A 72,089-nucleotide genomic window follows, 5' to 3' on the forward strand; every position below is an offset into this window, starting at 1 on the left:
GCTTGTGTCTGTATGTGTAGATGGATATGTGCGTGTGTGCGAGTGTATACCTGTCCTTTTTTCCCCCTAAGGTAAGTCTTTCCGCTCCCGGGATTGGAATGACTCCTCACCCTCTCCCTTAAAACCCACTTCCTTTCGTCTTCCCCTCTCCTTCCCTCTTTCCTGATGAGGCAACTGTTTGTTGCGAAAGCTTGAATTTTGTGTGTATGTTTGTGTTTGTTTGTGTGTCTATCGACCTGCCAGCGCTTTCGTTCGGTAAGTCACCTCGTCTTTGATTTTATATATAATTTTTCCCACGTGGAATGTTTCCTTCTATTATATTGATATCATTAATTTGAATATTGATTTATTATTATGTATTCTATACATCAACAAGTTAGCAGCCTGTGTATCTCCCTTAGAGCAAGAACTGAAAGAAAAACACTTAATTTGAACATTTATAAGTTTGTAAGGGGACTTTATGCAGATGAAAAGTTCTGGCTGCCTGCCCAAATAAACCTTTTTTCAGGCTGATGTAGGAAAATTACAGTCTCTGCTATGGTAGCTCTGAGTGCCGATTATGTCGGCATTTCTCCTCACACGTCTCCTTATCATTTAGATTGTTGTCGTAATTTTCAGCAGCTGTTTTTTAAGAATGCCAATGTGAACAAATTGCACACTAGTTGATTTAAAAATAATGTTTTAACACAACTGTTGTGCTATTCCTTCACATAAGAAATCTTGTTATTCCATTCACACTACCACCCCCCAGTGGAATCAGACTTCTTATTTTGTGCCACCTATACTTGCTTCACACAATCACAGAGAAAGACTAGACGTGATTAAAACTCAAAGAGTGATAAGACTCATTTACACAGTGAAAGTGAAATTATGTTCTACTACACTTTCAAAAGAACAGCTTCAAATATTTATTGAAAATTGCGAAAGAAAATCTAAAATGAAAATATTGGCACTCAATATTGCCAATTTGATATCTGCATATCTATGTAACTGGGAAGAAAATATTGCCATTATATATTTCTATACTGAAAATATTGATGTATTGGTATTTTATCAACAGCCTTACAAAGGATACACTGCACCAAATTCTTAGGCCTCCACATAGACAGCTGGAAATGTCATGTTCTCAAGACCATAAAAAGATTGTCCTCAGCTATCTTAGCATTAGGATACACAGACATATTGGAGACATCAGTGTCAGGAAGTTCACTTACTTTGGGTAGTTAAACTTTGTTATGTGCTGTGGAATTATAAACTTTGTTATGTTCTAAAGAATTATCTTTGGAGGAATTCACCCACAGAAAAGAAAATTTTAGTTCTGCAGAAAAAGGTTGTGTGAGTTAGGTGCAGAGTTTTCCCAAGAATCTCTTGTCATAATCTTTCAAGAGCTTGGGATAATTACCACCAGTCCCTAATATATTTATTCCATTATAAACTTACATGATTGACAGTCCTGTGCACTGTGAAACCAATAAAATGCACAATGACCACAACACGAAAAGAAAGCTCACCTCCCATATGATTTCAAAAATGTAATCCAGGTGTAGAAATGTGCCCACAGCTCCACTGTTAAAATATTGAATTCACTGCCAAATAACAGAAAAGGTCTATGTAGTACAGTTCATTATTTAAAAGTTGTATGTACTGTTTATGTATGTATTGTTATTGTTTGTTATTTATTGTTGGTTGACATGTTCTAATTCTTTTTGATGTCATTTGTTCATTTGTTACCATTTTTGCTCTAGTTTCATGTTTTTATTTTCCCTTCTGTTTTTTTTTTGGAAAATTAATTGTAATTTCAATATTAAGAAAATGGTAGATTGCTACTCTCCATATAGTGGAGATGTTGAGTCACAGACACAACGAAAAGACTACTAGAAAAGTAAATTTCCGACCAAAAAGCCTTTCTTCTGAATTAGACAACACACACACACACACACACACACACACACATGCAAAACCAACACACTCACACATGACCACTGTCTGTGGCTGGCTGTGGCCATGTGTAAGTGAGTTGCATTTGTATGAATATGTGAATATGTGTGTGTGTGTGTGTGTGTGTGTATTTTATAATTCATAAAAAGGCCTTTTCACGGAAAACTTATTTGTGTAGCAGTCTTTTTGTTGTGTCTGTCTGCAACTCAATATCTCCACTATATAGTGAGCAGCAATCTATCCTTTTCATAATATTGCCATTATTGCATCCTTGATTTCCCATTTTTTAATTGTACTTTCTCTTGTTACACACACACACACACACACACACACACACACACACACACACACACTCATTCCATATACTAGAGTCTGACATGCATAAAAGGATTTTTATGTAGTGTAAATGGACAGATAAATAAATCTACTCACCAAGCTGTGGCAGAGGAACACACACACACACAAAAGGATTTAAATTTTACAAGCTTTCAGACAGTGGCTCCTTCTTCTGGCAGAAGAGTTGAAGGGGAAGGAAGAGGGGTGGAGGAAAAGGACTGGAGAGGTTTAGGGAAAGGGATACAGTTCAGAGAGTCACCCAGGACCCGGGTCAGGGGACACTTACCAGATGGGGTTAGAAGGAAAGACAGATTGTTGGGGACTGCACCAGAGATTTGGAAATGTGACAGCTTAATGGAAGACAGGGTAATATGCAAGACAGGGATTATTCTAAAACATCATGCATGAGTTAATAAGAGTGAAAAGCTAAGTGCATTGTATGTAACAGAGGTGGGAGGGGGGACAGCACAAAACAGACAAGTCAGAAAATGGAAGATGTAGAAAACTAAACTGGAGTGAAGAAAGGATTAGTTACTGTGAATAATTGCTGAGATAGAAGGAACTAACATAATTAAGGTCAGGTAGGTGGCAAGAATCAATGACATGTTGTAGTGCTAGTTCCCACCTGCGGAGCTCCTGGCAAATGCCGGGATGGTTCCTCTGAAAGGGCACGGCCGACTTCCTTCCCTAATCCAATGAGACCGATGACCTCGCTGTTTGGTCTCTTCCCCCAAAAACCAACCAACCAACCCTCCTGCGGAGTTCTGAGAAACTGGTGTCTGGGGGAAGAATCCAGATGGCGTGTGAGGTGAAACAGGCACCGAGGTCCTGACTGTTATGTTGTACAGCATGCCCTGCAACAGGATATTGTGTGTTGCCTGTATACACCCTGCACCTAAGCCCATTCACTCTGACTGAAAACTGGATGGCAGTCATGTCCATGTAAAAGTCTGAACAGTGTTTACATAACAGCTGGTGTATGATGTGTCGTTTCACAAGTGGCTCTCTATTTGATAGTGTATGTTTTTCCAGTTACAGGGCTGGAATAGGTGGTGGTAGGAAGGTGCACAGGCAAGCCTTGCACTGGGATGGTCACAGAGGTAAGAGTCATGGGGTAGGGAGATGGTTGGAGAAGGACTGGGGGGTCTGACAAGTATATTGCAGGTATTGGGAGGGCAACGAAAAGCTGTTCTATGTGTGGTGGGCAAAATCTCAGACAGAATGGATCTCATTTCAGGGCATGATTTTAGAAAGTCATGGCCTTTTCAAAGTAGCTGATTGATACATTGGAGACCAGGATAACACTGCATGACAAGTGGTGTGCTCTGACGTTGGTTTTTGGAGGGATCAGTAGTACCAGGATTGGATGTGATGGCCTGGGAAATCTGCTTTTAAACTAGGCTGTTGGAATAATTACATACAGTGAAGACTGAAGTGAGAGTGGTGGTGTATCCCTCCAAAAACAACTTTGAAGCACACCATTTGCACCAGTATTAGTTTAATTTTTAAATTTTTTTGTTAACTTTGATCAGTACATCATTTTTATGTTGAATTTTTTTTTTTTTTTTTTTTTTTTTTTTTTTTTTTTTTTTCATAGCAGGAAACAAACTGGGAAGAACAAGAAACATAGAAGAGAAAACAGCATGGAAGATTCTTCAGAATTGTCACTGGAAGAAGATATTGATGATCCAGACATTATTTACTTCTCTGAAAAAAACAGGTACTGTAGTTATTAGCAGTGAGAAAATAACAGATACTCCTTAAGTTTATTTTTTATAGTCTCTTCAGTTCTTAGTAATTTGTACTCCATTTCAATGTAAGTGAGGCAGCTTACATTATTTTGAGTATCTGTCAGTCGTTGCCAAGGGCTCTGTAGTAGATTTATATCTTAGTTCATTCTGTCCTTGACAGTATTGTCCCTCTTGGGCCTCTTCCAGGTATTCCTATTATTTTCAAGCTGCATTCTGTTTCCTTAGACAACTATTAGGATGATCTGGAGTGAGTTGGATTACTGATTGGTATTTTCGTCTGTGGCATTACAGGGTTTTTCTTTATTTTTTATTGATGTTACATTTTTGAGATTGCCATAAAAAATCTCCTTACATATTCTGTCTTCTTCCATTCCAACCCCGTATCCTGCCCATCACAGTCTACTTATTTTAATGGTAGTGACAATGTCAGGTTCTTCAAAAAGTTGTTCGAATTCTGCATTTGTACGGATGTGCCAACCTTCTTGATTGTATACTGGGCCGTATATTTTACACAGAACCTTTCTCTCCCAAATGCCTAGGATTCTTTCCTCATTTGCAGTCATGGTTCATGCCTTGGCACCATACATAACAACTGGTTTTACAATTGTTTTGTAAATGAGGATTTTAGATTTTCGTGATAGAAGTGAGCTTCTAAGCATGGGTAGTGTGGCAAAGTAGCATCTGTTGCCTACTGCTATTCTAGCTTTCACCTCACTGCTGATGTCATTTGTCTTTGTGATAGTCGATCCGAGGTACTTGAAGTGTCTCACCCTTTCAAACTCCTTGTCGGCTATCCTGTGACTACCAGGCCAAGTTCCCTTGCACCTCTCTCCAGTTGTTGATAGTCATCAGCCAGCACAGCAGTGTTTTGTGCGAATAAAACCACATCACCTGTATAGGCCAGGTACTGCAGTGAAGGATTAAAAATGGTTCTTCCTCTTTTTACCTCTATCTGACATATGACTTTTCTAGGCAGAGGTTGTATAGCAGTGAGGAGATATTATCTCCATGCCTCAGTCCCCTCTTCACTTCCACCTTTCTGGAGATTTTTGCCCTGTATTTTTACTTTACAGTTGGTTTCACTGAGGGTCATCATAGTAAGTTTAACGAGCTTCTGAAGTATTCCTGCCTCTTCCATCACATTTCGCAATATCACTCTTGAGATGCTATCATAGGCTTGTTTAAAATCGATATAAAGCAGATGTATGGTTATTTGATGTTCATAACGTCTTTCAAGTAGTATGCATAATGTCAATATTTGGTCAGCTGTTGACTTATTTCTTCTAAAGCCACTCTGATAGTCTCCAATTCTCTCTTCCAGACAGGTAATAAGCATCCTAGTTAGGATCTTGGAGAACACTTTATATGTAATATTTAGCAGGGATATTCCTCGCCAATTCTGGCAGTTTCTCCTTTTTTTGTGTATGGGGAATATAATAGCCATTTTACACTCCATTGGCATGCTCTCCTCCTGCTAGATATTCAGTATTATTTTATGTATTGCTTTCCACAATGCTTCCCCACATTATTTGAGAAGTTCCACCTGGATCTGATCTTCTCCAGGTGCCCTATTATTTTTAAGGTCTTAATGGCTTGTATCACTTCCTCCAGTGTGGGTTCTGGTGTTAAGACCTCTGGTCCATATTAAGGTTTTTTCCACCCGTTCTTCTTTTTCTAATCCTTCTACTTCTGGGTTCAGTAACTCTTGGAAGTATTCTGCCCATCTGTCGAGTATTTATTACTCTCCCCTATCAAATCCCCTTCTTTATTTCTACATACATTTGTTCTGGCTTGAAACCCAGCCTTTCCTTCTTTAATCTTTTGGAACATTTCACGTACTTGATTCTCTTCTCCTAGCTGTTCAATTTATTTTCTAATGCTCTTTTCTCCTTTCTGCAGACCCTCTTAGCTGCACGGCACTTCTCATTAAATTCATTCAGATTTACTCTAGTTCTTCTCTGTAATAATTTCATTCATGCTATGTTACGCTCCTCAATTCTTCTCATTCATTCTTCATCCAACCAATCTGCCTTCCTTTGAGCCCGTTCATGTCCCAAAACCTCCTCAGCTGCCTCGAAGATTGCAGTCACACGTTGTTTCCACATTATTTCTATATGTTCATTTGATTTGTCGGTATTGTTCTTAATCCCCTCTTCTATTTTCACCTGATATGCTCTCTATATTTCTTCTGACTATAGTTTGTTAATGTCAAAACTTTTCTGTTTGTGGCCTTTTTGTTTACTCTATAGCACGATCCTTTGCCTGTACTTGATTCTCATTAGATGATAGTCTGAATTGCAGTCAGCTCTATGTTGGCTCGTAACGTCTATTATGTCTGATCCATGCCTCCTGTCTATCAATATATGGTCTATCTGATTTCTAATTTGTCCATCATGTTTCTTTGTATATTTTTCTGTGGAAACCATGTACTGCTGACAGTAGTGTTTTCACTTACAGCAAAATCTACAACCCTAATTCCATTGTCATTTGATATTTCGTGGAGGCTATGTCTTCCTGTAGTTGGCAGATAAGCCTCTCCTTTTCCTATTTTTTCCATTCAAGTCTCCTATTAAGATCTTAACATCATATTTAGGAGCCTGATCATACAACTGCTCTACTTTGCTATAAAACTCATTCTTCTGTTGTTCATCTGCCTCTCTGTGGGTGCATATACATTTATAGCTGTTATGTTGCCCTTAACCGGGCAGGTAGATTAGAAAATTTAAAAAGGGAAATTGATAGGTTAAAGTTAGTGGAAATTAGTGAAGTTCTGTGGCAGGAGGAACAAGACTTTTGGTCAGGTGAATACAGGGTTATAAATACAAAATCAAATAGAGGTAATGCAGGAGTAGGTTTAATAATGAATAAGAAAATAGGAGTGCGGGTAAGCTACTACAAACAGCATAGTCCCGCATTATTTTGGCCAAGATAGACACGAAGCCCTCGCCTACTACAGTAGTACAAGTTTATATGCCAACTAGCTCTGCAGGTGATGAAGAAATTGATGAAATGTATGATGAGATAAAGAAATTATTCAGGTAGTGAAGGGAGACGAAAATTTAATAGTCATGGGTGACTGGAATTCGAGAGTAGGAGAAGGGAGAGAAGGAAACATAGTAGGTGAATATGGATTGGGGCTAAGAAATGAAAGAGGAAGCTGCCTGGTAGAATTTTGTACAGAGCATAACTTAATCATAGCTAACACTTGGTTCAAGAATCATGAAAGAAGGTTGTATACATGGAAGAATCCTGGAGATACTAGAAGGTATCAGATAGATTATATAATGGTAAGACAGAGATTTAGGAACCAGGTTTTAAATTGTAAGACATTTCCAGGGGCAGACGTGGACTCTGACCACAATATATTGGTTATGAACTGTAGATTAAAACTGAAGAAACTGCAAAAAGGTGGGAATTTAAGGAGATGGGACCTGGATAAACTGACTAAACCAGAGGTTGTACAGAGTTTCAGGGAGAGCATAAGGGAACAATTGACGGGAATGGGTGAAAGAAGTACAGTAGAAGAAGAATGGGTAGCTCTGAGGGATGAAGTAGTGAAGGCAGCAGAGGATCAAGTAGGTAAAAAGATAAGGGCTAGTAGAACTCCTTGGATAACAGAAGAAATATTGAATTTAATTGATGAAAGGAGAAAATATAAAAATGCAGTAAATGAAGCAGGCAAAAAGGAATACAAACATCTCAAAAAATGAGATCGACAGGAAGTGCAAAATGGCTAAGCAGGGATGGCTAGAGGACAAATGTATGGATGTAGAGGCTTATCTCACTAGGGATAAGATAGATACTGCCTACAGGAAAATTAAAGAGGCCTTTGGAGAAAAGAGAACCACTTGTGTGAATATCAAGAGCTCAGATGGAAACCCAGTTCTAAGCAAAGAAGGGAAAGCAGAAAGGTGGAAGGAGTATATAGAGGGACTATATAAGGGCGATTTACTAGAGGAGGAGTTGCCACATTCATCAGGAACTGTCATAAATTTAAGAACATAGACATTCATAAATTTTGCCTAGAACAGCATATGGAAGCATGTGCAACAGAATTAGATTTTCACAAAAAATCTTTCATAATATTAAGTGTATATCGAGCACCTGCAGGTAACTTTAATCTGTTTGTAAACCACCTTGAAGCTGTATTGGCCCATTTAACAACCAAAAACAAAGAAATAGTGGTTGCTGGTGATTTCAATGTAGATTTCCTTAAAGACTCTCCCAATAAGAACCTATTTGAGTTAGTAACACTATCATTCAACTTAATTCCCACAGTAAAGTTCCCCATTAGGATAACCACTTGCTCACAAACAGCCATTGATAATATCTTTATAGAAAAGTCAAATGAACAAAATTATATTACAAAACCAATAGTCAATGGCCTCTCAGACCATGACATGCAGTTCCTTCTGTTAAATGTTAATACTGAACAGGATATAAAATCTGTTAAATCTGAGCTCAAGAGGGTAATCAGTAAGCCAAAAATTGATTATTTTAGGACACTCCTCAGAGACATTCACTGGACTGATGTTTACAGTGCTCATGGCATGAATGAAAAATATAACATTTTTGCTAATAAAGTGCTTACCTTATTTGAACACTGCTTTCCCCCAAAACTTACCAAGGTTAGAGCAAAGTCTACAAAGAAGCCATGGATTACTCGAGGAATAGGGGTATCTTGTAAAACAAAAAGAAAACTGTATCTGTCAATCCGAAACATTTCCAATGTTGATGCTATAGCACATTATAAGAAATACTGCAAAATATTAAAGACTGTAATACGGATGTCAAAGCAAATATATTACAAGGAAAAGATAGTCATATCAGATAACAAAATAAAGACAATATGGGATATAGTGAAGGAGGAGACCGGTAGAACCAGACATGAAGAGGAACAAATAGCATTAAGAGTAAATGATGCATTGGTGACAGATGTGTATAGTGTTGCAGAACTTTTTAACAAACATTTTATAACTGTTACTGAAAAGATGGGGTTGTCAGGTTCGGTAGATGCTGCTATGGATTACCTTAGACCAGACATTTCAAGTAACTTCCATAATATGAATTTGACCCTCACTACCCCAACAGAAATAATGTCCATCATAAAATCTTTAAAATCAAAAACATCTAGTGGGTATGATGAAATATCAACAAAGTTAATTAAAGAATGTGATTCTGAGCTAAGTAACATATTAAGCTATCTGTGTAACCAGTCGTTTATCAGTGGAATATTTCCCGAATGGCTGAAATATGCTGAAGTTAAGCCACTGTTTAAGAAGGGAGATAAAGAAATAGCATCAAATTTCCGTCCAATTTCACTGTTGCCAGCATTCTCAAAAATTTTCGAAAAAGTAATGTACAGTCGTCTTTATAACCATCTTATCTCAAATAACATACTGTCAAAAGTCACAGTTTGGATTTCTAAAAGGTTCTGATATTGAGAAGGCTATCTACACTTACAGTGAAAATGTACTTAATTCATTAGACAAAAAATTGCAGGCAACTGGTATATTTTGTGATCTGTCAAAGGCATTTGACTGTGTAAATCACAATATCCTTTTAAGTAAACTAGAATATTATAGTGTAACAGGAAATGCTGCAAAATGGTTCAAATCTTATATCTCTGGCAGGAAACAAAGGGTGTTATTAGGAAAGAGACATGTATCAAGCTATCAGGCATCATCCAACTGGGAACTAATTACATGTGGGGTCCCACAAGGTTCCATTTTGGGGCCCTTACTTTTTCTTGTGTATATCAATGACCTTTCATCAGTAACATTACCAGATGCCAAGTTTGTTTTGTTTGCTGATGATACAAACATTGCAATAAATAGCAAATCAAGTGTAGTCTTAGATAGATCAGCCAATAAAATATTTGTAGACATTAATCACTGGTTCCTAGCCAATTCTTTGTCACTAAACTTTGAAAAAACACACTACATGCAGTTCAGAACTTGTAAGGGGTGTCCCAAGAGTATATGTCTAACATATGATGACAAGAAGATAGAAGAAGTGGACGGTGTTAAATTCTTGGGATTACAGCTTGATAATAAATTCAACTGGGAGGAGCACACCACAGAACTGCTGAAGCGTCTTAACAAATCTCTGTTTGCAATGCGAATTTTGTCAGACATAGGGGATATAAAAATGAAAAAGCTGGCATACTATGCTTACTTTCATTCCATAATGTCATATGGGATTATTTTCTGGGGTAATTCATCAAGCCAAGCTAAAGTTTTCCGGGCACAAAAACGTGCAGTAAGAATTATATGTGGTGTGAACTCAAGAACATCCTGCAGAAGCCTGTTTAGGGAACTAGGGATACTAACTACAGCTTCCCAATATATTTATTCCTTAATGAAATTTGTCATTAAAAATATATCACTTTTTCAAACCAACAGCTCAATTCATGGAATCAATACTAGAAATAAGAATAATCTTCACAAGGATTTAAAGTCACTTAGTCTTGTACAAAAAGGTGTGCATTATTCAGGAACACACATTTTCAATAACTTGCCAGCAGCCATAAAAAGCTTAACAACCAATGAAATTCAGTTTAAGAGAAGCCTAAAGGATTTATTGGTGGCCAACTCCTTCTACTCCATTGATGAATTTCTGAGGAAAACCAACTGATTTGTATATAAGTACAACATAACTTCTGCACAATTTCAGTGCAGTAATGTGTTCACTGAAAATTTGTGTGTGTGTGTGTGTGTGTGTGTGTGTGTGTGTGTGTGTAAGTATAATCTAACTTCTGCACCATTTCAGTGCAGTAATGTGTTCATTGTAAATAAGTATTACAGTAGTTGTATTACATGTTTCTTACCTTATAAATAAATATAAAACTTTTTTATTTTAAATTCAGTGCAATAGTATTTGTAAAATGACTCTTAGTGTTCATTAAAAAATGATGATCATTCCACTTGGGACCTGTGGAATGGTACATTAGCTTATTTGTTTTAGTTTAAATATTTGTCATGTATTGTTGTTTTTCTGACATGTTCCACATCCTGGAGGACCTCCTCACTACGGATCAATTGGAATGAAAGTAAATCTAATCTAATCTAATCTAATGATATTGTGGAAATGGAAGAGGATGTAGATGAAGATGAAATGGGAGATATGATACTGCGTGAAGAGTTTGACAGAGCACTGAAAGACGTGAGTCGAAACAAGGCCCGGGGAGTAGACAACATTCCATTAGAACTATTGATGGCCTTGGGAGAGCCAGTCCTGACACAACTCTACCATCTGGTGAGCAAGATGTATGAGACAGGCGAAATACCCTCAGACTTCAAGAAGAATATAATAATTCCAATCCCAAAGAAAGCAGGTGTTGACAGATGTGAAAATTACTGAACTATCAGTTTAATAGGTCACGGCTGCAAAATACTAATGGGAATTCTTTACAGACGAATGAAAAAACTGGTGGTAGCCGACCTTGGGGAAGATCAGTTTGGATTCCGTAGAAATATTGGAACACGTGAGGCAGTACTGACCTTACTACTTATCTTAGAAGAAAGATCAAGGAAAGGCAAACCTACGTTTCTAGCATTTGTAGACTTAGAGAAAGCTTTTGACAATGTTGACTGGAATACTCTCTTTCAAATTCTAAAGGTGGCAGGGGTAAAATACAGGGAGTGTAAGGCTATTTACAATTTGTACAGAAACCAGATGGCAGTTATAGGAGTCGAGGGGCATGAAAGGGTAGCATATGTCATCAAACCTGTGTCTGCAACCTCTACTTGGACATCCATTATGTATATTCCGATAGAGGTAAGACATTTTGCTTGAAAGTTGCTTGCCTGGTCTCGATAGATAAATACGATATTGCAGTGCCTGCATGTCCAGAGTAACATCACATCATAATTTGGAATAATACAGGCAGTGCAATATCATAGTTATCCATCAACACCCGGTAAGCAACTTTCAAGTAAAATGTCTCACCTGTGTGGGAACAATGGGAACATACATAATGGAGGTATGAGTACAGGTTGTAGACACAGGGTTGATGACATGTGGAAGTGTGAGTCTGGCCCTTAGTCATGCTTGGATAGCCTAATGGTAACATGACTACTTGCGATATGTGGGAAATCTGTTCGAATCCCGGTCCAGCACAAATTTTTGTTGTCATTGTTCCATTCTACAGGTGATGGTTTTCCATATTTGCAACTTCCAAAACATTTAATGTATTTCATAATGTCTGTAGTTGCCACAATGCCTGTTCCTTTGGACATTGGAGGCACTGCAATATTGTTTGTTGGTGACTAAGTCACAATATAATTTTATTGCTCTGGTAAGTAGTCCATTGTACAAGAAGAGCTGATGTTTTATAGGGATCTGATGATTTTATAATTGCATTGGGGGTTCTGAATTTGAAGTGCAGTGTCACTGTTAGTGCACATCTGGTAAGTTTCAGTAGTTTTATGGCTTTTGAAGAAAGGCTTTGTGTTTTGTATTCCTGTGTTTTTGGCTGTAGAGAGGGAATTCAGAGGCTGCCCTTTTCAGATTATCGTTGTCTGTCTTATTTTGTATGAACTGTGCTGTCCTGATTCTTTTGGTATTTTTTGCCCCTGTTTCTTTCAGATTGTGTAATTTTTCGTATGGTTCATGTTTTATTGTCTGATCTGTTAATTTTCTGTGCATAATGCATGTTTTCTGCCTTCCAGATTACACAGTTTAAGATTTTAAAGTATCTCTTGTAGTGTTTTTTCACCTCTTTGTGTGTACTATTCCTGTGTTCTGTGTAAAGCTCCCTTTTTCTGCCACAAGATATTTTAATTCCAGAGCTGATTCAGTCTTTCTACGTACTTACATTTGCTTTAGTTTGCATTCCTCAGTACGGTGGCATCTACCAGCAGGACAATGGAAAATGTCACACAGCTCGCAGTGTATGTGCGTGGTTTGAAGAGGACCACTATGAGTTTACCATACCACCATGGCCACCAAACCCCCCTGATTTAAACTCACCAAAGAATCTGTGAGACCACCTCAACAGGGCTGTTTGTGCTATGGATCCTCAACCTAGACACCTAGCACAGCTGGCCACAGCACTAGAGTCAGCATGACTCCAGATCCCGTTCGGTACCTTCCAAAACCTCAGTAACACTTTTTCTGCATGTCGTGCAGCAGTCCGCATTGCCAAAGGTGGTTATCCAAGCTGTTGACAGATGTAACTGGATGGTGTATTTGAAAATAAATGATTAGGAATTAAGTATTTATATCAATTTTATTTTATGTAATCCTGCTTCTATTGAACTCAGGTAAGTACGAATACTGTCTTGTGGATAGGAAGTATATGGTAACTAAAATTAATGTATTTGTTTCCTATTATTATTATTATTATTTGTAATGTGCTATAAAAGAGCTAAATGAAAGGTGTCAACAGAAATAAGGTGTGCTATAGCAGATAGTTCTTCATATGTCATGTCCAGGGAACGCATAGTAAGATTGTACTGCCCACCAACTGTGTCAAGCTTTTTTTTTATATAGAATTGGAAATGGTGTTATTAATTTCAGCAGCCATATGCAGTACCACTGAAATAGCTGTCCATTTTCCTAATCAAAAATATTTGTTGAGACCTTTACTGAAACTGGTGACTCAAATAATTATGCTCTTAGTAATGCTATTAAGTCTCCTGTGTGATATTACTAAACATTGCCAGCAGTGGTCCTGGCCTCAGTTGTGACACGTTTACACCTGAGAAAGTGAGAGATATAGATAGCAGCATTGTAAGCTGTGGTATTCTTAAAAGGTGAAGTCCTTCCAGTTCCAATCATGTAGCTACAATCACCAAACATATTCATGTAAACAAATGCACTTGGAAATGAGAATCTGTTCTCGAAATGCATTGTGCTAAGCATAAAAAATAAGTATCTGCTGTAGTTTCATTATTTAAATCATGACTGACACAGTTACAGGCTTTCCTGAATCGTTTAATGTGATGAACAAAATTAAAAATACACTCTAGCAAAATAGTGGTGAATCTAGTAATAAAATTGCAGTGTTAGTTAACAATGTCTGTATACTATAAAATGTACTTTGTCAAACAGGAAAGGCATTAAAAGAGAGATTGCAACTGAAGTGAAGGCCACTGTGGGTGACAGTTCTTCAGTATCATCAGAAGACAATATGAATGCTGCAATTACCAACATTTTGTCACCCCCCGGGAAGAACGGGTATGGTATTAATACTATCAATGACATACTCTTAATAATTATTTGAATGTATGAAGAACTAAAGTTTCATGAGAAATTGGAGGTAGTTATTGTGTTAGTGAGAGTAAGCTCCTTTGATGAGGTAGGACTGAAATACACACACCCAGATGCACACAAATTTTACCTACATTGTGTGGTACACAAAGTCAGGATTGCAGTTGAGCAGGTGGCCTCAGGTGGGTCGGGAGATGTATCAGGAGGGGTGAGTGGAGGGAGAAAGAGGCAGGAATTGTGTTGGGGATGGGTAGCTAGCAGCTTGGAGGGAGGCAGCAGGCGTGCTGAATAGCAGTGCAAGAGGGAAAGGTGGTAGGTGAATGCGCTGACTTTCCATAGATGCGCACTGAAACCACTGAGGTGTGGCACATAATGAAGATGACATTGAGGTGTAAATTGAGTGTGAGTGACAACAGGACAGAGGAAGGGGAAACTGTTCGATAGATGGTATGGCAACACTGGGTTAGTGGCAGTTGACTCTTAAATGGGTTTCTATCAGCCTAACAGCAATGTCCTCAAAAACATAAAGTATTGTACTAATAAGATATCAAAACGACTTTGAATTACAAAGGAATCTGTAGTGACCAAAACCAACCGTGGGGACGCCTTGGGCTGCAGATTGGAGCTGCCAGGCGGGGAAGCCACTGGCGATGGAGCACACACCACTGGGTAAACACAAGGACGAGTCGGACGACAGACCAACGACAACCGACAACAACCAATAATGGCTTGTAGAAACCACAACACCAAACACCAACAGTAAATCCACTCAGAACCAGAGCCAGGCAAATGTCAACAACGAGCAACGACCAGAACAAAGTACCGCCGAGATAGTCCCTGTATACGAAACCGGAGGGAGCGGCTATTGCCTGTGGTCTGCACGTGGTGTAGCGGTAGCGCCCTTGCTGTGTGAGAGCCGCTGCGTGGAAGAGCCGCCGCAGACGCGGAGCCCTCTATGGGCTGGCCACTTCCATTTATTCTGGTGCGTGTTCGACTTCCACTGCGGGAGGTACTAGATCCCCCCCCCCTGAAATTGGTGCATAGGGACGGAAATGCCCTGGACGATGCCGAGGTGGGCGGAACGAGGGCACGGGTTGTGATACGTCCGGAGGGACCACTCCGGGAGGCGAGGGCAGACTGTCTGCGGCATCCATCAAGGTGTCACCAGAGGGCATGGGGTCAGAGGGCGTCTCTATACCCTGGCGAGGCGGAAGGGGTGTCAGCAGAGCCGGGGAGGATATGGAGGTTAAAGAGAAGGGCTCCACCTCGAGGGACGTGTCCGCACCAGGAAGCAGGGAAGGCAGTGGGGGAGGAATCAAGGCGGGGGCCCAAGGGCGGAGTTGGTTATGGTGGTGACACTCGAGCCCCCTGTGTGTCTGTACGGTCTTCACACGCCGCCCATGAGCTGCCGTCACCGTAGCGGGCGTACATGCAGGTGTGCTGCCATAGGTGCGGGCCTACACGGCCTTACCCAGGGCGTAGTGCTGGGAGGGGCGAGAGCGGGGCCCAGAAGGGGATGGTGTCAGCAGGTGGAGGAGGGTCCGAGGTTGTCGCCCGTGAAAGAGTTCGGCGGGACTATGACCGGCCACCAGCGTAGTGCGGTAGGTGCTTAGAAACAAGGTGAGGGCCGAGGTGGTGGCCGATGGCTCCACTGATTTCATCAGCTGCTGTTTGAAAGTGCGGACTAGGCGTTCCGCCGCGCCATTGGATGAAGGATGGAATGGGGGAGAGCGAATGTGTGTGATACCGTTAGCTGAGCAGAAGTTTTGGAACGAGGACGCCGTGCATTGGGGCCCATTATCTGTGACCAACGTGTGAGGAAGGCCTTCAATGGTCAACACCTGGGCCAAGGCGGTGAGGGTGTCGTCAGTGGTGGTGGACGCCATGCGGACCACATATGGGTATTTGGAATAGGTGTCAGCGATGAGGAGCCACATGGAGCCTAAGAAGGGGCCTGCAAAATCTAGATGGATCCTGTCCCAGGGGTGGCTGGGTGTTGGCCAGGGCGCGAAATATTGTGGAGGACAACCCTGATGGCACGCACACACTGTGCAATCACGGACCAGGTGCTCAATGTCTCCATCGATCCCTGGCCAATGGACATGTCGTCGAGCCAACGCCTTCAGGTGAGACATCCTCCAGTGTCCGCGGTGTAATAAGTGCAGGACTCGGTGGCATAAGTCCGGAGGAATGACCACCCGATGGGCGTCCGAGTCTGTGGACAACAGGAGGACGTCCTCCATTACCGAAAGTCTGTGTGAGACGTGACGCCACAGGCTGAAGTCAGTTTTCAAATGTTGGGTAAGGTAGGGAGGCCTACCGTGGATCACATAGCGAAGGACTTGCCGCAGAATGGGGTCCCTGCGTGTGGAAGTGGCGATTTGCGTAGCCGTCAGAGGAAATCCTCCCGGTGGGCAGACTTCCTGCTGGTTGAAGGCCGGGTCGGGTCCTGCTGGGAGACGTGACAAGGCATCTGCATTAGTGTGTTGACTGGTGGGCTTATAGCAGATGGTGTAAGTTTAATTACGCAAGATCAACGCCCAGCACTGAAGACGCTGAGCCGTCCGTTCTGGGAGGTGCGAATGGGGCCTAAAAAGCGACACTAAGGGCTTGTGATCTGTGAGGAGGGTGAACTGCGCCCCAAACAGGTATACTGCAAAAATAATGGCAAGAGCCTCCTTTTCGATCTGAGAGTAATTACTTTGCGCAGGGGTTAACGTCTTGGATGCATATGCCACAGGTTGTTCCAACCCATCTTCATTCCTGTGTGCCAGGACTGCCCCAATCTCGTACGCTGAGGCATTGGCCGCCACCACCAAGGGACGATCCGGAGAGAAATGTGTAAGGCAAGGGGCAGTTTTCAGCATCGTCTTCAGGCGGGTGAAAGCCTGATCGCAGGCAGAAGTCCACGTGTAAGGTACCCCTTTGCAACGCAGGCGATTTAGAGGATGCACGACATGGGCGGCTTGGGGTAAGAACTTTAAGTAATAATTGACTTTCCCCAAAAATACCTGGAGTTCGGATAAGTTTTGTGGACAGGGAAGGGCATCGATGGCTGCGACATAGCAGTCCGAAGGGCGAATGCCATCTTTACTGAGCCAGTGTCCTAAGTACTCCACTTCCGGTTGAAAAAAACTGCACTTCTCCAGCCGACAACGAAAATCCGCAGCCTGCAGGTCGTGAAATCAGTTACTGAGATTGCACAGATGTTCCTGTCGCGTGCGCCCCGTGACCAAGATATCATCGAGGTAATTGACACAAGCCGGTATTAGTTGTGTAAGTTGCTCGAGATACCGCTGGAAAATCTCAGGGGCAGAGGAAATGCCAAACGGAAGACATTTGTATTTATAGAGACCGAAAGGCGTGTTGATGACGATGATGGCCTGCGATTCCTCATCCAACGGCAATTGGTGATAGGCTTCTGCCAGATCAATCTTAGAAAAGTACTCGCCACCTGCCAGTTTAGCAAGAAGGTCTCCCTGTCTAGGAATGGGATAAGTTTCGACCAAAGACTGAGCATTGACCGTAGCCCCAAAATCCCCACAAAGCTGAAGTGATCCATTGGGTTTCTTGATGACCACTAAGGGTGATACCCAGGCACTCGATTGTACTGGTTCGATAACCCCCGCAGCCTGGAGCTGATCGAGTTACTGCTTGACGGCCACAAGGAAGGCTACTGGAATAGGCTGAGCCCGACAAAAGCGAGGCCATGCGTTCGGCAGTAAAGTGATGTGTGCGTGGAAATCGGAAGCGCAGCCCAGGTCTGCTGAAAACAGGGAGGAAAAGGATGCACACAGATCTTCTAGGTCCTGAAATGGAACCGTAGTTGAAACGAACTGCACTTTGTCTTGAATGGAAAAACCAAACCATGTAAATGCATCCAGTCCAAAAACGTCCAAAGCCGACGGGTGGTCCACCACAAAGAAGGTAAGGGGCCGGGGAACGTTTTGGTAGATGGCCATAGCAGAAAACTGTCTACGGAGAGGGATGGAAACGTCGCTGTAGACGACCAACCTCCGAGAGGGTGGGGACAATTCTGGAGTTGTGAGACGTGCATACGTCATCAGATTGACCTAAGAAACAGTGGTCCTCATATCGACCTGGAAATGGACGTCCTCATTACAGATGCATAGGGTGAGGAATAACTTTTGAGCCAATGTGTCGGTCCGAGGGGCGGCTGCGTGTAAAGCATGGACGGCCTCCTGTTGGCCTGCAGGGGCGGGACGGGGACGGGTCAAGCGGCCGCAACAGACTCATCGAATGTGGCCTTCTTTCTCACAGAGCGAACAGGTCTTCCAGCGATGGGGACAGTCAGCTCGAGTGTGGGCCGGTAAGCACTGGGGGCACGATGGGAGGGGGCCATGCGGCCGACGTTGAGGGGCGACCGGCGGTTCGGACGCCATAGAGATGTCAGACTGCAAGGAATCTCAATGGCAGTGCCCTCTGGAGACTGCGCCCCATCGACGGCGGAAAGGAGTGGATTGGGAAGTGGACTCGACCGCTGCCACCTGGGGTCATGCCGTGAGACGTTCGTTCGCCGCTTGAGCAATTTCGAAGGAATGGGCAATACGCAGAATGTCTTCCATCGAGGGGTTGTCCAACTTTAACGCGGCAGTGTGGACCTATGGATCGGGCGCCAGTTGAACGACCACATCCCAAATTAATAAATCTGCATATGACGCCTTGCGCTGCTGATTGGTGCACGTGAAGTTGCATTTGCGGCTGAGGCCTTGCAAATCTGTCACCCAGGAATGGTAGGACTGACCCAGCTGCTTGTGGTATTGATGGAATTCCAAGCGAGGTGCAACCACGTGATATCACTGGGAATAATAGTTAGTTAGCAACACACAGATCTCGTGAAAGGATAGAGCCACGGGGTCGGCCAAAGTGTCTGGTGAGGCACAAGACAAGAATAAAGACCGCTGCAGAGAGTCATCCGACACCTGAAAGGCCGTGAAATGTTGTTTCAGACGATGCAGCTACGTTTCCCAATCCTCTTTTGCGTCGTTGAATGGTGGGAACGACGGCGGATGTGGGAACGTGTCTGAAAGTGGGGCACCTGGGAGATGAGGTGGGAGGGAATCCCGCTTATTGGCGCTGTCCAAGAGCAACTGCGCCGACATCGGTAAGACCTCCAACTGCTGCTGCTGCTGTTGCATGAGCTGCTGCTGTTGCTCTAAGAGAGTGAGTACTTTCTCTTCCATACGCCAATGTAGTGACCAAAACCAACCACGGGAACGCCTTGGGTTGCGGATTGGAGCCGCCAGGCGGGTAAGCCTCCGGCTGTGGAGCATGCACCACCGGGTAAACACAAGGACGAGTCGGACGACAGACCAACGACAACCGACAACAAACAACAATGACCGACTATGACCGACACAACAAGGAAGAGATAAACAACGGAGGCTTGTAGAAACCACAACACCAAACACCAACAGTAAACCCACTCTGAACCAGAGCCAAGCAAATGTCAACAACGAGCAACGACCAGAACGAAGTACCGCCGAGATAGAGATGCAATCCAGAGCGAGTACCAGACTGACTGGACTAGGGCAGAGCGGCTATTGGCACTTGGTGTAGCGGTGGCGCCCTTGCTGCGCGAGAGTCGCTGCGCGGAAGAGTCGCTGCGGTTGCGAAGCCCTCTATGAGCTGGCCATGTCCATTTGTTCTGGCATGTGTTCAACTAGAGAATCAAAATAAAATGTGCGAGGAAATGGCAATTGTATGAAATAGGTAAGACAAACGGAGAAGTAGGGGTTATTTCATGCAACAAGAAATTATCTGTGGTATTAGGGAAAATGATAACAAAATTTATAAAAATCTTTGTGTAATTTCTGAAATAAAATATTCAGTTAAAAAATTGAACTAATGTGGATGACAGTTACAAGGAAAACCAGGAAATCAGTTAAGGAAACGGAGAACCTTGTTATTAAAAGAACACAGCCAAATAATAAGTAACAGCTATGAAGGAAACCAAGGAGAAATTTGGGAGTGGAATAAATATAAATAAATAAAAGGGAAAAAATAAAAACTTTGAGGTTTGCTGATGACATTGTTTATCTGTCAGAGACAGCAAAGGTCTTAGAAGAACAGTTAAACAGAATGGGTGGTGGCGTGAAAAGAGATTGTAAGATGGAAAAAAAAGAAGAAGTAGAAGAGGTAATGCCATGTAGCAGAGTTAAGGCAGGCAATGCTGTGAGAATCGTATTAGGAAATGAGACACTAAAAGTGGTATATACATATTACTATTTAGGCTTAGGAAGGCCTATCTACAGCTACTGTATTTGTCTGTAGTGTAACCTTGGATGGATGTGAAACATAGTCAATAAGCTGTTAACCTTGGATGAATGTGAAAAATAGTCAATAAGCTGTTCACACAGAAACACAATAGATGCTTTTGAAATGTAGTGCCGTTAGTGAGTGATGCAGACTAGATGCGTAGATGAAATAACAGATCGGGAGGTACTGAATCAAACTGTGGGAAAATAAATAGCGCAACTTGACCAAAGAAAGGGACCAACTGATAAGACACATTCAGAGACATTGAAAAGTGAACATATCAATGAAAATAATCAATTTCTGAAAATGTCGTGTAATTTGTTAGATAAAAAATCTTCTCACCTGGTAGTGGGAGGAAACACTTTTTCTTTTTTTTTTAGTTGAAATGTACAAGCTTTTAGAGTCAGTGGCTCCTTCTTTTGGCATAAGTCTTGAAGGGGAAGGAAGAGGGATGAAGGTTAGGGACTGGGGAGGTTTAGGAAATGGAGAATGTTGCAGAAAAATTGCCCATAATCCCAAGTCACAGCGACTTATCGAACAGTAAGTCTCTCTGACCCAGAGCTCTGGGCTACTTTTCCAGAACTTTTCATCCCACTTCCTACTCCTTCAACCCTTCTGCCAGTAGAAGGAGCCACTGGCTCCAAACCTTGCACATCACAATAACTTTTATATGTGTTTTCCCTTTCCCTCGTATGATAGTAGATTTTTTATTGATCCAATTATATTTTGCAGTAAGGAGTGAGGTATTCAGCCACAAAAATGTTTGGCCACCTACCCTTTGATGGAAGGAATTTAACTCATAATAAAATTCACTCCAACACAAATTGAAATCATAGCTGCATAACAACTCCTTTTGCTTCATAGAAGAACTATCACAACATTGTGTGTGTGTGTGTGTGTGTGAGAGAGAGAGAGAGAGAATGTAGTTAAGCATAGATTACTGTATGTATGTTTAAAAGAAATTAGTGTAAGACAGTGGTCACTGTAATAGTGTACTGGAAAGTAATTGCAAAATGATCTTTCTCTACATCAAAACGAGAGGCTGCATTTAAGTGATAACTACAATTGATGAATTTGTAACAATAGTCTAAAGTAACATTTAGTATTGATTTCAGAGTAAATACCCATTTCATTTTAGATTATTTGACCAAGTTGGATTTATCATTTGTAATAGCAAGAACTCAGAATTAATGCATGGTTTAAAAACACTTTCCCAACAGAACGATGAGCAAAGGGAAGAAGCAAACAATACCAAAGAACATTTTCACTGATAAGACTTCACTACCATTGGAAGGCAACATGGGCTTTAGTGTCACAAGCTATCCTTTGTCTCCAGTGAACAGAAGGTAAAGACTTACCTCCACCAGTGTTGAATATTATTTATATTTTATTATTATTTTTAATGTACTATGTAAGCAGTAAATGAAAGGTGTCAATAGAAATAATGTGTGATATAGCAGGTAGTTCTTCAGTACCATCAGAGGACAATGCAAACATTCCTGTTCAAGACATTCGTGATGTTATGTTATGTTATGTGGTTTATTCATCTCATTACATACAATTTTCAAATCATTTGATTTGATGTACAGGAGACATGTCAAGGTTTACAAAAGAAACTTTTTTCACTTTTTTAAGAGAACTACAAAAGTTTACATTATATTTTACATTTCTAAGTTACAGCTACACATGTACATAAAATAATAAATGTATTACAATCCCTGTGTTCAGATTGTGAAGCTGTCCTCAATGAATTCATCGACAGAATAATAACACTTTTCCACCAGGAGAGTAAAGAGCAATCTTTTCAGTGAACCAATCTCCATTTTAAATATATTACTGCCTTTTATTTTATTGAAAATTTTTAACCCCATATACTCTGGCGTTTGGGCATAAAGTTTTAAACGATGTGTTGGAAGTTTGAAGTTATCTCTGTGGCGAGTGCTGTAGTTGTGGTCAAAACGGAAATTGTCTAGTGTATGTTGATTTCTATATAGGAACACCACCATCTCATATATGTAAAGTGAGGGGATAGATAGTACTTTTAAATTTTTTAACAGTGGTCGACAGGATTCCCGTTTTTTTGCAACACACATGTTTCTAATTACTTTCTTTTGTAATACTAGGAGCCTAGTGACATTTGCTGAATTTCCCCAGAAGATTATGCCATAACGAATAACTGACTCAAAGTAGCAGTGATAAACTATCTTTCTGGTATCTATGTTTGTGGCACCTGACAAAATACACATTGCAAATGCTAAGTTGTTCAGTTGATTTGCTAAGTAATCTATGTGTACCTTCCAATTTAAATTTTTGTCAAGATTTAGGCCTAAGAACTTCACGTGGTTTGCTTCTGTGATATCCTGATCATTGCAAGTTATCTTTATTTCACTCCTTTCTACTGATTTAGCTTCAAATTGCATCATTTTGGTTTTAGTTACATTTAGTTTTAGTCCATTTTGATAGAACCAAGATTCAAGTTTTTCTAAAGTGTTTTTGGCTTTTTCTGGAATATTTTCAGATACCTCATTTTCAATTAGAACTGATGTATCATCAGGAAATAAGACTGAATGAACATCAATAGCAAGTGGTAGGTCATTTACGTAAAAAAGAAACAGATAGGGACCCAATATCGAACCTTGTGGGACTCCTCTTCTCCCCAATCCTATTCAATACTTCCTCATTAGTTCTCCCCAATCCTATTCAATACTTCCTCATTAGTTAAGTGATCTAACCATCTAATATTCAGCATTCTTCTGTAGCACCACATTTCAAAGGCTTCTATTCTCTTCTTGTCCGAACTATTTATCGTCCATGTTTCACTTCCATACATGGCTACACTCCGTACAAATACTTTCAGAAACGACTTCCTGACACTTAAATCTATACTCGATGTTAACAAATTTCTCTTCTTCAGAAACGCTTTCCTTGACATTGCCAGTCTACATTTTATATCCTCTCTACTTCGACCATCATCAGTTACTTTGCTCCCCAAATAGCAAAACTCATTTACTACTTTAAGTGTCTCATTTCCTAATCTAATTCCCTCAGCATTGCCCGAGTTAACTAGGCTACATTCCATTATTCTCGTTTTGCTTTTGTTGATGTTCATCTTATATCCTCCTTTCAAGACACTGTCCATTCCGTTCAACTGCTCTTCCAAGTCCTTTGCTGTCTCTGGCAGAATTACAATGTCATCGGCGAACCTTAAAGTTTTTATTTCTTCTCCATCGATTTTAATACCTACTCCGAATTTTTCTTTTGTTTCCTTCACTGCTTGCTCAATATACAGATTGAATAACATCAGGGAGAGGCTACAACCCTGTCTCACTCCCTTCCCAACCACTGCTTCCCTTTCATGTCCCTCGACTCTTATAACTGCCATCTGGTTTCTGTACAAATTGTAAATAGTCTTTCGCTCCCTGTATTTTACCCCTGCCACCTTCAGAATTTGAAAGAGATTATTCCAGTCAACATTGTCAAAAGCTTTCTCCAAGTCTACAAATGCTAGAAACGTAGGTTTGCCTTTTCTTAATCTAGCTTCTAAGATAAGTCGTAGGGTCAGTATTGCCTCATGTGTTCCCATATTTCTACGGAATCCAAACTGATCTTCCCCGAGGTCGGTTTATACCAGTTTTTCCATTCGTCTGTACAGAATTCGCGTTAGTATTTTGCAGCCGTGACTTATGAAACTGACAGTTTGGTAATTTTCACATCTGTCAACGCCTGCTTTCTTTGGGATTGCAATTATTATATTCTTCTTGAAGTCTGAGGGTATTTCACCTGTCTCATACATGTTGCTCACCAGATGGTAGAGTTGTGTCAGGACTGGCTCTCCCAAGGCTGTCAGTAGTTCTAATGGAATGTTGTCTACTCCCGGGGCCTTGTTTCGACTTAGTTCTTTCAGTGCTCTATCAAATTATTCACGCAGTATCATATCTCCCATTTCATCTTCATCTACATCCTCTTCCATTTCCATAATATTGTCCTCAAGAACATTGCCCTTGTATAGTACCTCTATATACTCCTTCCACCTTTCTGCTTTCCCTTCTTTGCTTAGAACTGGGTTTCCATCTGAGCCCTTGATATTCATACAAGTGGTTCTATATTCTCCAAAGGTCTCTTTAATTTTCCTGTAGGCAGTATCTATCTTACCCCTAGTGAGGTAAGCATCTACATCTTACATTTGACCTCTAGCCATACCTGCTTAGCCATTTTGCACTTCCTGTCAATCTCATTTTTGAGACGTTTGTATTCCTTTTTGCCTGCTTCATTTACTGCATTTTTATATTTCCTCCTTTCATCAATTAAATTCATTATTTCTTCTGTCACCCAAGGATTTCTACTAGCCCTCGTCTTTTTACCTAATTGATCCTCTGCTGCCTTCACCACTTCATCCCTCAGAGCTATCCATTCTTCTTCTACTGTGTTTCTTTCCCCCATTCTTGTCAGTTGTTCCTTTATGCTCTTCCTGAAACTCTCTACTACCTCTGGTTCCTTCAGTTTATCCAGGTCCCATCTCCTCAAATTCCCACCTTTTTGCAATTTCTTCAGTTTTAATCTACAGTTCATGACCAATAGATTGTGGTCAGAGTACACATCTGCCCCTGGAAATGTCTTACAATTTAAAATCTGGTTCCTAAATCTCTGTCTTACCATTATATAATCTATCTGATATCTTCTAGTATCTCCAGGGTTCTTCCATGTATACAACCTTCTTTCATGATTCTTGAACCAAGTGTTAGCTATGATTAAGTTATGCCCTGCGCAAAATTCTACCAGGCGGCTTCCTCTTTCATTTCTTAGCCCCAATCCATATTCACCTACTATGTTTCCTTGTCTCCCTTTTCCTACTCTCGAATTCCAATCACCCATGACTATTAAATTTTCGTCTACCTTCACTACCTGAATAATTTCTTTTATCTCATCATACATTTCATCAATTTCTTCGTCATCTGCAGAGCTAGTTGGCATACAAACTTGTACTACTGTTGTAGGCGTGGGCTTCGTGTCTATCTTGGCCACAATAATGCGTTCACTATGTTGTTTGTAGTAGCTTACCCGAACTCCTATTTTCTTATTCATTATTAAATCTGCTCCTGCATTACCCCTATTTGATTTTGTATTTATGATCCTGTATTTGCCTGACCAAAAATCTTGTTCCTCCTGCCACCGAACTTCACTAATTCCCACTATATCTAACTTTAACCTATCCATTTCCCTTTTTAAATTTTCTAACCTACCTGCCCAATTAAGGGATCTGACATTCCACGCTCCGATCCGTAGAACTCCAGTTTTCTTTCTCCTGATAACGACATCCTCCTCAGTAGTCCCCGACCGGAGATCCGAATGGGGGACTATTTTACCTCCGGAATATTTTGTATGATAGTAAAATTATATTATTATATTCAGCAGCTGTATCCAATGGCATTGAAGAAGCTGTCCATTTTCTTTATCATATGCATTTGTTGCAACCTTCACTGAAACTAGTGACGCTAATAATGATATTACATGTCCTGTGTGGTATTAACAGACAAGGTTAGTAGTGATCCTGGCTTGTGTTATAACTATTATGTTTAGGCCTGACACAGTGAGAGGTACATGTAGATAGCAACATTATAAGCTCTGGTATTCTTAAAAGAGGAACTCCGTTCTGTTCTAGTCACATAGCTGGGTCATTCCATGTGAAGTCACCCAGGCCTTGACACCAACCATGTCAGATTTTGATGAAACTTGGTACAATTACTTCTTTCATCATCCTGAAAGCACTTGTGAAAGTTTTTTGCTCTATCTCTTATAGTTTTTTTATAAATTTTTAAAGTTTTTAGATTTGGCGTTGTTTCAGCAGTCGGAAATCGTAACTTAAACGTGTCCTCACAACTAAAAAAATTTTTATATTAAAGAATACTCAAGATATCAGTATGAAATTTTGGAATAAGTTTGTGTATTATATCTAAATGTTAAAAAAATTACCATAAAGATATATTAAAATCTCCCAAATGAAAAAAAATTTACAATTTTGTTTTTTAGCTAACTGATGTTTGGTTTTACAAAAACTGCAATATCTAGAGTCTCAGACCTGATAGAAAGCTCAAATTTGTTTTAAAATACTCTTAATTGTATAGGCTATTAGATAAAAGAAGTATTATGTTAGCTTTTTAACCTGTTTAATAGTTATCTAATTTTTAAAATAATATTAATTATATTTTAAAAATAAAAAAAGTACCAAGTGACTTAGACACCGAAAATAAGTTTTTGTCTTCTTGGAGTAACAATGTACACTTGGATTTTGTTTTGTTACTCCTGTGTTTTGAAGTAAAAAATTATTACAGTGTTAAACAGTGCTTGGATAGTATTTTATTAAGTTTATTCGAACTTTCAGTAAGTACTGTTACTTAGTTTACAGAGATTCTTTTCCAATATCCTATAAAAGTAATGAGAACAGTCATCAGACCAAAAGTAAAATCAGTATGTCAGATATTCAAACCTGTAGCGTAGGGTTATTCAAAAAATCTGACTGTTTCCAAACAACCTACACACCTTCAAAAAAGTTACAACCAGTATCTGAATTCTGAATTGAGTGGGGAAGAAAAAGATTTGATCCACTTACAATCTGGAATTAATCTGTGTGAATTTAAGAATATATGTTCACGCCATAGCTACTACTTTTTAAATGTTGTTGAAAAGTATCAAACAACATGTGTAGACCCACTACAAAAAAACCACAAAAAGCCCATCAAAAAATCGTTGAGAAGTGTAGGCTTGCATGTTTCTAAACAATTACTGACAAAAAATATCAGCATAAAACCTGGACAAAAGCTTTGCTCAACATGCCGTAACTTTTGTGAGGAAAAATTAAGAGTTGAAGTCAATGAAAGTGAAACAGATGATGAAGTCATGGTTGAATTAGAATCATTGGAATCCAGAAATGAATCCCTCGTACAAACAAACATTGCTCTTGATAATTTAGGTTTAACACCAATAAAGCTTCATGGCTTGTCAGAACAAAGTAAAGGGTCTTATTTTAAAAGGAAGGTTAGCAGTATTGAAAATACTGCAAAAAAGGCAGTTTCAAAAGTATTAAAATATGATGCACCATGTTCTGATGATGACGAAGAAGATACAAGTGTGGTTGAGAAAGCAAAGGATTTTGATGTAATGCTCTCTCTTATGAAAGAGAAGATTTCATCTGTTGGAAGGTCTAGAAAAATCCAGATTCTGACCTTGGCTCCAGATTCTTGGAGTCGAAATAAAGTGATGAAAGAATTTAATGTAAGTGAGTACATGGTGTGACAAGCTAGAAAGCTAAAATCTGAAAAGGGTATTTTGGAAACTCCTGGTCCAAGAAAAGGTAAAACTCTTTCTGAAAATATGGTAAGACTTGTAACAGATTTTTATGAAAAGGATGAAAGTTCCAGAGTGCTACCTGGAACAAAAGACAAAGTAAGTGTTCAAAAAAATGTGTACATGCAAAAAAGAATCATTTTGTGTAACTTGAGAGAACTCTATTATTCTTTGAAATGGGAGAATCCCGAGGTAGAAGTAGCATTTTCAAAATTTTGTTTCTTGAGACCTAAATGATGTATCCTTGCTGGTGCTGCAGGCGCACACACTGTATGTGTATGCAGTATCCACCAGAATGTTAAACTATTACTGGATGCTGTGAAAATTGAAGAATCTTATAAAGACCTGATTAAGATGCCAGTGTGCAACACGGAATACCAAAACTGCATGCTAAATCATTGCGACAGCTGTACTGCAAATACTGCACTAACTGAGTACTTAACGGAAAAACTAAGTGAAGATTATGATTTAGAAGAAGAAATTGTAATCAGTCAGTGGGTTAACACAGACAGGGCAGAAATGATCAAACAGTCTATCAGTGTTGAAGACTACATTTCTTTATTGGTTAGGTCATTGGAAAAGCTCACACTGCACTCGTTTATAGCAAAATCCTAATCAGCAGCCTTTAAAAGATTGAAAGAAGACCCACCACCCAAAACAGCAATTATTGTGATGGGTTTCAGTGAAAATTATTCCTTTGTTATACAACATGAGATCCAAAGTTACCACTGGAATAGAGGTGGTTGTACTCTACACCCAGTTGGAGTTTTTCTAAGAAATGAGGAAAACAATATTTTTGTTTCCAACCACTGTTTTATTAGTGATGACCAAGAACATGACACTGGTTTTGCTAACTTTGTACAAAAAGAAATTACAAAGTGGCTGTCATTACATCATACTGACATTGACTCAGTTCACTACTTTACAGATGGTTGTTCTGGGCAGTACAAAAATAGAAACAGTTTTAAAAATTTGACTGAACACTTGAGAGACTTTAATTTGAAGGCCCAACACTCTTTTTTTGCAACAAGTCATGGGAAGTCAATTTGTGATGGCCTAGGAGGAACTATTAAAAGAATTTTTAAGGAAAGCCGGTCTACAGCTTTCAGATGAAGAACAAATAATGACAGCAATCGATGTGTACAAGTTTTGTGAAAAAAATATTGAAAACATTCATTTTCACTTTATTGACAAAAAAGAAGCTGATTTGCTACGGTTAAAACTAGAAAAACATTTTTCAGCAACCCGAACCATTCCTGGAACAAGAAGTTTTCATAGCTTCAAACCACTTCCAACAAACAACCTTGAAATTATAAGGACTACAGATAGTGTAAAACCCTCCTTAGTCTTTTCTTTTGATTCTTATTCTGATTGGGTTCGTGTTGAACCATCCATAAATAGCTATGTGGCTGCAAATTATGATGGTAAGTGGTACTTTGGACTGGTAAAAACAATATTCAATGATGAAGAAGATCCAGAAAGTCTATTTCTACATCCTTCAGGACCAGCTGCATCATTTTATTGGCCTGAAAGAGAAGATTCTTGCATAGTGCCTTTGGAGCAACATAGTCTGTGTAGTAGACGCACCTCAATCAAGCGGCACTGGAAGAATGTATTACTTCAAAAAAGACTGTATCAAAAGAACTGAAAGCTCTTGGATGAAGTGGAAAAACTGTTTGAATCAGCATTAATCTTTATTAAAAAGACAAAATTACTCAAAAAATTCAATGTTTCAAGCAATCAGTTGGGTTATACATAAGTGTCGTAAGTACACTATCTTTGTACATAATTCTAATGTAATCTACTATAATTAATAAACATGTTAAAAAGCCATCATTATTTTTGTTTTATCAAGTAGCCTATATGTTTAAGAATAAATTAAAACAAATTTGAGCATTCTATCAGGTCTGAGACTCTAGATATTGCAATTCTTATAAAACAAAACATCCGTTAAAAAAGAAAAAAAATACATATTTTTTTTTCATAGAAAATATTAATATGTTTTAATAGTATCATTTTTGTCTTCAAATATGTATAATAAATAAACTTGCTGCAAAAATTCATGATGTTATCTAAAAGAGTTTTTCAGATAAGCAATTTTAAAGTTTTGAATACAAATTAATTTTACGAATTCCGAAGGTTCGGAAAACACAAAACATAAAAACTTTAAAAATTTATATAAAAAAAACTATAAGAGATACAGCAAAAAAAAAAAAATTGCAGGTGTTGTCAGGATGGTATTCAAACCATTTGAGCCAAATTTCATGAAAATCTAAGGAGGTGGGTGTAAAATTTATTTTTTATTGGGTGATTTGATATGGAATGACCCAGCTATAATTGAAATGCAGTTGACATGTTGTGAAATCTAGTTAGGAAATTGAAGAATTAGTTAACAATGTTCTTATACTGTAAGATTCATTTTGACTAACAGGAAAAGCATTAGAAGAGGAGGAGGAGATTAGTGTTTAACGTCCCGTCGACAACGAGGTCATTAGAGACGGAGCGCAAGCTCGGGTGAGGGGAAGGATGGGGAAGGAAATCGGCCGTGCCCTTTCAAAGGAACCATCCCGGCATTTGCCTGAAGCGATTTAGGAAAATCACGGAAAACCTAAATCAGGATGGCCGGAGACGGGATTGAATCGTCATCCTCCCGAATGCGAGTCCAGTGTGCTAACCACTGCGCCACCTCGCTCGGTAAGGCATTAGAAGAAAGATGCTAACTAAACCAGTGACTATTATGACAAACAATTCATCATTATCATCAGAAGATAGTATTAGTGTTGCTATTAGCAGCATTTTGACACCCTTGGTGAAGAAAAGGCACATTCTTTATGCTATGACACAATCTTAATTATTACGTAAATGAATGAAGAAGGAAATGCTCAATTGAATTAGAGATAGCTTTTATGTTGGAAAGGGCGAGACCCTTTGGCGAGGTAAAATTCAAATATACATGCATAAGCACACACACACAGAACAGTGCCCCTACATTGTGCCTGCTAGGTACACAATGCTGGTTTTACAGTTTGGCAGTTGGCCAAGGATGGGGTGAGGTCTGTGTTGGTGAGGTGAGCAGAGGGAAGAAGAGGCAGGAAACAGAAAGGCAGGGTGTGGATTGGTAGCCAGTGGCTCAGAGGGAAGCAGCAGCTGTGCTAGCTAGGAATGTGGGAGGGAGGTGGCAGATGCATGGGTTGGCATGTGATTCATGACTACCCGACCTAGTGAGGTATTGCACACGATGACGACATGGAGGTGTGGATTGGAAGTGAGTGACACAGCATAGGAATGGGTAACTGTTGGGTAGAGAATGTAGTGACGGTGGGTTAGCAGAGATTTTGGTTTAATATAACAACAGAAATAATCAGTTTTTGACAATATAATGTAATTGGATAGATAAAAGACATACTCACCAAGCAGTAGTAGGAGACCACACACATAAAAAGGTTTTGAGGAGCAGACGTACAAACAGATGAGTGGTATGGCCATGGGAGCTAGGATGTCTCCTTCCCATGCCAGTCTTTTCATGGGTTGCTTGGAGGGGACTCAATGGTAAAGCCAATCTATTAAAATTCCTTGAATCTCTAAATACCTTCTCCCAATAAAATTTCACAAGCTCCTACTGAGAATCCTGTACCACTTTCCTTGATGTTGACATCACCGTCATTAGGACTTACATTTTGACAGTTGCCATCTTTTGCATGTCAAATGTTCCCTCCCTCCCCCAAAACAGCCTTGGCATTTGAGGCAAATGTATTTGTTCGGATGCAGACTCTTTACAGCAATACACCACTATTTCACACCAGCCTTCACTGGACGTAATTACCCCATCAGCCTAGTTAAAAAGTAGATTTCTGGGGCCATCACACCCAATCCTGGTAATGCTGAGACCTCCAAAAAACAGCTTCAGAGCGCACGACTTGTCACTCAGTATTATCCTGGTCTTGAAGGTATTAATCAGCTACTTCAACAAGACCATGACTTCCTAAAATCAGGTGATGAAATGAAATCCATTCATCTAAGATTTTGCCCACCACACACAGAATAGCTTGTCATCACCCTCCCAGTCTTTGCAATATTTGTGTCAGACCCTACGCTCCTTTCGCACTCATCCCCTTACCCTATTTCTCCTATCCTTGTGACCATCCCTGCTGCAAGACTTGCCCTATGCACCATCCTACCACCACTTATACCAGCCCTGCAACTGGCAATAACTGGCGAAACATATTCTACCATACGGAGAGCCACCTGTGAAATGACTTGTCATGTACCAGCTGTTATGTAAACACTGTTAATCCTTTTACATCGGTACGACTACCACCAAGTTATCAGTTAGGATGAATGGCCATAGGTAGCGGATGTATACTGGCAACACACAATATCCTGTTGCAGCATGCTCTACATGACAGCTGTGATCTCGGTGCCTGTTTCACCACACGCACCATCTGGGTTTTATTTATTTATTTATTTGCACGTCAGGTTCCGTAGGACCAAATTGAGGAGCCAATCTCCAAGGTCATGGAACGTGTCAGTACATGAACTTACGACATAAAAGTAATAGCAGGTAAAAATAAATTTTCATGAACCTGAAAAAAGTCAGTCCATAAGTTTAAGTAAATGCTATCAGCAATACAATAAGAATCAGCTTAATTTTTCAAGGAACTCCTCGACAGAATGGAAGGAGTGACGCATAAGGAAACTCTTCAGTTTTGATTTGAAAGCGCATGGATTACTGCTAAGATTTTTGAATTCAAGTGGCAGCTTATTGAAAATGGATGCAGCAGTATACTGCACACCTTTTTGCACAAGAGTTGAGAGAGTCCGATCCAAATGGAGGTTTGATTTCTGCTGAGTATTAACCGAGTGAAAGCTGCTTATTCTTGGAAATAAACTAATGTCGGTAACAAGAAATGACAATAAGGAATATACATATTGAGAGGCCAATTTCAAAATACCCAGACTCATGAACAGAGGTCGACAAGAGGTTCGTGAACTCACACCACTTATTTCCCGAACCGCCTGTTTCTGAGCCAAAAACATCCATCTAGAATGGGAAGAGTTAACCCAAAACATAAAACCATACGACATAAGTGAATGAAAATAAGCAAAGTAGACTAATTTATGTGTCGAAGTATCACTCACTTTTGATACCGTTCGAATAGTGAAAATGGCAGTATTAAGTCTTTGAACAAGATCCTGAACGTGGGCTTCCCACGACAGCTTACTATCTATTTGAACACCTAGAAATTTGAACTGTTCAGTTTCACTAATCATATGCCTGTTCTGTGAGCTTAAAATGTCAGGTTTTGTTGAATTATGTGTTAGAAACTGTAAAAACTGAGTCTTACTGTGATTTAACGTTAGTTTATTTTCTGCAAGCCATGAACTGAGGTCATGTACTACACTACTTGAAACCGAGTCAATGTTGCACGCAACATCCTTTACTACCAAGCTAGTGTCATCAGCAAACAGAAATATTTTAAGAGTTACCCATAATACTAGAGGGCATATCATTTATATAAATAAGGAACAGGAGCGGCACCAACACTGATCCCTGGGGCTGCCCCCACTTGACAGTACCCCACTCAGATCCCACATCACAGCCGTTATCAACATTGTGAATAATGACCTTTTGCTGCCTGTTGCTAAAGTAAGAGGTGAACCAATTGTGAGCTACTCCCCATATTCCGTAATCGTCCAACTTCTGGAGCAATATTGTGAGATCAACATAGTCAAATGCCTTTGTTAAATCAAAAAATACGCCAAGCGCTCAAAACTTTTTGTTTAGCTCATCCAGTACCTCACAGAGAAAAGAGAATATAGCATTTTCAGTTGTCAAACGACTTCTAAAGCCTAACTGTACATTTGATAGCAAATCGTGTGATATAAAATGATCAATTAACCTTACATTCACAGCCTTTATGATAACTTTTGCAAACACTGATGGCATAGAAATAGGCCTAAAATTATCTACATTATCCCTTTCTCCTTTTTTATAAAGCGGCTTTACTACCACGGCCGTGGTATTTGATTGTCGGGAATATGTGGCTGAGGGACTGCGTCAGCTTTCAGACAACACTACATACCAAGTTTGTCAAGGTAATCCCATTCCTGATGTCCAGGTGGAGCTTCAAGGAATCCTCAGAACCTTAGGCCCCCTACAAAACCTTTCACCTGACTCCATCAACCTCCTGACCCCACCGACACCCCGCACCCCTACCTTCTACCTACTTCCTAAAATTCACAAGCCCAATCATCCCGGCCGCCCCATTGTAGCTGGTTACCAAGCCCCACAGAACGTATCTCTGCCTACATAGATCAACACCTTCAACCCATTACACACAGTCTCCCATCCTTCATCAAAAACACCAAGCACTTTCTCGAACGCCTGGAATCCTTACCCAATCTGTTACCCCCGGAAACGATCCTGTAACCATTAATACCACTTCGTTATACACAAATATTCCGCACGTCCAGGGCCTCGCTGCGATGGAGCACTTCCTTCCATGCCGATCACCTGCCACACTACCTAAAACCTCTTTCCTCATTACCTTAGCCAGCTTCATCCTGACTCACAAATTCTTCACTTTCGAAGGCCAGACATACCAACAATTAAAGGGAACAGCCATGGGTACCAGGATGGCCCCCTTGTACGCCAACCTATTTTTGGGTTGCTTAGAGGAAGCCTTCTTGGTTACCCAGGCCTGCCAACCCAAAGTTTGGTACAGATTTATTGATGACATCTTCATGATCTGGACTCACAGAGAAGAAGAACTCCAGAATTTCCTCTCCAACCTCAACTCCTTTGGTTCCATCAGATTCACCTGGTCCTATTCCAAATCCCATGCCACTTTCCTTGACGTTGACCTCCACCTGTCCAATGGCCAACTTCACACGTCCGTCCACATCAAACCCACCAACAAGCAACAGTAACTCCATTATGACAGCTGCCACCCATTCCACATCAAACGGTCCCTTCCCTACAGCCTAGGTCTTCGTGGCAAATGAATCCGCTCCAGTCCGGAATCCCTGAACCATTACACCAACAACCTGAAAACAGATTTCGCATCCCGCAACTACCTTCCCGACCTGGTACAGAAGCAAATAACCAAAGTCACTTCCTCATCCCCTCAAACCCGGAACCTCCCACAGAAGAACCACAAAAGTGCCCCACTTGTGACAGGATACTTTCTGGGACTGGATCAGACTCTGAATGTGGCTCTCCAGCAGGGATACGACTTCCTCAAATCCTGCCCTGAAATGATGTCCATCCTTCATGAAATCCTCCCCACTCTACCAAGAGTGTCTTTCCACCGTCCACCTTGCCTTCGTAACCTCTTGGTTCATCCCTATGAAATCCCCAAACCACCTTCTCTACCTCTGGCTCTTACCCTTGTAACTGCCCCTGGTGTAAAACCTGTCCTATGCATCCTCACCACCACCTACTCCAGTCCTGTAGCCCGGGAGGTGTACACGATCAAAGGCAGAGCTATGTGTGAAAGCACCCACGTGATTTACCAACTGACCTGCCTGCACTGTGATGCATTCTATGTGGGAATGACCAGCAACAAACTGTCCATTCGCATGAATGGACACAGGCAGACGGTGTTTGTTGGTAATGAGGATCACCCTGTGGCTGAACATGCCTTGGTGCACGGACAGCACATCTTGGCACAGTGTTACACCATCCGGGTTATCTGGATACTTCCCACTAACACCAACCTATCAGAACTCTGGAGATGGGAACTTGCCCTTCAGTATATCCTCTCTTCCTGTTACCCACCAGGCCTTAACCTCCGCTAATTTCAAATTGCTGCCGCTCATACCTCACCTGTCATTCAACAACATCTTTGCCTCTGTACTTCTGCCTCGACTGACATCTCTGCCCAAACTCTTTGCCTCAACAAATGTCTGCTTGTGTCTGTGTATGTGCGGATGGATATATGTGTGTGTGCGCGCGAGTGTATACTTGTCCTTTTTTTCCCCCTAAGGTAAGTCTTCCCGCTCTCGGGATTGCAATGACGCCTTACCCTCTCCCTTAAAACCCACATCCTTTCGTCTTTCCCTCTCCTTCCCTCTTTCCTGATGAAGCAACCATTTGTTGCGAAAGCTTGAATTTTGTGTGTCCATCGACCTACCAGCGCTTTTGTTTGGTAAGTCTCATCATCATTGTTTTTTAATATATATATATATATATATATATATATATATATATATATATATATATATATATATATATAGAGAGAGAGAGAGAGAGAGAGAGAGAGAGAGAGAGAGAGAGAGGGAAACATTCCACGCGGGAAAAATATATTTAAAGACAAAGATGATGTGACTTACCATACGAAAGCGCTGGCATGTCGATAGAAACATAAACAGATACGTACATACACACAAAATTCAAGCTTTCGCAACAAACTGTTGCCTCATCAGAAAAGAGGGAAGGAGAGGGAAAGACGAAAGGAAGTGGGTTTTAAGGGAGAGGGTAAGGAGTCATTCCAATCCCGGGAGCGGAAAGACTTACCTTTCATTTGGTAAGTCACATCATCTTTGTTTTTAGATATATATTTCCTACGTGGAATGTTTCCCTCTATTATAACCATATATATATAAAGAAGAAAAACCCCAATTTCAAGGTGTGCTGTGCGCCGATAGGCTGTGTGGCTGTCAAGATGAATATGTCGTTAGCAGGCAACCTCTGAGAAAACTGCCACACTTCAGTTATATAAGGCTTCCTCTGGCAAGTGGGTCTCAGTCTGAGTAGATCTTTGTTTCCCTAGCTGCTCTTGGAAGCAGGGTTCAACCCTCAAAATCTTCTTCTCTTCCTCCCAGCATAATGTGTGTACTACTTGGAAGTACTGACACCCATTCATCCAAATGAATGAGGCCAGCTAGTCCTTCATTGAGACCTTCAATTAATGTTTCCTCCAATTTCTGGTTTGGCCTTATGTACCTAATCCTATGTGATGTTACAAATGCCAGCATTTTGCCCACACTGCACTGAGTTGTGAGGTGAAGTGACCTGTGGGAAGTGTGGTAAGGCAGCCTATGAAGTTGGGACTGACTGCCCTTCTCCAGCAGTTTGCATTAGCTGCTCTGGGAGCCACCCTGTCTTGAGCTGAGACTGCCCTGTTTTTGCTGAGGAACTCAATATTCTGGAAATGAAAGTGACCAAGGAGATCCCCTACAGAGAAGCCAAAAACCAGAAAGGAATACAAGATGATGTAACCCCCAAAACGGAATACAAGATGATGAAACCCTCTGTCTTTGCCACTTCTTATGCTTCCGTGGTGCAGTATTCTGTTGCTAAGGTCAACGCTTGGATGCAAACGACATCCAACATCCCACTTCCCACCATCAGCACCTGCACTTAACACCTGTAAATGCCAAAATATAGTTAGTAACACATAATAATCTAGGCAGCTACACCAGAAGAGGCCAGAAACACATACAGGGTGGGGCAAATAATAGTGGCCCAGATGTGTGGTTATAATTGGGTGTGAATGTATGCACATAACTATACTCCGTGATATGCACACCACCTGTATGCCCGCTGTCTGATCCACATTTCTGAGAGGAGCAGTACAAATGTACAAATGGGACAGTGATACCCACAGTGGAGCAACGGGTGTTGGTTGTGATAAGTTATGTGATAACAAAGTTGTGGAAATAATGTGTTCAGACTGCCAGCAAAGAGTGCCATGTGAGACTTAGTCTGAGGATGGTTCAGAGAGTATCTGTTTTGAGCAAGTCAAAAAATACCCCAAAACTTGCCCACATGCCAGAAAATGTGATAAATGTTTCAGAGTCCTACGAAATCAACCTGGTGATGGTTGCAAGGGCCTGGCATATAATGTGAATCATGTGGACAAGTACTCCACCTGGAGCTGCACATGCATCCTTACCGAGTGTCTGTTATTTGTGCATTAAAGCCAACAGATGCTCCCCAGTGCCTCCAGTTTTTGAGTGGCTGTTCACTTGAGATAACAATGAATGGCTTGGACATGGATTTGTTCTATATGTATAATGAAACCTTGTTTCACCTGAATGGTCATGCCAGCTCACAGAATAAAAGGTTCTGTGCAGCAGATAATCTACCAAACTGCCACAAAACTCCATTACATGATCAGATGATTTGGGTTTGGTGTGTAATGTATGCACATTTTTTTGTGTCCGCCCCGATAGCTGAGTGGTCAGCATGACGGATTGCTGTCCTATGGGCCTGGGTTCGATTCCCGGCTGGGGATTTTCTCTGCTCAGGGACTGGGTGTTATGTTGTCTTCATCATCATTTCATCCCCATCCGGCGTGCAAATAACCCAATGTGGCATCAAATGGAATAAGACCTGCACCAAGGCGGCCGGACCTGCCCTGCAAGGGGCCTCCTGGCCAATGACACCAAATGCTCATTTCATTTCATTTCACATTTCTTTATTGGTTCCACCTTCTTTCATCAGACACTGATTTTGCCGCATTACATTGCCAATATTTTGTAACAATTTCTGGAAACATTAACATAGGAAGAAAAGGCCTACAGTTACTTCCAACAGGATGGAGCAACTGCCCATACAGCTGGCCAAACCTTGGAGCACATTTACACAATCTTCACGCCTGACAGAGTTGTTAGCAGAGGTCAGTCTGATCATGTCTTTAGCTGGCCACCCACGTCACCTGATTTGTTGGAGTGCGATTACTTTGTGTGAGGAGCTCTCACATGCAGTGTGTATAACAACAGCTCTCATAGTCTTCAAGAACTGGAGCAGAACATTTTGGATGTAATTGCAGAAATTCTATCAGTCCAACTTTGACCTGCCATCAACAACTTGCTGACAAGGGCCCAAAGTGCCAAGAGATGAATGGTGGTCACTTTCAACATCTGTGATAAGTCTTGTTAGCACTGTATCTCGTTTCCTCTGCTGTGTTTCTTTTCACCCTTTTTTATTTGCCTCACCCTGTATTTTCTCAGTGAGCATTGGAAAAGCACCGCAAAACCAGAGTGCCTCTCAACACATCCTTTCCTCATCATCCTTGAACGCAAAGGGAGCAGGGAAAGGGTCTCAACATTCAGGTGAAATGCTGTCTCAAGCACCATCAGATGTAATTCTGGGACATCTGACTGATGATGAGGACATTATGAATTTTGATACATCATCACAAGGCACGTGCAGCCTTTTGACACCCCTTTTTCAATAAGTGCCTTCCATCCTGGCACAACAAGGATAGGAGTAGATCAAAACTATACACGGCTGAAATGCCTCCCATAGTCCAGTGGAATATGGATGGATATGCAACTCACTTTGTGGAATTGAGAGGCTTCTGGTACACGACAGGCCCTTTTGCATCTATCTTCAAGAGACTCTTATTAAACTGGCTGACAGGCCTGTCCTTGCAGTCTATCATCTCTACAGACAAGGTTGCCTTACTGGTGACAGGGCAAAAGGTGGGGTAGCAGTGTTCGGCAAGGACGCTTTCCCTTTCTCCCCTGTGCTCTTAACTACAATGCTAGAAGCGGTTGCTGTTCAGATGGAAGCCCATATTACTGTCACGATGTGCTCTTTTTACCTCATATAATGGCCCATATTTCTATCACTGTTGACAGTGAGGTCCTCACACATCTTCTTGATGAACTATCCCATCCCTTTCTCCTTTTATGGGCTTTTAATGCACACAGTCCAATATGGGCTTCTCACACCACTTCTACAAGGGTCGAATACTTGAGGATCTGACACACGCTACAGAGCTCATATTGATGAACATGACTGAAGCTACAAATTTTAATGCCGCTATGGGTTTGTTTACAGCCATAGACCCATAGACCTCTCCTTCTGCTCGCCTGCTCTTGCAGACACTGATCCGTGGGCAGCAGACAAAGACCTTCATGGTAGCGAGCAATACCCTATCTGGACCCATGTGCCCAGTGAAACAGATAAGGCTAACTGAATGCTTTACAGGCAGTTACCTTTTGTGGAGCAGTGTGACAGTATCCAGGACTGTGTGGATCACATTAAAATTGTGATTCACCATGCCACTGATGCGTCCATCTCAAATTCAATGGGAACACAAAGGAGGTGACTTGTACCTTGGTGGAATGATGAGTGTCATTCTGCAGTGAGGGACAGGAGGGCAACTGTGCACACATTCAGTTGGTGCCCTACAGATGCGAATCCTGCAAATTTTTGAATGACATTGGCAGAGGTGTGGAGAATAATTTGGGCAAGTCTTGGCAAGAATTCCTGAACTCCATCAATATGTCTGCATCCCCAAGCAAAGTATAGGGAGCCATCAGGAGGATCTGAAATTGCAACTCACAGCCACCAGTAGCAGCTGTATGAGAGAGTGGTCTCTCCTAACATCGCTAAGAGACTTTGTTCAGATGATGACGGAATCGTACAAGTCTCTTATAGGTGATTCTAGCCACGATCCAGGTTTCATCTCTATTGGTAGACACAGGAGAAAGTTGATTTTGATTTCTGTTTCGCCAGCATACATTCAAAAATGATCTGATAATGTACAGCCTGTTGCAACAGTTGGGCCCACAGTCAAAGGAGATCCTCCTTCAGCTCTTTAATGAAATTTAGGTGACCGAAGACTTTCCCAACTCATGGAAAGAATCTATTTTAATCCCAATTTTAGAACCATGGAAGTGTTGGATAAACCCCAGTAGTTGTTGTAGCATTAGCCTGACAAGCTGCAGAGGAAAGGCACTGGAGCGTATGATCAACTGGTGCCTTGTGTGGTTTTCCAAGACCTGGACCCTACTAAGCATCTCCCAGTGTGGGTTTTGGAGGTATCACTTCACACACGATAACCTGATGCTGTTGGAAGCAACAATTCGACTAGCTTTCCACTGTAAGCAATACCTTATTGGTGTTTTCTTTGTTTTTGAAAAGGCTGCATGGAGGTATAATATTTTGTTGCAGCACTATCAGTAGGGGTTCCATGGATATCAACCAATCTCCATGCTGACCTTCCTCTTGGACAGGTATTTTAAATACAGAGTTGGGAATTTCATGTCTAACTATTTTAAGCAGGAGAATAGTGTCCCTCAAGGGAGTGTTTTAAGTGTCATGACTTTCACCATTGCAATAAACAGTATTACATCCACAGTATGGTGCCCTGTACCTTGTTCCTTATCTGTAGATGACTTCTCCACAATCCGTGCATCTTCTAGACTTGCAACAGCTACATGGCAATTTCAGATGACAAATCATGTGGTTGGAGGAATGGTCTTATACCACATGTTTTAAATTCTCTTTGGAGAAAACTGTTCGTGTTGATTTTCATTGCTCCCGCACTATTTTTAGTTTGTTGTTGTTGTTGTGGTCTTCAGTCCAGAGACTGGTTTGATGCAGCTCTCCATGCTACTCTATCCTGTGCAAGCTTCTTCATTTCCAAGTAACTACTACACCCTACATCCTTCTTAATCTGCTTAGTATATTCACCTCTTGGTCTTCCTCTATGATTTTTGCTCACCACGCTGCCCTCCAATACTAAATTGGTGAGCCCTTGATACCTCAGAACATGTCGTACCAACTGATCCCTTCTTCTAGACAAGTTGTGCCACAAATTCCTCTTGTCCCTAATTCTATCCAGTACCTCCTCATTAGTTGCGTGTTCTACCCATTTAAAAGCTTTATTCTCTTCTTGTCTAAACTATTTATTGCCCACATTTCACATCCATACCTTGCTACACTCCATACAAATACTTTGAGAAAACACTTCCTGATGCTTAAATCTATACTCAACGTCAACAAATTTCTCTCCATCAGAAACGCACTTTTTGTCATTGCCAGTCCACATTTTATATCCTCCCTACTTCGACCATCGTCAGTTATTTTACTCCCCAAATAGCAAAATTCATCTACTACTTTAAATGTCACATTTCCTAAATGTCTAATTCCCTCAGCATCACCTTATTTAATTAGACTACCTTTCATTATCCTCATTTTGCTTTTGTTGATGTTCATCTTATAGCCACCTTTCAAGACATTGTCCATTCGGTTCAACTCCTCTTCCAGGTCCTTTGCTGTCTCTGACAGAATTACAATGTCATTGGCAAACCTCAAAGTTTTTGTTTCTTCTCCATGGATCCATACTCCAAATTTTTCTTTTGTTTCCTTTGCTGCTTGCTCTATATGCAAATTGAATAACATTGGGGATAGGCTACAACCCTGCCTCACTCCCTTCTCAACCACTGCTTCCCTTTCATTCCCCTTGACTCTTATATCTGCCGTCTGGTTTCTGTACAAATTTTAGATAGCCTTTTGCTCCCTGTATTTTACCCCTGCCACCTTCAGAATTTGAAAGAGATTATTCCAATCAACATTGTCAAAAGCTATCTCTAAGTCTACAAATGCTAGAAATGTAGGTTTGCCTTTCCTTAATCTATCTTCTAAGATAAGTCGTAGGGTCAGTATTGCCTCGCGTGTTCCAACATTTCTGCAGAATCCAAACTGATCTTCCCCAAGGTTGGCTTCTACCAGTTTTTCCATTCACCTGTAAAGAATTCATGTCAGTATTTTGCAGCTGTGACTTATTAAACTGATAGTTCAGTAATTTTAACATCTGACAACACTGGTTTTCTGTGGGATTGGAATTATTATATTCTTCTTTAAGTCTGAGGTTATTTCGCCTGTCTCACACATCTTGCTCACCAGATAGTAGAGTTTTGTCAGGGCTGGCTTTCCGAAGGCTATCAGTAGTTGTAGTGGAGAGTTGTCTACTCCTGGGGCCTTGTTTCGACTTAAGTCTTCCAGTGCTGTGTGTCAAATTCTCCACGCAATATTGTATCTCCCATTTAGTCTTCATCCGTGTCCTCTTTCATTTCCATAATATTTCCCTCAAGTACATTGCCCATGTATAGGCCCTTTATATACTCCTTCCAGCTTTCTGATTTCCCTTCTTGGCTTAGCACTGGTTTTCCATCTTTAATTTTCCTGTAAGCAGTATCTATCTTACCCCAAGTGATAAATGCCTCCACATCCTTACATTTGTCCTTCAGCCATCCCTGCTTAGCGATTTTGCACTTCCTGTCGATGTCATTTTTGAGACGTTTGTATTCCTTTTTACCTGCTTCATTTACTGCATTTTTATATTTTTTCTTTTCATCAGTTAATGTCAGTATCTCTTCTGTTATCCAAGGATTTCTTCTAGCCCTTGTCTTTTTACCTGCTTGATCCTCTGCTGCCTTCACTATTTCGTCTCTCAAAGCTTCCCATTCTTCTTCTACTGTATTTCTTTGCCCTGTTCTTGACAATCGTTCTCTAATGCTCTCTCTGAGACTGTCTACTACCTCTGGTTCTTTCAGTTTATCCAGGTCTCATCTCCTTAAATTCCCGCCATTTTTCAGTTTCTTCAGTTTTAATCTACAGTTCATAACCAATAAATTGTAGTCAGAATCCACATCTGCCCCTTGAAATGTCTTACAATTTAAATCCTGGTTTCTAAATCTTGTCTTACCATTATATAATCTATCTGAAATCCTCCAGTGCCTCCAGGCCTCTTCCATGTACACAACTTTCTTTCATGATTCTTAAACCAAGTGTTAGCTATGATTAAGTTATGCTCTGTGAGCAATTCTACCAGGCAGCTTCCTCTTTCTTTCCTTAGCCCCATTCCATATTCACCTACTACTTTTCCTTCTCTTCCTTTTCCTACCATCAAATTCCAGTCTCCCATGACTATTAAATTTTCATCTCCGTTCACTATGTGAATAATTTCTTTTATCTCATCATACATTTCTTCAATCTTTTCATCGTCTGAGGAGCTAGTTGGCGTATAAACTTGTACTGCTGTGGTAGCCATGGGATTTGTGCCTATCTTGGCTACAATAATGTGTTCATTATGCTGTCCGTAGTAGCTTACCCGCACTCCTATTTTTTTATTCATTATTAAACGTACTCCTGCATTACCGCTATTTGATTTTGTTCTTATAACCCTGTATTCACCGGACCAGAAGTCTTGTTCCTCCTGCCACTGAACTTCACCACTATATCTAACTTTAACATATCCATTTCGCTTTTAAATTTTATAACCTGCCTGTCCGATTAACCCTTTAACTGCTCTGGACGTGTTAAGGCGTGCCTTTGTACCTGCTCCTGTGTGCTCTGAACATGTTCAGAGCACACAGGGACAGGTAGAAAGGCATGTGTGTTAACACGTCCAGAGCAGTTAAAGGGTTAAGGGACCTGTTTTTCCATGCTCCGACCCATAGAAGGCCTGTTTTGTTTCTCCTAACAACGACATCCTCCTGAGTAGTCCCCGCCTGGAGGTCCAAATGGGGGATTATTTTACCTCCGGAATATTTTACCCAAGAGGATGTCATCATCATTTAACCATACAGTAAAGCTGCATTTTTATTTTACTTGTTGTTAGATTTGGGGGGGGGGGGGGGGGGGGGATATCTAGACCTCACTTTTGATGAGAAGCTAATGTGGCTGCCACACCTTAAAGAACAGATACTAAGTTGTCACAGGGCCTTAAACATTCTTAAATGTGTCAGTCAAAGGTTTTGGGGAGCTGAGAGGGCATATTTGCTCCAAATTTATAAGACCTTTGTGCAATCCCTGGTTGAATACCGTTACCAGGTTTATGGATCAGCAAGGCCTTTGTGCCTAAAAAGCTGGATGTGGTTCATCACAAGTGTCTCAGATTTTCAACAGCAGCCTATCACATGAGTCCAGTTGAAATCCTGTGTGCAGAAGCTGAAGAGCCTCTGCTGTATATTCTACTTCTCATGGTACACCAGGCATACATCGCTTTGTCCATTCCTACAGAATCATTATCTACCTGTGTTGCACAGGAACCACTGGAACAGCTGTTCAGTCAGCATCAATCCTTTATGCCACATGGTGTGCTGGCACCAGCTTATGCTAATACATCCCTCCTCCCTGAAATGCCACACTGTTGTCATGTAGTGAGGTTGCATATGACAATGAGGAGTGAGGCAAGGTGCTGATTGTTGAGATGGGCCAGGAGCTGTGACTTGGGGATGGCGTACTCCCGACTGTACCCTGCCATCTGGCTTGCAAGGCAATAGGAATGTCCTTCTGAAAACTGCTGCCAGGGCAAATGTCCAGGGCTGAGGGCGTGTGCTGGGGTGATGACAGCGAGGACGATGCTGGGTCCAGGTCCAATGGGTCTGCGAGCATGGTCAGTGGGGCCAAGGGTGCATTGTCCATCCGCTCCTCCTGGTGTGCCCTGGTGGCACCAGTGGGCGGCTGTGAAAAAGAGTGCACAAATTGGCAGTGTCTTCCTCTGGTGTATGATCTGAGATGACAATATCATCAAGGTAGTTCGAACAAAATGGCACCTTTGCGGTCAACTGTTCCAAGTAATGTTGAAAAATGGCAGGTGCGCAAGCACTGTTGAAGGGCAAATGCAAATATTTGAACAGTCCTAAGTGCATATTTACAACAAACACTTTCTGTGATTCATCATCCAATGGAATTTGCAAACAGGCATCATGAAAATCTATCTTAGAAAAGTGACATCCTGTACCAAGCCTTTCCATGAGTTCTTCAGGGCGAGGTAACGGATAAGTTCTGTGGGTTGACTGTAGACTTGAAGTCAACACAAATGCGAATCTGATCCAAAGGCTTAGGCAACAAAACTAGTGGACTTGCCCATTGACTAGCTTGAATGGGAGCATTTACACCATTACCTTGCCATTCTTTCGGTTCACTGGCTACTTTGCTTATTAAAACAATTGGAATGGGACGGGCCCGGAAAAACTTTGGCTGTGCATTTTCTTTCAGTATAACATGCGGTACAAAGTTATTAGCTTTTCCCATTCCATCTGAAAATAGTTCAGGAAATTCTTTAAGCAAGTTATCTACTTTGGCTTTTAGATCAAAAGCTGATATGGAAAGTCCATTGTCTTGGATGCTAGGGCCAAACAAATCAAAGGCATCTAAACCGAAAATGTTCTCACTGTCTCTTGATTTCAACACAGCAAAATTCACTGTCCAAGTGTGAGATTTGTAAGTGGCAGGCAATCTACTTTTTCAAGCACTGGAATTTTTTGCCCATTGTAAGCAGTGAAGTGCTTGCTAGATGTAGAAAGGCATGGTGAGCCTAACTGTTCACATAACTGCCAGCAATTCGTAATGAGACAAATAGTTTGTTAGAATGTCGTTGCACAGCACTAGGTTGAGAAGGAGGAACACCCTTACTCTTACATTTGTCGGAACCTGTTGTAGGTTTGGGAAACACAATGTTCACTGCATGTGCACGAGCCTGTTTTTTTCTGGGAGCACCGGCCAGTGTGGCCATGCAGTTCTAGGTGCTTCAGTCTGGAACTGCGCGACCGCTATGGTCGCAGGTTCGAATCCTGCCTCGGGCATGGATGTGTGTGATGTCCTTAGGTTAGTTAGGTTTAAGTAGTTCTAAGTTCTAGGGGACTGATGACCTCAGATGTTAAGTCCCATAGTGCTCAGAGCCATTTGAACCATTTTCTGGGAGCGGGAAAAATTGGCATTTTTGTGCTACTGCAAATGAACTGCTTGGTCATGGCCTTTTTTCCACGCGTGTAACACATTGCGTTATGTGACAGGAAATCCTAAAACGTCTAGGGCAAGACTTCGTTAAGTTCACCGGTCTGTTTACATGTTTATGTGGCTGTCCACATGGCTGTGTACGTGTTCGCTGTTGTAGCTGCTTGGGGTGGTTGTGAGCAAGCGGTGACTTAACCCAACAAAACGGGGCCTGGTCAAATGTATCAGCCACTATGGCACCCGAATCTAAGATTTTCAACACTTGAGGAAGAGAAGGTCAGAGTACTTTGGGATCTATTCCCATATTCTGTTGGGAACAGTGAATGATAAGACATCCCTAATCATTAAGTCACTGTAAAAGTTGTCACAACCACATTTAAATTTACATTTCCTAGTCATGGCTGTTAATTCTGTATACCACTGACGGTACTTCTGTTCCAGCTTTTTCTGCAAATGAAAAAACTGATATCTGGCTGCGGCTATTTGAACTTGATGGTCACATTACTTGGTTAATGCAGCGATTACTTCGTTATTACTGAGTTCTTCAGGAGACACTGCTGGGAATAATTTTTGTATTAACCTAAACACAGGGGACACCACCTTTGAAAGAAAGTATTGTAGCTTCAAAGTACATTAAATGCAATGAACTGCACATTGAGCTTGTAACTGTGTTAGGTATTTGTGCCATCCCTCTTGTGCCGGAACTGTGGAATGCTGGTTGGTGGCACTTGTTGGGTTTGTCAGTCAGCCTGTTGGGCGGCTGCCATAGCTTTTGCAGCCGGAAGTTGTTGTACTGTCATCAGCAAGGCAGCAATTTGTTTGTTCTGAAACTGAAAAGCTTGTTTTAGATCCATTACATTGGCCATCCGCAGTAGGAGCAGGGGGTGAAGGGGTGGGATAGCCATGGTTTATAGAAATACGTTATAGCAAGCAAAGCCTCTGAAAAGATATATTTGATTAGTTCTATTGCTCCCCTCCTGGAATACACGCAAGAACACAACAAATTTGGAATTAGGAACCCCTGCAATCTGAAACACAAGAGAAGCAAGCACATTCTTCTTCACTGAAGGATTTTTGTCGCCACTGTTGAATCCTTGTTAGACATTTTCATGTCATCTTATTGTCTCTGTAGAGCTATACCATTTGAAGCAAGGAGAGGACGTTGGTTGTTGTCCTATCCTTGTTCCGTAACACAAACTGCACACAATTATTAACTGGGTTCTTTAATCATAAACAAAGAGCTACTTAACTTAAGCTTCCATGTGCTGTGGTACAAGCTTTCCTCCATAGGCCACTTTTGCCTCACTGCTGTTGAAGTACAAAGTCTGGTATGAACACTATTATGTTCACTATAAGCTGTCCGATTCTAAGCTAGAGGTTGTGACTGGGGCTCCATCTCAGTGACATGCTGGAACTCACATGGCTTACAGATTCAAACTAACTTACTAACTAACTGGCACTCTGGTTCGCAGCGGTGATCCTAAATACTGGCGGCTGAGAGGGCATTGGCGGCATAATTCTAGCAAGTCTCTCATTGGCCTCAATTTATCTTTTTGTGACCTCTGTGCCCATTGGTGTGCTGGTGCTAGCTTACGCCAGTACAAAAATAGTGTGAACAGTGATAGTAATGGGATGGTCGTGTTTGACAGTCGACACCGTAGGTAATGCACATGTTGCACTGCGTGTTCAGTACAGATTAGGCACCAGTGCAGGTTGTTTAGTAGTGCACACTTCGTGTTTGCATTCAGAGGCTGAGGTTGACGTCCAATGAAAGGAGTAGCAGAGTTCCATAGAGGCAGATTGTGGGGGCCTGATTAGCTGGAACATCAGGGACTAAGACAGCCAATTATTATTAATGTTTCAAGACCAACTGTTTCAACAGTCACGACAGCCTACACAAGACATGGAAGGACATCATTGTATAAACGTAATAGTGGGCGCAAATAAAAACTAAATGATAGAGATCGTCATGTGCTATATTTTTCATTATTTCAAACATCGGGCCAGGTTTACGCATGGAGAACCCAAAAGCAGGGTGTCTATGACCCGGGAGATCCGGGAAAAACCCGGGATTTTTTTCATCCGGGAGAAAACCGGTAAAAACCCGGGATATTTTTAGAATTCCGGGAATTTTTCATTGTTTTAGTTTTCAGTTAAACTTTTGTAATTTGGACTAGTGAGAACCGACACACTAACAAAGGATATTACTGTGTCCCGCTACTGCAGAATAATACTTCAACGATAAAACAAAAACGAGAGAAAGAAACGAAAATAACTTAAATTGCAATACAACGACGACACAAGTGCTCATGCAAGCGTCTGCCAATTGAAAAGGTGTCAAAGGCTTTAGGAAGCCTATGCAGTGCTTCATAACAACAAATTGCCTCCAATGAGCGTGAAGTCGCAACTGTTTACATTTGATTTGTTTTAGCAGTTAACGCGCGGGCTCATGCGCATGCACAGTAAAGGCCGGTATTACACTATCAAATTTCTTTGTCAAAGATTTGATCAAAGATGTGATCAAATATTCCGTCAAATATATTTGACAAAGTCACGTTTGAATAGTAGATTGTCCCGATTCTGGCAACAGGAATGTGGCTGTTGGCTGTGCAAGCAGTCACAGCAAGCAGCTAGATACTACCGGGAAAAGAGGGCGCCAAATTCATAGTCTTGAGGGAAAAAAAACTTGTTTCACAAAGCACCTAGCATCCAGCGCACGTTTGCCTATCAATTATTCATATGATTTTGAAACGCTTCACTGTTGGTTTTTGAACACATTTTAAGATGATTTTTGAGAATCATAAGCTGACTTTTGAATGCATGCATAGTGTACGTGATGTCTCTGTCAGGAGAATCCTCGTCGCATCTAGCAATAAACTTTCCACAGACAAAAGGGGACGGGGCTATACGAGCTGAGGGAGTAAAGCCGAACCGAACGGATGAATGCTAATCGCTATGTGGTTGATTGGGTTTGCGAATGATCAGCGTTGTTATAATACTAGCGAAATCCATAGATTCAGACTACCAGAATGGAAGTAAACGACTGACAGGAATAACAGGTGAGAAAGATCACGTATTATCTTCTTGGTGTATTCAAGAAAACGAAATTTTGCCAGAAAATTTTTGACCAGATCACTACACTAGTGGTACAGTCCCCGGCTAGCAGCCGCGTATGTTCTATTCTGGAAGTAACGCGGAAAACGCGTCGTTCGAACACGTAATAGCGCCTAACCGAAAAATAATCGCGGGATAACTAAACCTGTGTTTCTGGCAGGGTTAGTGAAGTTAATCAGCGAACAAATTTTGACAGTAGCAGCAATAGCAACAGAATTGGTGATGACAGGATTATTTGTTAGAACAAGGACGGAGAAGAAACAGGGACATTACACAAATTATGGAAGAAGAAGACTATTCCAAATTTATATAAAAATTTCGTTAATACTAGTTTTCGATCTCATGCTAGAGAAGCTGGTGCATATGAATGAAATCTGAAACTGTTTCCTAACATAAAGTTTTTTTCTTGTAGTAGGCATAATAGGCATTTGATATTGATACTTACTAGATTATATTCTGTCGTGTTATAAAACTGACCGTTGTGCCAAAACAGTCTCGTTTATTTGGTGTTTTACAAAATTGCTGCCATATTAGAAAGGCCTATTTTGTTTTATCTAGCAGACAGTGACAAAATAGACGTAATCAGATAGAGAAACCACACCAGTCTTGGGTATTATTTGTATTAACAGCTTTTTCAGTATTAGATAACGACATTTTGATTTTTCATGTAGCAAAACGTTTGACAAACTTTGATGAGGTAAAAGATTCTTTCAGAGAAAGAAAAGCACACCATGTAAAGCTGTAGCAAGATTAGAGAGAAAAAAATGCTAGGAGCTAAGGTTTGAAGAAATGTGTAATTTCTTGCTTATCTCATGTCAGTACTGGTTTTATATACCCTATATTTAATTTTATGTCACACAAAACAGCAAGTTATTAACTAATAGGCAATGAAGAGTTCAGATTTTCTGACGAGCTCTTGTTCTCTCGATTACAAATAATTCCATCCGCTATTAATTGCGATATTTTTTTTTTTTTTTTTTTTTTTTTTTTTTTTTTTTTTTTTTTTTTTTTTTTTTTAAAAAAAAAAGAGAGGCAGGCTGTCAAACCGGCCGACTGGGAGGAGGAGAGGCAGCACAGGACATTTCAATTTCCACCATCCTGAATATAGTTTGGATGTGCGGTAGAAAAATGCTTTATGAAGAGGCGTGGCACTGCACTTTGGCATACTTAAGACCAAATAATATGTCTTAAATTTCCTCGAATACATACGTTTTATGTTTCAGACTTTTCAGAAAGATGTGCGCTACAAGATGAACATATTTTGAAAATTCAATTTTTTTTTTTTTAAGTATTGACCCGGTGCGCAAATGTCGAGATCCGGGGCTGATGCGCAGAGCAATCTGAGCTATAGTGGGTAGTCTCCACGTGACCCGTGTTTACATTCAGTGATTTTGCTGTTTCCCCTTCGTTTACTATCACGTCAAATGAAATCAAAACGGATACCCGTGACCGGGCACTATCAAGTGAATTGAAACACATTCACATAATTACTAAAGGCTGAAATATGTCACTAGTTTCAGATTTTATTTTATTTCCACCTTTCTGACATTCAAGCCTTGCGGAACAATGAAGTTATTTTTGTCTGTTTGCTAAAGAAATTTTACTTTTGCTAATCTTTTCCACAGAGGCAGTAAATGTATTTGAAACAAAATGTTTAATTCCACAGTACTGGCTAGTTTCAACTGTTTGCTGCATTTCAAATGCACGTTTTCATTTTCTAGCGCGTATGACATTATGCCATAATAAAGAACCAAACATGATATAATACAGTACTGGTGCTCCAAGAAAATTTACATCCTGAAAACCACACTTAAAAGCTTAATATCAGGTCGGGGTCTACTGTACTTCATTGGGAATCTGGACGTACGAATGTGCCTTTAAGTATGCACTTTAAACGTGCACATTTTAATATGGCTCACGAAATTCCAATGCTCTTGCAGTATCCCCTTTTATTGATGATCTTTTACACGTACGTACATACGGGCTTCCTACGTCATGATATCTATCAAAGCGCGGTGACGCCTGTTATCTGCGCTCTCTGGCAACTGCTGAAACGAACCTATTTCTAACAGGTCACGGGAAAATATTCCGAATGGTGGTTTGAAAAGCCTTACTTTCAAAGTAAATATCCTTTTACGTAAGTTGAGCTACGTACAAGAGTGGACCGTGAATTTATTAAATCACAAAGCGTTTGAATCTCATTTAAAAATCAGCTGTCTGATGACGAGCCATTTAGAAGCATTTCGAACCCTGAAGATCAGACATTTATGTCATTATTAAAAATTTTACAGGCACATTTGTATGATATCTCTTAATGTGTAACACGCGCAAAAAAAAAAAAAAATCAACATTATACGCGAAAGCTTAGTTTCTCTTGCAGCTTGAGACCAATATTATAGTCCGCAGCTCGTGGTTGTGCGGTAGCGTTCTCGCTTCCCGCGCCCGGGTTCGATTCCCGGTGTGGTCAGGGATTTTGTCTGCCTCGTGATGACTGGGTGTTGTGTGATGTCCTTAGGTTAGTTAGGTTTACGTAGTTCTAAGTTCTAGGGGACTGGTGAATAGCTGTTAAGTCCCATAGTGTTCATAGCCATTTTTTGAACCAATACTATATGTGAAAGCTTTTCTTTTCTTGTAGCAACACTATGTATATTAATTTAAACTATTAACTTTCCCGGTTTGTGCGTTCGTGCTACTTAACACTGATGTTGCTGTTGGCTGAGTACATCACGTGTCCTATACTCTGAATATCTACTGTCATCGGCTGGTGAGATCACGTGACAAGAGTTACGAACGGCTTACAAAAGCACATCGAAATCTCAATTTCAATGATTTGGAAAGTAACATGCGGTGTTTGGTGGAATTCCAATGTATACTTTCGTAATACGAAAATACGCAGCGTACATGTTGCTGCACATCAAAGATATTTCCAAAATGTGTCTTTTTTTCTGAGTTTCGTTGTCTAAAGTGCCGGGAAAGTGTACCCCCTTGTACAAAACCATAACCATTCAAAGGAGTGATAGGGGAAAATATACTGTCACCCAGGAGAAAGTTTGTTTTTAACCCTGAAATCCGGGAAAAATCCGGGAATTTTTTTCCTTGTCCACGTAGACACCCTGAAAAGGAGCCTACAGTCCTGATTGCTTGATTCAAAAGGCTAAGCATGAAGGTGGAAGTGTGGTGGCGAGGGAAGCCATATCATGGTATTCTGCTGGTCCTATTGTCACTCTCAAAGGACATGTTATGGCCAACAATTATTTGAACAGTTTACGTGGTTAGGTGTACCCATATTTCAAAAGTTGTTCCCCAACAATGATGCCATATTTCAGGACAATAATGCTCCCATTCACACAGCCAGGACAGTACAGTCGTGGTATGAGGTGCATGAAACTGAACTGCAGCATCTCCCCTGTCCAGCAGAGTCCCTGGACTTGAACATTATTGAACCCTTGTGGGCGATATTGGAGCGCAGACTCCAGAGCAGATTTCCGCCTTCCTTGTCACTACAGGAATTAGAAGAGGTTCTGATTGACGAGTATCATAACATTCCACTGGAGACTATACAATCATTATATGCCAGTCTTCCAAGAAGAATCGCAGCTGTATTATGGACAATTGGTGGTTCTACCCCTTATTAGTAAACCATTCCCAAGTAAGTACAGGTGTTCTCATTATTTTGCCTATCCCCTGTACATAGTAACAATGGGAGACTAAGAGCTTTTAGCATATTAAAATACACCATCTTTTCTGGATTTGTAAGCTTGATATAAGTTACCATTGTGTTATTAGAATTGAAGAATCAGTTCATTTAAGTTTAGGATGTGTCTAAATAGTGCACTTTTTTATAAAACAATACTGGGGAAAAAGCAATGTATCAAAATATTGTGAAATCTAGTAATAAAATTGCAGTATTAATTAACAATGTCTGTATGATACATCGCAACTAGAGCAACGACTATTATGACAGTATCATTAAGAGTCAATATGACTGTTGCTATAATTAGCATTCTGTTACCCTCTGGGAAGAAAACGTATTGTCTTAATTCTATCAATGGCAAACTCATAACTATTGTCTAAATGAGTGAAGAAGGAAAGTTTCAAGAGCAATTGAATAAGGATAGTTGTTGGGTGGAGAGAGAAAGAGGCAGGAAGCAGGATTGGGCCTGGTAGCTGGTGGCTTGGAGGGAGGCAGCAGGTTTGCTGGATAGGAATATGGGAGGGAGGGAGGAGCAGCAGCTGTGTGGGTTGCCGTGTGGTAGATGGGTACCAGAGCCAGTAAGGTGTGGTGCGTGATGATGGTGTGGAGGTGTAAATGGAGAGTGAGTGACAACAGGACAGAGGAAGGGGAAGCTGTTGGATCAATAGTATCATGACAGTGAGATAGTGGAGATCGACATCTGCATGATTACAGGAGCAAAGGATGTGTCACAAGGGTAACTCCCATATGTGTGGTTCAGAAAATCTGTTTCTGGAGGGAAGGATCCAAGTGGCTTATACCAACTTGGCTGTGATCACTGCACAGCATTTTGTGTCAGCTCGACAATCTACCAACTGTTCACCAGAATGAATGCCACCTCCAAACTGTGGCGCAACATGCTGCTGAGCGCAACAAGCTCTAGTTCTGTGGCTACCTCTCAACTCATGGCGTCTTTTAGCAAGCTGACTGGAACAATAAGTATAATGTTACAGGTATACCATAAGGCATGATACTGTGCATGCTCTTGTTTGTGTTACAGATTTACATTCCAAAATTAATTTTTTTATGTATGGATTATGACACTAAGATATCAAAACACTCTTGAATTTCAAAGGAATAAGATTAGATTAGATTAGTTTTTCATTCCGTAGATCTGTGCTGAGGAGATCCTCGTGGATGTGGAACACGTCAATTTTTTTAACCTGAAATAACAATACTAATAGTACAAATATATACAACACATCATTTGTTTCTATTAAAAACTTCGTCAATGGAGTAGAAGGAGTTGGCCACTAGTAAGTCTTTCAGGCTCCTTTTAAACTGATCTTTATTTGTAACAAAATTTTTTATGTTTGCTGGCAAATTATTGAAGATGAGTGTTCCTGAGTAGTGGATCCCTTTTTTGAACTAAAGTAAGTGCTTTTAAGTCCTTGTGCAGATCTTTTTGTTCCAGGTATTGTATGTATGAACTGAGCTGTTTGTTGGAAAAAGAGATATATTATTTAGGACAAATTTCATTAAGGAGTAAATATACTGAGAGGGAGTAGTTACTATACCCAGTTCTTTGAAGAGGTTTCTACAGGACGTCCGTGAATTTACTCCACAAATAATACATATTACACACTTTTGGACTCTGAAAACTTTTGTTTGACTTGAAGAGTTACCCCAAAATATCATACCATATGACATTATGGAATGAAAGTAGGCAAAGTATGCAAGCTTTTTCATTTTTATGTCACCTATGTCGGCTAACACTCGAATTGAAAATACAGACTTGTTAAGGCATTTCTGCAGTTCTGTGGTGTGCTCCTCCCAACTGACTTTATTATCAAGTTGTAATCCCAGGAATTTAAGACTATCAACCTCTTTTATCTGTTCTTCTTCATACTTTATGCATATGCTGGGTGGAAACCCCTTACAGATTCTGAATTGCATATAGTGAGTCTTTTCGAAGTTTGATGTCAGTGAGTTGGCTTTAAACCATGAAAATATCATTAGCAGATTTTTCTAGAACTACACTCAATATACTATTTATTGCAATACTTGTGTCATCTGCAAACAAAACGAACTCTGCTTCTGACCCTAAGATGGATCCTTGTGGGACACCACATGCAATTTCTTCCCATTCTGATGATGACTAATGACTTAATTCACTAGTCCCTTGCACTGACACCCTTTGTTTCCTGTTAGCGAGGTCTGACTTATGTTATGGTTCACACAGTCAAATGCCTTTGACAAATCACAGAAAATACCTGCTGCTTCTAATTTGTTATTTAATGAATTAAGTACATTTTCACTGTAGGTGTAAATAGCCTTCTCGATATCAGAACCCTTCAGAAATCCAAACTGTGTTAATAATATTTTATTTGTGGTCAGATGGTTGAGTAGCTGCCCATACATTACTTTTTCTGAAATTTTTGAGAATGCTGACAAAAGTGAAATCGGTCTGTAGTTTGATGGTATCTTGTTATCCCCTTTCTTGAATAGAGGCTTAATATTTGCATATTTTAGCCAGTCAGGAAATGTCCTAGTTATAATTGACTGGTTACACAAGTAACTTAGAATTGTACTAAACTCACAAGAACATGCCTTTATTTTATTATGGAAGCTATTTTTTTTTTTTTTTTTTTTTTTTTTTTTTTTTTTTTTTTTTTTTTTTTTGAAGTGAGTGACATATTCATGTACCTGAAGCTATTTGTAAAGGCTAGTTTCAGATATTCAAGGGCATTATTTACTGATCCTGACAACCCCATTCTATCAGTAATGGATATAAAGTATTTGTTAAATAGATTTGCCACACTATGCCCATCAGTTACTAATGGCAAGTGCCATCTACCCTTAATGCTACTTGCTCCTGTTCCTTTCTGGTTCTACCAGTCTCCTCTTTCACTATATCCCATACTGTTTTTATTTTGTTCCCTGACATTGCTATCTTCTTCTCATAGTGCATTTGTTTAGATGTCTGAATTACTTTTTTTTAAATATTTTACACTATTCCTTGTATTTAGCTAAATCATCAGCATTGGAGCTATTCTTGGTCGACAGATACATTTTCCTTTTTGTCTTACAGGAAATCTTTATTCCTTGTGTAATCCATGGTTTTATTATAGACTTCTGTTTAATTTGAGTAAGGAAATGGCAATTGTACAAAATAGTTAAGACAAACAGAGAAGTAGGAGTTATTTCATGCACCAAGAAATGATGTGCTGTATTAAGAAAAATGATTAAAAAATAAAAAAGTTATGTAGTGTCTGAAATAAAATATTCAGCTAAAAAACTTGAACCAGTATGGACAACAGTGACGAGAAAAACAAGGAAATTAGTTAACGAAATTGAGAACTTAGTTATGAAAGAACACAGCCAAATATTAAGTAACAGTTGTGTAGGAAACCAATGAGAAATTTATGAAGAGAATAAATATAAATAAATAAAAGAGAAAAAATAAAAACTTTGAGGTTTGCTGATGACAGAATGAAAGGTGTCTTGAAAAGAGATTGTAAGATGAACATCAACAAAAATGGGGCAGTAAACATGATGAGTGTGCCATCATGGAATTGTAGAGAGAGGTCTTTGGCACAGAAGTTTGACATGTCAACTGTGAACATGATGTTTTTGGTGTATGTGAGGGTAAGGAGAAGGTGTTGAGTATTCACGCAGACTTGTCTCATCCGACAGTGCCAGGTGAATGTTCGCATGTTGCATGTCATGGCTCATTGTGAATGAGGGAGGAGGGTCACTATCACATGGGAAAGAGACATTGTGTGTAGGAGTACTGCATGCTCTAATTCAAAACAACAAAAATCAACAGAGTGACTATTACTGCAGTTTTGGTTGAACGTCATCAGGTCGCTCGTTGTGCATTCCTATGCAGTACTGTTACTAGTGACAAGTTATGATACCTTTATCGTTAACTTCCTAAGAAGAAATGAAGGGCAGAGCCCTACCAAAAGACGTAAACTCGAGCAAAGAGTTGTGTGAACATAGCTTTTTCCATCTGATAGCTCCAAAATGTATTTTGTACTATGAATTCTTCCCCAAGGGTGTTTCCATCTCAGCTGGAATTTGTTGCCAACAACTGAGACACCTTTCAGTCTCAGTGCAAGAAAATCGACCGACAAAACTGCATCACATGTGATACTGCATGATAGCGCACTTTGTTGGTTGGAGAAACAAAACTATCCAGGAGATTGAAAAGGAAGTCATCTCTCACGCACTTGTATTGACAGGGAAGTCATCTCTCAGGCACTTCTCCCTCTGATCGTATATTCATAAAATTTTACCTTTCCTGCTCTTGATTGAGCAGCCGTCAAGGCATTTCATTTCTAGACGAAAATGCTCTCCAAACTACACTACTTTAATGACATCATTAGAACCAGTAGGTTTCTACAGGTGTAGAAATTGTAAACAACTTCAGCATTGTCAGATTGTTTTAGATACTGCGAAAGAATATACTCTTGCTGATAAATTTCTCTTTGATGATTACTGTTGTGTTCAATAAATTAATGGAAAATGCAATTCACAGCACTAATACAAATTCAATTCAACTTGCTACAGAAACATCACGACAGCATTAAGTGTCTGAAAGACAGTTGTGCCTATTTTGTCATGAATTAGTAGGATATTACTGACTTTTGATCATTCATTATTTGGCTAAATATACACTGCAATCTGATTGCATGTACATGACATGGGTTAGCGCCATCACAAAGCAATGACTAATGAAGGGATTGCCCTTGAAGTCCCATTACATTGTTGGCATGAGAAATGTCCTTACAGGACCCCATTTTCTGCACTTCCTTGAAAATGAGCTTCCAGTATTACTAGAAGAGGTTCCTTTGGCTACAAGAGTGCAGATGTCCATCCAGCTTGATGGGGCTCCTGCACATTCTAGTCATCAGGTGACATATCATCCAAACCTAACATTTCCCGGAAGATGGATCCGTAGATGTGCTCACTTTCCTTAGTCACCTTGGTTCCCGGACCATATTCCTTTGGATTTTTGCCTGTGGGGATGGTTGAAACGTGAAATCTACAAAGAAAAAGTAAACTCAAGAGCTGATTTGATCGTTCAGATTATGAATAGTGCAGCTCTAATAGAAGAACACAAAGATGACCTCACAAGAGCTACACCTGGTGTTATCAAGAGAACAAAACAAAAGAGAACATAGAACTTGGTGGGGGAATTTTTGAAAATCAACTCTGAAAGTCCTCTTTTGCCTTTGCTTTGAGTTTGTTAGGGTTATGTACTGACAGCTGTATCTCTGTACTCAGTAAAAAGTGGACACATTTGTATGTGCCAGTGGCCTGTAGCCACTGCAGCGTGAGGAAACGCTCAGTTGTAAGCTGTTCTGATCGCAATACAGCCAAAAGCTGTCCTGCGGGATTGTTTCTGTAAATATTTGTTATTACTGGTGGGTAGAATTTGAAGTGAATTATCTTCGATGTTCAGTCAGACTCATAACATTAGACGAGGGCCGAAATGTGGTGTGTGTGTGTGTGTGTGTGTGCGTGCACGCGCGCGTATGCGCTTCTTCCCCCCCCCCCCCCCCCCCCCCCTGCCTTCTTAATGAGAGAGAGATAATGTTGAATGCGAAGATGCGATTATAAGTTTAGAATGCATGATGGTTACCACTAGACCATGGGCTTACACAGCACGTCATCTCAGAAGTAGACAACAATTGCTCCTGACATCATCTGGGAAGTAGACAACACTTTCTCCTGACACATCCACATCTTGCAGTGCTGTCAGATTGTGCAGCAGATGGCTAGACTTAGTGCTGTCAGTGGTGATCGGTTTTATTGGCCACTTTAAATGAACAACTCAGACTTAGTCTCTGTGGCGGCCGGTTGGCGGTCAGTTTTTATGTCTAAGACTGTACATGTTACTTGTCAGAGGCAGAGAAGATCAAGACGTCACCAAGATATGCATAGCGGAAGGGGAAAGTAAACAGTGCAAAGTCAATAAATCGCTGCCATGTCTGGGCGGCGTTTTTAAGGCCATAAGGCATGCAACAAAATTTGAATTGGCCGAAAGATACAAAAACAAAAGTTTTTCAATTTCCTCAGCGAGTGTAGGAATCTGGAGGTAAGACTTTTGGGAACCGAGGGCACTAAATATACGTGCACCTCTAATAAGTTGAGAAAAGTCCAAATATTGGGGCAGGATAATTGTCAATGATGGTATGTGCATTCAGTTCCCGATAGCCTCCACATAAATGGAAAGTGCCATTTTTCTGAGGTACTAGCCATATCAGGGACTACCAGTCACTGTGTGAGGGCATAATAAACCCTTGGTTAACACGGCGTTCACAATCGATTTCTCACATCATAACTTGGGTGGTGCCATTCTGTGGGACTTGTGCCCTATGGGTGGTCCCTCCCTTGTGTTTATTTTATGACAGGTGCCATTAGTAATTGCATTTAAATGCAACTGTAGGGGCTATTGAGGAGGGGGAACAATTTCGTAAGGAGGTGGTGGAGGCATGGTGGCTCATTGACGCACCTTAGTAAACAACAGTTACTTGTCTCGAGGAGCAAATTGGATGTGAGTGACACCATGGAATAGTGCAGCAGCGATGTTTCATCAGGCAGTGGATTATGCGAAAGGTGCATAATAGGTTCTCCAATGCCTCCTTGATAACCTGGTTGAGTGCAGTATTGTGTGAGCAAAGCTTGTCAACCGCAGAGCACTTGAATGAAGGCTTGAAGTGTTGAGCCATGAGAGCAGATCATTCCAACAGGATAAGCAGAAGTAGGTCCTCAGAAGGCCAAGAAGCCATGATGTGCGACCAAATGAACACGGGATGTGGGAGCTGGAAGGGTGATGGAGTAGAGATGCTATGTGTAAGTCCACAGACAGGGCAAAGTGTTTGACAAACTCAGTCCCAAGCACTGGTGGGTCTTCAACATCTGCCATGTGGAAGAACCATGTAAAAGTTCGATTGGATGTCAGACACAGCTAGACAACTGCTACACCCCCCCCCCCTCCCCCTTCAGACATTGGTGGATGAATTGTTGGCGGGGTGTATAAGTTTTGTCGGTTGGCTGTTGGAAGGGGGAGGCACATGAGGCAGGGATGATACTGGGGTCACTGAGGAAGCATTGCTTGGAAATGAAATGCAGAGCTGACACCAAAACTGGTTCACTTGCAGAGTTTGGGTGTGCACAGGAGGGACAGCAGTTCCTTGCAGGGGTGCCAAATGTGTGGGGGAACTGGGAGATGGGGTAGGTGGGCTGGGTTATATGGCTAGTGCTGTCCACGCCATCTGTTGCACTCTGCCATTAGCCTCTTGCAGGCTAGGAGGCGGCTCTGGATGGAATTGTAAATGCTCAGGTAGCCGACAGCAGTAGCGCTAGTAGCTTTGTGCCAAGTGGCATCGTGGTGCTTTGAAGCACTGTGTGTCCTTGCATGACCTGTGCCAGCCATGGTAGAAGTCTCAGTGTTGCCAACCTTGCCCTCAGCCAATGTGCCCAATGTAGGTAGTAATTGGCAGTGGCGAATGATCTCATAAATTGGTTCAACAAGACAGAGTTTAGAGTCCAGGGGATCAAAGGAAATGTAAAGGAGCTGTAGTTGAAGCTCTTGTGGCAGCCTAAACAACCATATAGTCCAAAGACTGATGTTTGGCATAACCTTGCAATTTACTAGTGCCCGTAGATGACGCCAGAGTTGTGGAGGTGACGTCCTGCTCAGTTGCTCTTTGTAGATTATAGGATGATTGCCTCCATCAGAGAGCATGATGAGCGTCTGTTAATAGGTGACTTATCTATGGTGTAATTGCCATGAGTAAATCACTATTGACGTCTGTATGGTCACGGAGGTGGCTCACCAGACAGATGAATCTGGCACCATCAGTCATTAACCTGTAAATGTCCAAGAGGTTATCTACAGTTGCAAACCAAGTAAGTTGAAGTAACTTTGCAGACTTGCCCCGTGAAATATGCTGCATTGTGGTTGGCTTTGTGAGTTGCTGACGGTGGCTCAGCAGCCAGAGATAGTGGTCATGTGCATGTGAGTTAAATTTGCCTGTGTGTGTGTGTGTGTGTGTGTGTGTGTGTGTGTGTGTGTGTGTGTGTGTGTTTTTATATATATAATTCACAGGAAGGCCTTTTGGCTGGAAGCTTACTTGTTTGATAGTCTTTTTTGTTGTGCCTTTCTGCAACTCAACATCCCCACTATCCTTTTCATAATATTGTCAGTAAAGAGTGAGGAATTCAGCCATAAAAATGTTTGGCTACTCTCTGGTGATGATGTAAAGAATTTAACAGATTCACTAAAACACAAACTTACATCATAAAGAAACTGGCAATATAGCGTGTGTGCGTGTGTGTCGGGGGGGGGGGGGGGCTGTATATTGAACATAAATAAGTAGAAATTAGTGTGTGTATGTTTAAAAGAAATCAGTATATGACACAGATCACTGTGACAATGTACAATACAGTAATTGTAATACTGACTTTCTCCAAATCAGGGCAAGAGGTAGAGTTTATGATGTGTGGCACATGCAAATTACTGAGTTAAACTGTTCAATAAAGTTATTTGTTATAGTATTTCATGTTTATTTTTTCAGTCTTGTCATGATATCATAACTTTTAAATGGGATATTGGGTATCTTATAATTAATGAGCAATTTTATTGAATTGTACAGATAAAAAATGTTCTCACCAAGCAGCGGCAGAACACACAGGTAAAAGTCTGTTGTGCTTGGCAAGCTTTCAGATCCAGTGGCTCCTTCTATAGGCAGAAGGGTTGGAGGGGAAGGAAGAAGGGTGAAGTAAAAGGCCTGGAGAGGTATTGGAAAAGGGGTAGTTATCGGGAAAGTCACCCAGAACCACGGGTCAGGGGAGACTTACACAAAATAAATTATTCACGGCACTATCTTGGTCCTTATATTTTCTTTAATTGGGAAGTTAGCATATGTTTTGTAGCACAGAGGGGTTGCTCATCTCTTTTTTTCCACATATTAATTATTCAAGTATTTTTGCTTGTACATATACATGAAAATAAATTGTTCTGAATTTATTGTTGATGTTAATTGTACATTATGGTAATTCTGTTTCTATTGAACTCAGGTAATGTAGATGCTGTCTTATGGTTAAAGTATGTGATAAGTTAAACTGAAGAATTTGTAACAATGGTATATTATTAGTTTCAGAGTATATATTCATTTCATTTTAGTGTATTTGACCAAATCTGATCTATGAAGTATAATAACAAAAGTGCAGAATTAATAAATGATTTAGTAAATTATCAATATCCTGAGAAAAAAATTCCCAACGCAAAGAGTACACAGTAGCAAAGGACATTATCACTGATAAATCTTCAAAACCATGAGCATTGGTATTCCAACATGTTGTTCATCTCCAGTGAATAGAAGATAAAAATTTTCTGCTGCCAGTGAATAAGTTTTAAACATTACTTAAATTTTGTTTTTATTACCATGTGGGTTTTTTGGCTATAGCGACAAGCCACACACAGAAAACTCCCAACTTATTACGATAAGACACTTTTATTAAGGTTCATATGATTACAGAAAACACAAGGAAAACATTGCAGAAATTCACGAAACACGTATCACTCAGTCAGGTAGTAGACGGGACTACCCCAAAGAACTCCAGTCTCCAAAGACCATTTCCTCTGCACTTTGCCGGTGAAATTACTGGCAGTCAACTGTCGCCAAAACCATTATTATTTCTGATGTACTGTAAAAGTGGTACATGAAAGGTGTCAACAAAAATAAGGTGTGTTGTAACAGGTAGTTCTTCAATAGCATCAAAGGGCAATGCCAGCAATCCTGCCTATGGCATTTGCCATGCCCTGCAAACACACAATAAAGTCACACTAGTTGCCAACTTTGATAAAATGTTTCTTAATCTGATTGTAAAATGAAGTTATTAATTTTAGCAGCTGATGTCATTGAAAACGCTGTCCATTTTCATAGTGAAAAAAGTTTGTTGCAGCCTTCACTGAAACTATTAAGAGCTGTCACTGAAACCATTGACTGAAATAATTAAGCTCTTAATAATGATATTAAGTTTCCTTCATAGTATTATGAGACAGGGCTGGTAGTGATCCTGACCTGTGTTATGACTGTTATGTTTACACCTGAGAAAGATAGAGATATAAATGGCAACTTTATAAGCTGTGCTAGTCTTAAAAGGTAAACTCTGACCTACTGTAATCATGTCACTACAACTGAACTGAAGTTGGCTCTTTTGTTTGACAATACTCTTCCCAGAATGTGTCTTCGGCAGCACTTACACCATGTTTAATATGCGTGCATCCAGTTCTTGTGAAAATGAAGCTGATTCTTTTCCCTGCCACTGGGAAAAGTAGGGCAGAATTGGTTGCAGAGGATGTCACAACAGCAGAGTCGAAATGAAAAAAATCTTTGAGGAGCTTCGTATCACCAATTTTAGGATAAAACAGAAGAAAGCTGCTTCAAGTACTTTTGATATGAACCATTAATATTAAAAGTATGGAGCCAGAACCAAAATGGGTGTTTTACAAACATGTTTTGACAGATGTTGGAAGGAAAAACTAGCACACCATGTTACATTTATCATACCGACGAAAAACTTGTCAAAGTGCAAGAACTTCTTAAGTGTTAATTTGGGCAAAGGCTAAGTGGTGCTAAAGCATTTCCACTCGACAAAATGCAACACAATGAGCTCAATGATACTTTTCTTCTTAGACACCAAAGATGTGATATACAAGGAGTTTGTGCCTGCTTGACAATCAGTTTTCTGGTCCAATTTACACAGGAGTGTTCTAAGAGGATTACAGTTTACCCCGCCTGAAGAGAAATCACAAATACTTGAATGCGCCATGATGAGTCAGTGGTCATTAACACTGGCTCAATCAGACTACAGCTCTAAATTCTCTCTCCCCAACTTCAGATTGTACTCTTCCATAAGAATTATTTCAAAATGACTGAATCTCTTAAAGTAACAGCTTTGTGTTGGTCAACTTCCAGAGAATGTATGAAGACTGTGCAAAGTGCTAGCAGCAGTAGATTGATGAAGCAGGACTATATTTAAATTAATGTTAATTCAGTGTGGATTTATCTGCAACATATTTATTTTTAAGCCTTCAGTTGTGACAGCTAGGAAACACTGTAGCATTTCCACTTCAGATCTGTGACTTTTATTCATTCACAACCAGTCTTTTTTCTTGTGCTATGTAAATCTAATCCAATTATTAGAAACAAAATTCTGGCAGTTACTTTGCTACTCTGTAAGCCCACTTCCAAGTGATTTCAGATGTGAAGTTTTGACTGAGTTAATATATACTTGTATTGTTTGTGGGATATCAGAAATTGCTGCTTAGTAGCATATTCCTCCATTAGAGTTACAAGATGGCTGCTGAGTGAGATCTCAGGTAATTTCTTCATCCGCTAAAAGAACTTATTTAACAGGAAATAGTCTCAAGTTTAAATTTTCTTTGTTTTGTATACTTGCAGTAGTGTCCGTTCTTGTCACACAACTGAATATTAGCGCCCCAGCAGATCTTGTTCTTGAAAAAACTTACTCTTTAGCTGAAGTCCCGATAATTGCGACATAGCCAGAAATTTTGCATGACATTAACACAAAAAATTTTATTCAAGTTTTCTTGATAGCACAAAATTCATTAAAAAAAGGCAGCTACTAGTTTCATTAGTGTCTATTGTTGCAATAAAAGTGTAATTAAACATTTTTAAATCATATTTAACTAACACATTTCATATTGTTTACTAGTTATATCTAAAAACAAAGATGATGTGACTTACCAAATGAAAGTGCTGGCAGGTCGACAGACACACAAACAAACACAAACATACACACAAAATTCAAGCTTTCGCAACAAATTGTTGCCTCATCAGGAAAGAGGGAAGGAGAGGGAAAGACGAAAGGATGTGGGTTTTAAGGGAGAGGGTAAGGAGTCATTCCAATCCCGGGAGTGGAAAGACTTACCTTAGGGGGAAAAAAGGACGGGTATACACTCGCACACACACACACATATCCATCCACACATATACAGACACAAGCAGACATATTTGAAGACAGAGAGTTTGGGCAGAGATGTCAGTCGAGGCAGAAGTGCAGAGGCAAAGATGTTGTTGAATGACAGGTGAGGTATGAGTGGCGGCAACTTGAAATTAGCGGAGATTGAGGCCTGGTGGATAACGGGAAGAGAGGATATATTGAAGAGCAAGTTCCCATCTCCGGAGTTCGGATAGGTTGGTGTTAGTGGGAAGTATCCAGATAACGCGGACGGTGTAACACTGTGCCAAGATGTGCTGGCCGTGCACCAAGGCATGTTTAGCCACAGGGTGATCCTCATTACCAACAAACACTGTCTGCCTGTGTCCATTCATGCGAATGGACAGTTTGTTACTGGTCATTCCCACATAGAATGCGTCACAGTGTAGGCAGGTCAGTTGGTAGATCATGTGGGTGCTCTCACACGTGGCTCTGCCTTTGATCGTGTACACCCTCTTTTTGAGCTCAACATCTCACTCATTATGGAGGAATGCTGACTCAGTTTTTCTGGATAGCAAATGGGAAGTTGCGGTACAGAAAATGGGCCAGATATCACCAGTGTGTGTGTGTGTGCGTTTGTGTGTGTGTGTGTGTGTGTGTGTGTGTGTAGTGAGTGAAGTGCTGTGAAACAATGTGTGTATAGTGTGTGCCGTAACTGATAGTGAGATATGAGTGAACAGTGTGGCATTACATTATTTAATAAGTGATTTGTAAACAAAGTATTGTATACCAGGAGTGAAATCTAATGATTGTCTCTAACTAGAAGTCTGTAACGTATGTGTATACAAATTAGCTTGTTTTAAATAGTAGTAGTAGTAGTAGAAGAATATGTTTAGTTAGCTCTACTTTATTTGAATGTAATGTAGAGTCTCAAATCCCAATGTCCTCAGCCAGTGGATTCCCCTTTTGTTAAATCACTCTCCATCAACTTATTCAGTTTTACCTTTGTAATCATAGTCCATTACATTTTTCACTTGCATTGACATTCCTTTCCCCTTAGCATTATCACAAATCTTCAGTGTCATCAGCATCATGATCATATACTTGTTCATGGGTTAAGCCTTTGGGCGTGTTCTGCCTCAGAATTGTTCACACCTTTTCTTTGAGGGATGTCCAAATTTTCCCTTTGCTATTGGGTTCTATATTATTGCAGTTTTAGATATCCTACTGTTAGAGTTTATAGGTGGTACCTCTACCAGTGTCCTTACCATATACAGCTCATGAGAAGCAGCCAAGGGACGCTAAAATTGTTAAAAATCAATGGTAAATTCCATGTTATGCTGATATTTGCTTGCCAACCCACATAAAAAGAAATCCGTAGACTTTATTTAAGAGGATTAGCACCTGTGTACAAATGCATTGCTCTCGGGGACTCAGCAGTCATTTTCTGGTGACAGGTTTGGTGACCATGGGGGAACTGGTAAGTACTACCAGTCCTCTGTCATCATAAGCTCTAGGCATGCTTCAGCAACCACTGTGCTGTGCAGTGGTGGAACATTGTGTGCCACTGGGAATGGGAATCTTGGCTTGACTGCCCAAATCACAAGGATGGGACAAACCTCTATAAATAAAAAAGAAAAACCTCAATCTCAAGGTGGCTGTTGAGGTGGATCTGTTGTTAGCAGGCACCGTCTGAGGAAACTGCCACACCTTGGTTACATAATGCTTCATCAGGCAAGGGGGGACTCTATCTGTGTGGACTCTTATTTCCCTGCTGCTCTTGGAACTGAGACTGAATCTTTTTCTCCTCTCCCAGCATGATGGGTGTACTATTTGGGAGTACTGACATGCATTCATCCAAATGAATGAGGCCGGCTAGTCCTCCTTCATTGTGACCAAGTAGAGTCCCCTACAGAGAAACCAAAACCCAAAAAGGAATACAAGATGATGAAACCCCCTGTCTTTGCCACTTCTTATGCTTGCATGGTGCAGAATGCTGTTGCCAAGGTCAGCACTTAGATGCAAATGACATCCAGCATCACACTTTCTACCAGCAGCGCCTTTGCTTGCCCCTGTACATGCCAAAATAAAGTTAGTAAAGTCATAATAATCCAGGGAGCTACGCCAGAAGAGGCCAGAAATACACACAGGGCTGGGCAAATAAAAGTGGCCCTGATGAGTGGATACCATTGGATGTGAATGTATGCATGTAACCACACTCCATGACATGTGCACCATGCGTATGCCCGCCACATGATCTGCACCAGTTCACAGCATAATGCAGGCTGCATCCTGATGACAGAGCACCAGCCCCATGTTGCTAATTTTGAGGGAGGCACTGGTCAAAACAAAGTTATTAAGACTGTCCCAACCTGATTACATTTCTAAGTTCACTCTCCTCAACATCATTTTGTTCTCTTTCATAAGAAGGTGAATGAAACAACATTGTTTCAGAACGACTGACTCTCCTGAAGCAATAGGTTTGCGGCTGTTAACTGCCAAGGGATGTATGTAGACTGTGCAAAGTGTTGGCAGCCGTGTATTGGTGCAGCAGGGCTATATTGCAATTAATGTTACTCAATATGGTTATATCAGCAACGTGTTTATTTTTTAGTATTCAATCCTGATAATTAAGAAACACTATAATGTGTCTATTTCATATTTATTACTTTAATTCAGTCATCACCATTCATTTGTTCTGACACTTCTTAAATCTAATCCAGTAAAGAGAAACAAACTCTTTCTTTATTGTAATGTAGAATCTTAAATCCCAATCCCCTTTTCCATCTGGTCACCCTTATCTGTAAATCATACTCCATTGACTTATTCAGTTTCAGTTTTTGTAAGTATATAAATACTGAATTTGAAATCTTGATGTAAATTACCATTATATAATTGGATTTATGGAATCAGTTAATTTAAGCTCAGAGTGTATCTAAGTCCTGCACATTTTTAAAATATTGTCAAATCTAGTAATAAAGTGGAATATTAGTTAACAATGTTGATGCTACAAGATTTATTTTGCCCAATAGGAAATGCATTGAAAGAAAGATTCCAACTAAAGCAAAGACTGCTGTGAGAGACAATTCCTCAGTATTATCAGAAGACATTATGAGTGTTGCTATTACCAACATTATGTCCCCATCTGGTAAGAAAAGGTACAATCTAAATTCTATCTATGATCCACTCTAAAATATTATTTAAATGAATGAAGAAGGGAAGTTTAATGAGCAGTTCAATTAGAGATAGTTGTTGTGTTAGTGATAGTGAGATACTTTGGTGAGCTAGAATGGAAACACACACACACACACTTGTGCCCCTACATAGTGCCTGGTAGGTACTCAATACCAGGATTACAGTCAGCAGGTGGCCTAGGGTGGGGTGTGTGTTGTGGTGGTGGTGGTGGTGGTGGTGGGGGGCGGGGGGTGCATCAAGGGAGAAAGAGGCAGGAAGGAGGGCGAGGGTTGGAGATGGGTAGCTAATGGTTCGGAGGGAGGCAGCAAGTGTACCGGCTAGGAATGCTGGAGGGAGGGGTGGCAGGTGCATGGGTTGGCATGTGATAGATAAGTACTGGACCCAGTGAGATTTCCCAGTTGATGGAGATAACATGGAGGTGTAAATTGAAAGTGAGTGACAACAGGAGAGAGGAAGGGGAAACTGTTGGGTAGAAGTTGTTGTGACAGTGGATGAATGGCGATTTTCACAAGGAGGACCGTAGGACCAAAGGATGTGCTGCAACTATACCAACTCAGCTGCAATCACTGCAGAGCATTTTATGTTGGTATTACAAGATACCAAGTGTCCACCAGAATGAATGCCATGACGAGAACAAAGGTGACCACCCATTGGCATAACATGCTGCTGTGCACAACATGCTCTAATTCGTTGGCTACTTCACACCTCATATCATCTTATAGGAAACCGACTGGAGGGATATGTATATTGTTACAGGTGTACCACAAGGAATGATATTATGTACACTCTTGTTCATGTTACAAATTTCAATTCCAAAATTAATGTTTTTATGGATTGATTTCTATCAGTCTAACAGCAGCATCCTTAAGAAAACAATAAAGTGTGAGAGTAATATGATATCAAAACAACCTTGAATTACAAACTATATCAAAATAACATATGCAAAGAAAGGAAATTCTATGAAAGACAAACAGAGAAGTGAGTGTTATTTCATACAACAATAAATGATTTATTGTCTTCAGATAAATGTTTATGTAATGCCTGAAATAAATTATTGATTAAAAAAAAATCAAACATTATGGGCAAAATTAAACCAGGAAATCAGTTAAGGAATGTGAGAACTTTTTCATGAAGGAACACTGTCAAATAATGAGTAACAGCCGAGAAGGAAACCAATTAGAAATTTAGAAGGGGAATAAAATTACTAATATACAGGGTGATTATAATTAAAGTTAAACTTTCAAACAGCTGTAGAAATAACAACACTGGTTAGAATGACGTGAAATTGCAACAGAATATTACTGGAGAAGGGGGGAAACGTAAAAATAAATAGTTACAAAATGTAGCAATAGATGGCGCTGTAAGCATCATTGCTTAATAGTGGTTGACTACAAATGACAAGTGAATCATACAACAATGCCTAAGGTGTACGTTTGACATTAAACAAACTGTACTACTTAGTGTGCATGGGTGTACGGGTGTGATACTGTTAGTTACATAAGTCCATCCACCACAGCAGGCTTGTATCACATAGGATGGGAAAAATCAGTTTTTAATTGTCCTGAGGCCAAAAACCACATAAAAAGCATCACTCACATCAGTTTTTAAGTGTCCTGAGGCCAAAAATCTCGCAAAACGCATCAATCACATCGGTTTTTAATTGTCCTGAAGCCAAAAACCACATAAAAAGAATCAATCAAAATCAAATCGGATTATTAATTTCTGTGTGACTGGCACAAAACATGTTCAGTATGCTGTCCACCATTCTCTGCTACAAGTTGAAATCAAGAAACAGCATGTTCCACAACTGATTGAAGTGTTTCCGGGATCGTGTTCAGAATGTGTTGTGCAATGCCTTTAGTTCAGCTAAGTTTGCAATCGGAGCACTGAACACAACATCTTTCAGATAGCCCCACAGCCAGAAGTCACACAGATTAAGATCAGGAGATCAGGATGGCCAGGCTGCTGGGAAATGGCGGCTGATAAATCTAGTGTTTCCAAAATGGTGCTCCAGCTGCTGCTTAAATGGATTTGCAGTGTGTGGAGGTGTGCCATCTTGCATAAAAATAATCTCATCCACACCCCTATGCTGTTGGAGAGCTGGAATGACGTGGTTGCGCAAAAGACACTTGTAGCTCTTACCATTGATGGTACAGGTAACAGGACTGGAAGCACCAGTCTCTTCGAAAAAATATGGCCCTATGATAAATGGTGCCAGAAACCAACACACACAGTGACCTCCTCAGGATGAAGTGGTACTGGTTGATTTGCCTGTGGATGTTCCATTGTCATATTCAACAATTCACATCCTTTCGTCTTTCCCTCTCCTTCCCTCTTTCCTGATGAAGCAGCTGTTGGTTGCGAAAGCTTGAATTTTGTGTGTTTGTTTGTGTGTTTATCGACCTGCCAGCACTTTCGTTTGGTAAGTCACATCATCTTTGTTTTTAGATATATTTTTCCCACGTGGAATGTTTCCCTCTATTATATTCAACAATTCTTCATATTGACATATCCTGTCAGATGCAAGTGGGCTTCGTCTGTCCACAAAATCTTCCATGGCCATTCGTTGTCCACTTCCATGTGAGCAAGAAATTCTAAAGCAAAGGTCTGTCTTGCTAGCAGGTCAACAGGAAGCTACTTGTGCACATGGGTAATTTTGAATAGATAGCAAAGATGGGTGTTTCATAGATTTTACGGACCATGCTCACGTGTATGTCCAATGTTCGGGCAGTTCTCTGTGCACTACACATTTACACACCACCACTCGTCTCCTCCTGCATTGCTGTGGTCACTGCTTCTACTGACGTTGAATTAATTCTTTTCCTCCCTCTACCTGGTTGCACACCAAAAGAACCCATCTTTATGAATTTCCGAATCTTCTTCTCCAGAACCACAGCAGTCATCGGACCAATGCCTTTTTTCAAACCCTTTAGTTCCAGAACTTTTGCAGAGTGATGTGTACACAATTATCGTTCTTGTAATACAGTTTTAAAAGCAGAGCGTGATCCTGCATTGAGACAATCATGGCAAACGTCGTATCATGGCAAACATCACAGATGCGAAAGGAGGAAAAGCCGTGTACCCAGTGTGTTTATACCAACTTCAATGGGTCATACGCATGACAGGTGTTTTCTTTTACCTACTCTGACACATACAGCACCATCTATTCATCAATTTCCACACTATTTTTTTTTTCTTCTGCACATGTTTCTCCCTTCTCCGATAATATTCTGTTGCAATTTGACATCATTCTGACCAGTGGTGTTATTTCTACAGCGTTTTGAAAGTTTAACTTTAATTATAATCAACCTATAAATAAATAAAAGGGAAAAATAAAAACTTTGAAGATTTGCTGGTAACATTGTTGTATTGTCAAAGGTAGCAAAGGACTTAGAAGACCAGCTGAAGAAAATGGATGGCGACTTGAAAAGAGATTGTGAAAAGACATCAACAAAAATAAAACAAAAGCTAATGTAATGTAGCCAAATTAAATCAGACAGTGCTGAGGGAATGAGATTAGGAAATGAGACACTAAAAGTGCTAGATGATTTTGCTATTTAGGCAGCAAAATAACTGATAATCAGCCAAGCAAAGTGGATATAAAATCCAGGCTGGTGTTAGTAAGAAAAGTATTTCTGAGAAAGAGGAATTTCTTAACACCTAATATAAATTTAAATGTTGAGAAATATTTTCTAAAGGTATTTGTCTGATTGTAACTTTATATCGAAGTGAAACATGGACAATATGCAAGTCATACAAAGAAATAAGAGATACTTTT

This window comes from Schistocerca serialis, chromosome 1 (assembly GCF_023864345.2).
Source record: "Schistocerca serialis cubense isolate TAMUIC-IGC-003099 chromosome 1, iqSchSeri2.2, whole genome shotgun sequence".
Lineage (NCBI taxonomy): Eukaryota > Metazoa > Arthropoda > Insecta > Orthoptera > Acrididae > Schistocerca > Schistocerca serialis.